Source organism: Dermacentor silvarum, chromosome 4 (assembly GCF_013339745.2).
Source record: "Dermacentor silvarum isolate Dsil-2018 chromosome 4, BIME_Dsil_1.4, whole genome shotgun sequence".
Classification (NCBI taxonomy): domain Eukaryota; kingdom Metazoa; phylum Arthropoda; class Arachnida; order Ixodida; family Ixodidae; genus Dermacentor; species Dermacentor silvarum.
This window is the reverse complement of record NC_051157.2, coordinates 96,750,457-96,813,483: the sequence shown is the minus strand read 5'-3', so window position 1 is coordinate 96,813,483 and position 63,027 is coordinate 96,750,457. Positions and strand designations below refer to the sequence as shown.

Genomic DNA, 63,027 nt, shown 5'->3' with positions numbered 1-63,027 from the left:
TTAGAAGGGAAAATCTGTACGATAACACGAAGGGAAGTGCCTTGCTATTTTAGGCTCGAGCTGATTGCCTAAGGACAAACACATACCGGAGCAAATATTCGCGACAAGGTGAGGTATGTGTATGCTGCAGCAAAAATCCGAAGACCATTCAGCACACCCTAATAAAATGACAGGGATTCACCCAGTGAGACCCATAAGTAACGTACATCTTCCAGAAGCACTTGGATTTAAAGTGGACGGAAGCATCAACTTGTCATCAGTCGAGTTAAGCAAAAGACGTTAAGAGATAAGCAAAAGACGTTAAAGTGGACGGAAGCAACAACTTGTCATCAGTCAAGATAAGCAAAAGACGTTAAGAGTGCTTAAGAAAAAAAAATGTAGGAAAGAAATCGATACGACCGGATCCGTTGCAGGCATAGGTAGTGGTACAAGGTAGATAAAGAAGGCTTAGAAAAAAAGAAAGGGTTAGAGAGATGTATACAAAAGTGCTAGAATGAAAGGAAGCACGTATAACAAACCTGAGTAACTCAAGCAGGCTACATAAAGCCAACAGACAACGAAGCCAAGGAAAGCATCGGGGAAATTAAGTGTAGTTGAAATTGGAATGTAGAAAATAATGAAGAAAAGGGAAATGAAAGTGGACGAAAAGATATCTTGTCGCCGGCGGGAGCCGAACCCGCAACCTCCGCATTACGCGTGCGTTGCACTACCAATTGTGCTACAGCGACGGCCATCAATTCGTCCACTAACTTGGGTATTTATGTTTACTAGATCTAGCCCTAGGAGTGTTAGCCAGGCTAGGTGACTGAAAAATGTTCCTTTTTATACTAGTCATCACCTCATCATCACTGACGATGTTTATTTGTGCCGAGTCTGCGCTTTCTTTCAATCAGTTTTACTCGCGACTCAACTTTCCAGGACATGCCAGCCGGCATCGTGCGGCCGGCCAATGATGATAGTAAATACGATAACGGTTAATCGTCAGCATCAATCGGAGATTGGTGATTGCATGGCTGCGTCCCCTGATCTGTGAACACGTTTATATAATTTGTCGTATAAACAACACCCGAAACTATCGTTTGTAAAACAGAGGTAAATGCAAAAACGAAATTTCGCCCTGTAATTGCTTAAAAACACCTTTTTTGCCCCTTAGATATAAGGAGTATAATACCCCTGCACTAGCGCACCTAGGATCTCTGCCAGGGGGAGGGGGGGGGGGGTGACAGTTTGCCAATACCATCTAGACAGCACTAATTTCGATTTCTTTACAGGAAATTGTCAAAAAATGTGCTTTTTGTGAGTGTGCAGACGATTGCGCGTCTTACACCTTAGTTGCCGTACTCAAATGCGCAAGGAAAGTAAAGGGGTTAAACAAAAGGGGGGTTAAGTCGGCCTCAGGGGGGGGGGGGGTGTAACAACCTCCCCCCCCCCTTGTCGGTGCGCCACTGTACCCCTGACCCACGCGCAAAAGTAAAATCCTTTGCAGGAAACCCCCTTCTGTTACTCCGAAGGACCCTTTGCAGAAAGGAGTTGCGCCGGTGACACACGGCATCGCACTAACTTCTTTCAGGCCGGTATTTTGTAGCGATGCCTTATGACTTATTCTATACTAATCTTATCCTCCACCGCTCACGGCCGGCTGATCCCATTGATAACGCGAGCGCGATAAGGAATTACTAAGGACTGACAAATAAGGACTGACAAAGCGCGATAGGCACGAAAAGGAATTATCACCAGAAAAACATCGCTACCAAATACCGGCCTAGGTGGTTCCTCAGATGAACGAGAGAAAAAAGAAAGCGTTGTTTGTTAAAGCAGGAAGAGAGAAAACATTTACAAAAAGCTGCGCATGTAGATTACATTTAGTGATTGTAGAACCTAAAAACATTTTTTCCCCATTTTTGATGATAATGCGCATATTCGGAATTCAACATGGCGGCGCTAGCGACCTGGTGCGAGCGTTTGAGAGTATAGCTAGAGTAGATCTTCACTGTTTGACAAACGTATTACCGCTAAAGATTGATACATTTTCAAAAGTAAAAATGATACTTACGGGGCACCGTAGTTATGTAACACGTTTTCGTCCATTGATGAGTTGTGCACGCTGTATGCGAGAGTACACCTTTGCGCTCGAAAAGTAGATGCCCGATCTTCTTTTCCGCAAAGGAACTTTGCCGGGAGGGAGATACTCCTTTGTCGTGTGTCACTGCGCTTGAACGCCTTTCCGGTAGATGTCCCTTTACCTAAAGGACTTTAGTGTGCCCGTGTGTCAGGGGTATAAGTTACCCCTGACACACGGGCAAAAGTAAAGTCCTTTGCTGGAAACCCCTTTTGTTACTCTGAAGGACCCTTTGCAGAAAGGAGTTGCGCCGATGACACACGGCATTGCACTAACTTCGTTAGCTGGTTCCTCAGATGAACGCGGAAAGAAAAGCGTTGCTCGTTAAAGCTGCAAGAGATAAAACATTTACAAAAAGCTGCACATGTAGATTACATTTAGTGATTGTAGAACCTAAAAACATTTTTTCCCATTTTTGATGATAATGCGCATATTCGGAATTCAACATGGCGGCGCTAGCGACGTGGTGCGAGAGTTTGAGAGTACAGCTAGAGTAAATCTTCACTGTTTGACAAATCGCATTACCGCTAAAGATTGATACATTTTCCAAGGTAAAAAATACTTACGGGGTACAGTATAGTTACGTAACAGGTTTTCTTCTATTGATGAGTTGTGCCCGCTGTATGCGAGAGTACACCGTTTCGCTCGAAAAGTAGATACCCGATCTTCTTTCCCACAAAAGAACTTTGCCGGGAGGTAGATACTTCTTTGTAGTGTGTCACTGCGCTTGAACGCCTTTCGGGTATATGTCCCCTTACCTAAAGGACTTTAGAGTGCCCGTGTGTCAGGGGTATTACATTTTCGTGCGTCTCCGCATGCAAGATAGGCAGACGCTCAGTGCACCATGAATCCGTGCGCACTAGTCACAAACCGCTGAGTTGCACAAGCCGTCACGAGTTATCTTGTAGCACCATCTCCACATTTTAAAATGCTTTATCAGTGGACGAAGCGTTCGTGCAATCATGAAAAGTGAAAGTTGCAACAAAAGAGTGATTTGAACGCTAGCAGTCCTCTTAACCTCAATGGGGTAATGCTAGCAGACATGCCTTGCAGAAAGAAACGAGTGATAAAATGAAGGTGATAACACAAAAGGAAAGCTTACTCATGCAACATGACAGTTGTAGATGGGCAAGATAACGAGGTAGCTGCATGTGTCGCATTTGAAAACTTCGGACGCGCTCGCGTTCAACAATTCAGCGAACAACTAGCGGCGCATAGCGACCAAAAAATGAAGTTAAACGATGATCTACAATCACGCTGGTTTCGTATCAAAATTATATTACTACTAAAACCGATACTAATTTCATAATTTTGAAAATAAACACTCTGCAAATAATAAGAAAGAATTCCTTTATATTATGCTTTAAGAAAATTTTTGGTGTCAATATCCTTAAGATACGAAACTGGCTCAATTAAAACGTAAACAAGGAAATGTAAACCGTTCGGGACGCTGCGGGAAGACTAATGAGGCGTTATACCAACCTGCTGGTGAGTTGACGTTTATTTGCGACTTTCACTTTGTTGTTAAAGCCGTTTCGTCTCGTGCAACCTTACTCAAGGTGTCGGCGAGCAACGGCTGGAGCCTCGTGCCCGTGTTAAGTGCCACCGAGTGACATCCCCGAACAGGAGTGGAGGTTCTCGGCGGGGACGCATTGCCAGCCGGATTGCCAACTTAACTCGCCTGTTTTGCTCGCAGGCTCGCTAACAAAGCCACGCGCGCCGGAACGGAACGATATTTTTTTAAGGCGCGATGGTAGATTCGCAATTCTCCAAACCGCGACGCGAGCGTGTGTCGTTTTGATCCCAACTTGCTCGATCCCGCGTCGGCTCCCACCACTATCATGGAGGAATGCATGTCGGCGCTTCGCACGACGGGAAAGTGGGAAGAAATGTTTTTCGTGCTCGTCGCGGTCGAATATGTGCTTAACGTTAACCGAACGACTAGTGCGAGGTTGTTTTTCGGCGTTTAATCGCGAATGTCCGACGATTTCGACGGTTCTCAGCCGTAGTTTTCAGTTTTTCAAAGCTGACCTAAATCCCGTCGGCTGGACGACGCCTTCTCGCTCCTTGGGACGTGGAACGTCTATTGTTGTCCCAGGCCGGTTCTGTGGGACTGTCGCGGAAGGGAGAGGGCGGGGTTGTTGCTTTCAAAGCCGCCTTTTCTTTTTTTCTGCGTGTGCGCGCGCGTGCGCTCTGAGAAGCGTTTCGTATTTGGTTTTTCCTTTTCCGTCGATTAAATAGAATAGCTTTTGTTCGCCTTAGCGGTACATGTGACGGCAGCAGGTGCACTAGGCTTCCTTCGTCTCCCTATCGCATGGGAAGCTCCCTCTATCTCGGCTGGGCGCGCGGGTGTAGATAAGCGTGGCGCTTGGCTTCGGGAGGTCGTGCTCTGCATTTGTGATAGGAACTTGCCGAGTAAAGCACTCTCAACGAGTATTTATCGCCTTTCGAACTTAGTTCGCCTTTTAAACGCGGCTCGTCAAGGTCACGTGTTGGTACTAATTTGAGATCTGTTCGCACCTTCCCGTTTATTACAAGACAAAGGTAAGCGTTAAATTGTTCGAACGGATAGTTTGCCCTCTTGTCCGCGTTAGAAGAAGAAGAAAAAAAAAATCCTACGCATGTCCTGTGAGTGTTGCATGATGTCGCGAATTTTGAGTGTTCTTGCTCGCGTAAACTTCCTTTATTTTTTGGCAAATGTTGACAAACAACTTCGTGTATTCGTTTTAGTGGCCCACGACTAATATCAGTGTATACGAGCTACGACTTTTTGTCTTTGTAAGTTGCATGAAAACATATTTTGTTTTGTTATCTGTGGTGGATTTGCCTTGGTGAACTAGATTACCTGTTGTAGGATTTGAGGAATAAGGTTGCGTTGATATGCAAACTTAATCGATGTTCTTGCAGGCCCACTCGTGCTGATGGTGCGTTCCCCGGGCGTTTAATTCTGCAAATGCAAGCACAGTGTAAGTTCACAAGATGTGTGCTCTCAAAGTAAACAGATACAGTGGTAGCTGTGCATGTCTGCACTTTTTTTTTGTGTGTTTTATTGCTTACTGATTTAGGTTCTTAAGACATCTATTTACACTGTCATTATCCAGTCAGCAGAAGCATCATGTTCGAGGTATGGGGGGTGTAGAGTTAATGGCAATGTAACTGCTGTGACCGCCCATCTTGTTCAGAATTGTGCAGATGTCATTGACATCTTATTGGACTTGATATGCATTTTGTCTGTCATCAATTTTTGTGCCTGGAGATGTAACAGGCTTTTGGTTTCTCAGATTTTTTGGGGTGTTGGTGTGATGATGGCAACCTCTGGCCTTGGCAATGGGCAGACACATCTTTTTTTAAGCAAAAAACATATCTGAAGGCAAGGGGCTCTAAACACACTTGTTTCACAGAAAGAATTGTTTGGGAAGTAACTTTATTTGTTCAGGTTGTGTGTTGCTAGTGATACCGCTGGTGTCGGAAACACATAACCATTGCTTCCACTGGTTTTGTTCCTGATGTTTCTTTTGTATGCTTCATAGCCGTAACTTGATTATCAGTTGTAATCAGAGTAGGAATTGTCTCTGTGCAAACAGGTGACATTGGCTGAAGATAGGAGGCAACTTTGCGTCGTACGGTCATTCCTAAAACACACAAGGCTGTTAAGATACAGCCCTGCCAGGAATTTTGTTACACACTATCCTTGTGTGAGCAAACCATGTCTTATTTCATGTAGGAGCATGATTGACCTTTTAGTATGGTATTATAGTCTCCTTGTTGATGACGTTTTAGCTAGACTGGTGCCCTAATAATAGCAAGAGCTTGGATCAAGCGTTAGGTGAACATTAGTGACTTTCTAATGAATTCACATTTTCATGCACATTGTCTTTTTGACTGCTCTGCTTTAGTTCTGCACATGCATCCAGAACATAGCAATCCTTAACCAAGTGTGACGGGCATTGCCAGTAAGGTATCCATACCTGATAACTGCTGCAACACATCTAGGAACTTCTTCTTTGAAGTTGATTCTTAACTGATTATAATAACCATTCAATTTTAGCACTGTGTGCCATTTTTCATGAATTGTTTTTCTCTACATTTTGCTTTGAGCATCGCAAATCAGGTATTCAGTGTCCCTGTGTTTCAAGTTGTTGATTAATGCACCCTTGCATTGTGATCTGCTGGCCTCCTGGTTAGCTCATATGCTAGAGTGACTGCTATGGAAAGGCATTTGTCCTGGGAAACTGCAAAGCTTTTTTTTTTCTGAGAATCCCGTATGGGTTTCATTTGTAGCTTTTTGATAAAAAATTCGGGTGGATGACAATTTTCCCTCCCCTTCATACATTTTGCCATGTACATCATGACAGAGAATTATAAGAACTGCGATAGCTGTGACTATGTGCTGTTGGTCTCGAGGTCGTTATTTCAGACCTGGTTGTGGCGGCTACATTTCGATAGGGGTGAAATGCTAAAATGCTTATGTACTTACATTTAGGTGCACATATTAGGAACCCCAGGGGGTGAAAATTATTTCGGAGTCCCCAACTAGGCATGCCTTATAGTCTCTTGGTTTTGGCATGTAATATCCCAGAAGTGCTTTTCTTGGCTATCAAGTTCTATTATGTATGGTGTATACAACTGACCAGCCTTAACTGAAATGGCTCCACAAGGAACTTGTTCTTGAATAGCATTTGCAACAAAAGTGAGCCTCATCCTCTATACAGGAATAATGATTTTCCAATGCTATTCCTTTTTGCGTTTTCGCGGAGGACATAGCCATGCTCTGCCTATGCTATCGCCATGAACGTTCGTTCATGAGTGGTGGAAAGGAATAGACTCGAGCAAAAAGAATCTTTGTTACTCCAATCTTTATCTTGAAATGATCAGCTTTTTTTCTTATACACCCGCATTTTTGGCACTTGGCTCTTCGTACTTGACAAATAGTACATGTCCTCTTAAGGCATTCCTTCCTTCTCTGGTTTCTTAGCAGCAGTGCAAGCTCTCGAACACATTCTCACAGAACACACACTTTTCTTATAGACTTCCTTACAGTTTTTCTCACTGTGCCAGAAATTTACATGAAGTAGAAATCCCACTTGAGTGGAAAACCATGTGACATGACAGCACTTGTGAGTGAAGCCACGTGTGAGAAACATCTGCGGCGATTCAATTTGTAGTTACTGTTGCAGGGTTGTGATTGGGTGCCTCCAGTTCCCACCCTGATTTGCCCTTCAGTGATATAGCCACTGCTAACACATTTTCCATGACTGCTGTCACATGTATAGCTCAAGCAGAATTGTGCCTGGGATCAAGCGGTTGTACTTTGAGGGCACAACATCTCGCCTTGTCAAAACGGACAACGGTTTCGTTGTGCTAGCATGTCCTGAGCAATTTAATAGTAAACATTTTCCTGAGCTTTTAAAACAGTGCGTTCAATGCCCCAAAATGGTAACGGCACTCACTGGGGTTTAGGACTTGGTATTCCGTTGTTGCGCAAGAATAGAAACACTACGTGGCTGCAGTCACTGAGAAGGCGTACTTAGCTGCAACACATGAGGAGTGATGGCATAGAGGGAGTGCATGCTTGGCCACTTGACGTTTCATTCGGTAGTTGCTTGAGACACTTTGAGGCAATGCGTGACCTTTTCTAAAAGTCCTGAATTAAGTGGTCGAGCATGCATTTGATTCATGCAATGGCCAATGTTGTGACTTGTGTCAGTGTGTTACGTGTGAAATAGCTTGCACTGCTGGTCCGAACAACACTCGCGTGGCTCTCTGAGTGACGGCCCGTGAGGCAACACCGACCTCCATGCTACACTGTGTGCACCACGTGCAACCACTCCAGCAGCCAGACGCCTACGCTTCATCCGCATGAAAATGAGCCCTGTGATCCCTGTGCCCTACTTACTGCCTGCGCATCCCCAGTCACTGTGCAACATTCGACTATCATCCAACAGCTTTATGGCGACAGCCATTAGCGGACACTCGAGGCGCGTTTGTGCTTTCAGCACGGCTACCACTGTGGTGCTATCCCGGTATCGACGGTGCATGCCCAGCAAGCGCGTGAATGGTTACAAGGCGTCCAGGGATGCCTAGTGCATCTGGCTGCAGAAACGATGAAGCCAAGCTGGTTCATTCAGTAACGCAGCATAATGGGGAAGTACAGGTGTTAGCAGTGGTGTGTGTTAAACGAACCCAAGTTCTTCGGATGGCCAAACTGGTTCGTTTAGTAATGCAGCATAATGGGGAAGTACAGGTGTTGGCGGTAGAGTGTGTTAAAGGCGTACCAGATTTTTCACAAGTTCTTCAGATGAGGTTTACTTGAAAGTCTGTGTGCGGAGAAATCTTGGGCTGCAACCTGCTGTAAGCATGTTTATATTCGCAGTAAGCACACTTCAGCATAAGCATTAGTTAGGGTAAACCACTTTCTGACACTTCCAAACCAAATTGGCTCCGTCACTAGGTTTGCGAAGTGCTATGCTTTAATATTTTGCTAAACTGAATCCTGAGCTGAACTGATATATTCCTTTTCTTGGCTTGACACACTGACATCATGTAGGTTAGACTGCTGTGCAATAATTGTATTTTAGTTCACATGACATTGATTATTGGCACCTTGCTGCACGTGACAAGTTTGACACTGCAGCTGTTCATCCAGACCTGGCAGAATCGCCTCATGAAGAATGAACTCCAGATGAACTTTATAAAGACCAAGTACCTGATAGTGGATACGAGCAACTACAGCACATTCGATGTCACTGGTGTCTATTTTCCGTGCTGCATTTAGTACTTCAAATAACTAAAAGCTCAATTATCTTGGGTGATGACAGCTTGAAGCACGAAGCCAATGCATGCACTAACGTCATCTGGCTGAAGAGGCGCATGGTGGCCATTTTGCTGTGTGACCACTGCAAGAGGATCGCCTGAAGTCGAGCATCAACTGTGCTGTAGTGTCACTCATTGCCCTGCAGGGATCTGAGCGCTGGTTCGCCAGTAATGAGATTGAACGCTGCCTAGCTGTAATGAAGGTGACGATGCTACGTTGGATCAGTTATAGGAAAGCTCCCCAAAGGCTGTGTGAAGAAGTGTGGTGGACACACTGCATATAGACCTTGCTGCCGCAAAACTCCACCTACATCAAGCCCACAGTTGACAGAAATGGAAACTACGATTCATATGGGCCGACCCTTTATTTGAACGATAGTAAGCCTGAGAAAACAGTGAAATGTCACTTTTTGCTAGCAATTGGTTGTGTATACTTGCTGAACCCAGAAGTAAAAACTTCCCAGATTGACTCCATTTAGAAAGCCATCCGTCAACAAAAGCATTTAACTACAGAAACTTCAACATTGTAGTTCACTACATCCACAGAAACATGCCCTCCTCCCCTACCTCTGTGATGGCAACAAAGCGTTGGCGTGGATTTTGATGAACTAATGCCTGATCACCATCTACAAGCTGACAAATACGTAAGATAATTGGCTCCCACAGCCAGACTGTCCAACAAGAGAAAAGCCTCAAATGTCACTGCCAACAAGAAATTAAAATACAGTCAGGCCTCACTATAACTGTAATCCCAGGTTGTTTTGCTAAATGCATTTGAGGGGCTGCCTTGGTGTTTTCAACAATGGACAAGGCCAGGTGTAAAGCAAACAAACCAAAAAAAAAAACAAGTAAACATTCACTTGTACTAACACTTTGCACAGATTAATGGGAGAAAGTTTCAACAAGGAATTTATCAGCAAGCAACTTATCGGATATAATGAAGTAAATATAAAATTTTGTTGGGCAAGGTTTATTTTAACGGAGTATTCTGCTATAACAAAACCCAAAATGAAGACTCAGTCGTGATAATTTTTGTTTGAATGTGGATCAGAGTATGCATTCTGGCAGCGAAAATGCCAAATACAGTCGCAGACCAATTTTTAAGTGCCTTTTTTTTAACCTGCACGATTATTCAGGCTTCCTCTCGGTTCTGCCACCTACCCCTATAACCAGTTGTAACCGCAATCAAAATTTCGGATGCCATACTGCGTGCCAGCGAGCTTTTTCGGACGTGGGCCATGCATGCGATGCTGCAAGCATGTCACCATGAACAAAGCCATGAACAAAGCAAACATGATAGCCATGAACTCTGCACTGGGTATGAGCAAAGTTGGTGCCACGTCGACTCTGCACCTAACCGTAACCTTGATTGCCGACTCCCGATGAAGTGGTGTTGGCTAGGTGGCCTAGGCAGTATGGCTGGGACAAAAACTGAAGGCAAGCCACCGTGTGAAGCTTGCCATTGGTATGTTCACATATGCCCATATACCTCATCAGTGATAGAGCATGAGATCACAAGAACTGGCTAGACTGGCGGCTGTAGCAAATTTGAGCATGCGCATGGGCCCCTCTGTGTACGAAAAATCTGTCTGTGACTGCACTGAGTACACTGCACTGAGCACATCCGAAATGGCATATTCTTCTAGCGCATGCACATTCTGGCTAGTGGCATGATTTGGTTTTACTGCAAACAAGCTGATCCCTCATGGTGACGCCGATCGCAACATTGTGTATTAGCGTCGGTGCAAAGCGCGTATATGTAATTTTTGTTATTCCCATGCTACTTATTGGCACGGCCACGTAAGGGTCATCAAAATTCATAGAGACTTCTTGTTAGTTTACATGGCATAGACTTGATCAAGAATTTTTACCACATAAGCAGTTTCAGTTGAGGTTTCCCGCCGACTTCTGTTCCACAGAAATTATGTCAGTCATTGTCCAATCTGGCAATGCCACCCTTGCCAAGCCTGCCCACTTCAGGCCAAGTGGGTAGTGTAATGAAGAGAAGCACAGACAATCGGCCTTCTGCCAGAACGCCTGGTTTACTTCTGCTTCCTTTTCTTCGCTCCGCTTCTCCCGTGGCTCTACCATGCACTTTTTCTTTACATTCGGCCACACTGAAAGTCTTGCACAGTTTCTTGCCAGACGCTACGTAATCTTGAACTGCCCCTCAATTTTGGCAAGTGTTTTTTGGTCCTGAGAGATTTCACGAAGCCGGGGGCGCATTGTCTGCGTTGTAGACCAGAACACCCGATCAGACCAGCGGCGACTCTTGCCTAATTGTTGGGCACACGGCGCTATTTTCTGTACCTCTCTCCTGAAGTAGTGACTGGTTCTTCGTTTCTTGGAAGGCGGCGCTTTGGTGCGGGTGTCTCTGGCCCGAACTAAGTTGTGGTAGCACCCGGTAGTTGGTTTAACACGCCTTAGTGTTATATGGTGCTCGCAGCCCGGCTGTCGCTTTCGGCAGGCTTGGCATGTGGTCATGTAGGAGCAAGTATTGCTTTGCATTCTCAGCCTCGAAAATCGTTCTTGCACTTTGTACAGCATGGCTCGCTGTCCAATGTGATCTTCCTCCTTGTAGGCATGGATGGTGCACCCTATTTTCGAATGCATAGAGCTTGGGAGTACGATGACATATGGCTCCTCACTCCGATTCTTCTCCCAGGGCTGGCGCTCCAAAATGCCATCTCGAATTACAAATTTCGAGTCTCTGCTCGGCCTTTCGAGAGAGGCAGTGATTGATTTAACGTCTCTGTCATTGCTTTGCGCTTCGGACACACTCTGCTTGTGCCCAGCGATGTACGATAATCTGTCTTGATAAGCGTGATTCTCATTCTCGCTCTGTGTGCTGGTGGAGTCAGCATAGTTGAAGACTTCTGTGTTGTGGTAGTTGGTCGCCGACGACAGAGTATTAATGGCTGACCGTTCAGCGTCTGTGTCCACAGCAGGGCATAAGCCGTCGATTTTGTCGACGTGCACTTGAAGCAGTGGTAGCTCGCGCGTCTCTTAGTAAGCTCGGTTGTGGTTTTCTTGTGGGGAGTCTGTGGGGTTCTTGCATTGGCACCTGCCGCAGAATGTTGTAGAACCTTGACTAGATGGAGGATGCAGGTCCCGCGAGGAGCCTGTATACAGCGTAGCGAGAGCATGACGGCGCCGTCCGCTTTCTTGCAGCTCGGCTGCTTTACGAGAAAAAACTTCTGCTGTTGTTTCGAGGGGTTGGGCCGCCAAAATAGCCCCATGTATGGGATTTAGCAGTCCATCCAGTACGTATTGCCGAGCCGTAGGAGAAGGCCAGGTCAGGCTGCATGCGCCGAGGAGCCTTAACTTGTCATAAATGTAGACGACATCTTCAGATGGACCTTGTTGTCGAGCGCGCATCCGCATAAATCGGTCGTCGTATGACGAAGCGAGGCTCCCGAAAACTGTTAACAGTGCTTCTGCCCACTCACGCCATGTACGTATGACCGTTGTACCTGTTCCACGCTTCGGCGGCTTCACGAAGCCTTCCCTCGGCATACGAACGTTTGGCACCGTCGGACCAACCGTGTCTGTCGCCCAAGGAGTCTGCGATCTTCAGCCATTGCGCAGGATCGTCTTGGAACCCACGAAACTCAGGAAGTGCTAAGTCGCACACAGGAAGCCGCATACCATACGCGGTAGCGGATGTCAGAATCTTGGCGGGGTCTTCAAACCGTCGTGACAGTGTTGAAATGGCTCGAGTTAAATCAGCCATGGTTCCCGGTGCCAAACCGGGCAAGGAACCAGGGGCGGAAACCGCACACACTGAAGCGGCGGCAGTGGCCGCAGTACTCAGATCAGCCAGACCAATGGCCAAGGGAGCCTGGACGGCATCCGTTGAGCCAGGGCTTGTGGCAGCCGCGGTACTCATTGCAGCCGGAAGCATGGCCAGGGGAGCATGAACAACATCCCTTGCTGGCTGAGAGGTCGATAATGTCGTGGGGCAGTGATGCAGGGCATAATAAGCGTGGACGGCGTTCCCTGGCCACAGGAGGCACCCAGGACGACGAGAATCCATGTCCAAGGTAGCGTGGACGGCATGCATTGGCAGCTCGGGGATCAAGGTAGTCCCAGGTACGGCAGCCATGCCAAGGAAAGCGTTTACGGCGTTCCCTCGCCGAAAAGACCCAGGACGGCGAGACGCAGGAGGACGCACGGCCTCCGTAGTACGGTGCTTAAGGGTGGAGCGCCTTAAGACCGCGCGTTCGTCGGCTGCACCATTGTAATGTATGAAGAAGACAGACAATCGGCCTTCCACCAGAACGCCTAGTTTACTTCTGCTTCCTTTTCTTCGCTCCGTTTCTCCCTTGGCTCTACTGTACACTTTTTCCTTACAGTAGCTATATCTGACCAATTTGACTCCTTTATTTGTGTTCTAGATTTTAGCTGCCCTTCATCTCAGCTTGGTAGCAAAATTTGGGCATTATTTCGGCGGTCTTCTTGAAATTGGTTCCCGATATCGGGGCATGAAGGCCTAGCTGACGGTAACACACAGGCGGCTCGTTGTGTCACTGACTTGGATGGGCATTTGTGGTAGCTCATGCCTTGAAACTGTTAAAAACTCATCGACGTACAAAAATTCGCACGTGCATCAAAATGCTTAATTTTAATAGATTTTATCGTGCAAAATAATTTTGCGTATTGCATGTATAATGGAAATGTGCTAACTAGCTGGAGCAGCACAGTTACTAAACACTTAAGTATGCAGACATGGAACACATGAACAGTCCTGACCATTTCAGCTCTTATTTGCTTGTGGAAACTCAATCTCAGAAATATTATAATTCATTCACGTTTACCAGTGCGCAAACACGTCAGAACGCTTCTATACATTTTTCTCAACTCCTGAAGGCACCCTTGCAAGCCGCCCTACCATTGCTGATTGACCCTGACCACGTTGGGGCTAGAGAAATGTCAGTTTCGATTTATGATTTCTAAGCCGTAAAGAGGCATGTGGTTTAGTGTTGTTTTCCACAACATGCCATGGATCTGTTGTGAGAAAGCATCAGTGGCAAAGAGTTCAATGGACCGAGTTAGGTAACACCGCCAGAGTAAGTATCAGGCCTTTCTACACAAGCAAGAAATGCTGTGACTGTGTTACTCACGCAGACTGGAACTATCAGTAACTACGCGCCGCTTGACTACCTCAGTGGGATTCATTCACTGTCCGGCAGCACTAACTGGCTTTGCTTCTGTGTTCACCTAGTTTGGTTTAGAAATCAAATAGCACAAAATTTTGTTTTCCGCTGACAACAGTGTGTGTGCTTATAACGAATGTCAGACTTAACAAAGGTAACCGTCAGATATGTCTCCGTTATAACGAGGCTGGACTGTTAAGTTTTTGGGCAACATAAGACCACTGTAAAAAGCATTGCTGGTGAATGCAGTGCTGTTGTCAGATATGCAGAATATCTCGGCCACAAAATTTTTTACAAAATCTTTTTGGAGGAACGGCAATGCTATGTACAGAGGCCACCTCTTGCTGCACACGGCTTCTGTTAGGATCATTGTGCATTAAGTTTCGCTGAGTAGTGTCAGCTGTTCAGAAGGTAACCTCTCCACTGTTATGTTCATGATCTGTACTCTCTTTTGTAAAGACGTGATGAGCAGTAATAGCCGCCTCAACAGTGTAGCTGCTGTCTACCTCTCTTCCACGCTCTCTCTCCCCCTCTTGTTCCCCTTTTGTCAACGGTTTTACAGGAAGATGTGCGAAAAAATTGTTGCAGAAAACATTGAAGTTGATTGCCAAAGTGATTAATTAGCTTATGCAGACCGCAGAAATCAAATGGACACACTAACAATAGTACTTCGAAAGTATACTACTGATGTTGAATGGCAGCACAAATTATTTTCGACATGTTTTGGTAGAAGGCATGACAGTGTGACGATCAAGGAATGGCAACAATGGAGGTGATAGCGATGCAATGACGAGGTGACGGCTGCATGATCAAGGCGGCATGACAACAGAATCTTAACGACTGCATGGCGATGGCAGTATGACAACGGCTGCGTGCATGTGCTTCCTTCAGAACTTGTCTGTTCCATGGAGGCCTGAAACTCCCACCATTTGCTTTAAAATCATGCATACCCCACACGCTGTGAGAGTTTGTCTAAGAGGAGCTGTGGTGAGCCAGCAAGATGAAACGGTGCATCTTGCCAAGAGAGGTGCAACACACTTTTATAGTGAATGCGCCCAGGAGGCAGAGAAATGTGACACAGTGCCACCACAGACTACAGTATCTCAACCTTCAGACATTGCAAAGCTGTCGCACGACACCCTGTGCATCTTGCGTTCAGAGACAAACATGCTCTGCAACTTTGCTGTGCAAGAGCATGTGACTTAGTAGAGAAAGTCTGGCCGATGACCATGAAAATAGTTGAATGCACCAAAGAAAACTATTTGCTTTAAAAGTGAGAAAGATCCACTTTTGGTACCCTCATTTTGCCTCAGATGCGCTGCTTGCAATTGACTGTTAACCCCTGAGGAGATAGATGTGTTGGGCACCAGCCTTGGGTTTAAAAAAAAAAGTAAAAAATATAGTTCAGCTCTTAACCCAGACAGGCTGTTCTGTCAAAATGTTTTAGCTTCCACTCTTTCAAGGAGCTTCACAAGATTATCTTGCCCTCCATGCACGTGGCTACTGTGGTGCCAGGTTGTGATGACAGGTTTTTAATGTTTCATACGGTTCCGCGAGGTCTCTGAGAACCCAATTGAGGACAAAGCCGTTTGTTTCCGGAAAACGCACACAAAGCTTTTAATGGAACTAGAGTGAAAAGAAATGCAAAACAAACAAACAAACAATGAAAAATTCACAACAAGAAACGCACTCAGAGCTAGAATGCTATCAACGACACGAGAGTTCGGGCAGGCCGCGAGTGTGAGTGCGCACTACAATTCTGCATGGAGAAGCGGAGATGAGACGACGAAAGAAGTGGCGTTGATCTCGCCAAAGGTCGGTGTGTTTCACCGTCGAACATGCGACCAGAGAGCGGCAGCTCACATGGTCGCCTGGAGAGAGGGGACGCCGACGACTTGGCGGCACGGGCAGATGGCAGCGGCGTTCTGGTCAGGCAGCTGTGCGATGAACTTGGGCACAGGAGCTCGCCAGCCTTGGGCAGCAGTCCGTGATCGGGTAGAGTCGTGATGCCCGGGAACAGGATAGCAGGAGGCCCCGGTCGGGTGAAGTCCTCGTGGCTCGGGTCCGGAACCCGACGGCCCGTCTTCATCTCCCGGTCCGGTGGCCGACTTTCTCCGGGCGTCGTTTCCTGGAACTCCCCCCTCTTCTGCCAATGCGCCTCGCTTTTCTGCCGCTCTGGCCGATTCGTCTATTGCTGATTGGCCGCTCAAAGCTCTTTGCTTTCTTCTGATTGGATGCCTTTTCCTTTTATTTTCTCTTCTTGCGCCGCGTGTTCACTTGCCAGACGCTCTTCGATGTTGTCGTCCTCCACCCAGCACGGAATTCGCCTCCGTGCGCATTCCTTGTCGTCTCCTTCTTGTGTGTTTCCAACCACCGCACGGTGTCGCGCACTCCACACATCACACAGGTCACCAGATTTGTAATGTTTGGATATTGCTCTCACTGGACTTTGAGAATCAGTGACATGCAATTGGTGACAGAAAAGGATCAGCCAAAGCTGTTCCGGGTATAATTGCTAATAAGTGGGATGGCTGCCTTCTTGCAGTCAGCGACCGTTTTCAAAGTGGCTCAAAGAGAAACTGCATTCAACATTCAAATGCTTTACACTTATGGAACCCCTGCAGATGCTACTCATGAACAGTTTAGTTTAATAGCAACAGTGGGGAGGCAGCAAAATGTCCTGCAGTGATGCTTGCAACTCATTTTTCTTTCTTGCTTCCATTTCCTTTCTGCAGGTCTGAAAGGGTGGTCATGTTTTTTTTCTGCTTGCGTGTTGGGCATCACTCGCGAGGGTTGCTAGCCTACGCCGTTGGTGCGTCTTGAAAGGGGTAGCTGGCCTACGCTACCGGGGTGTCACACGGAGGCTAAGCAAGCCCACGCTGTCATCTGTATCTTCATGATGAGAGTGGCCTGTTGGTGAGGAGTTAACATCTGGAGGTTGTAGGAAAAGTAAAAGCTTAATTACACGTTTACAGGAGGTATCAGAGCACACATATTTACAGCCTAAGGGATACATACTTATTGTTATAGGATTACCAAGCACATGACATGTTTGGGCACGCATACTCTGTGGGGTCTTACAGTCTCGCAGGAGACCGACCACCGCGGGTTCAAGCTTAGCAAGCCACAGGGCCGCGTCAGCCGTTGCTTCCAGCACCGCTGCACGCGAGCTCAGGCCGCAAGGGGCTACCGAGCGACGCATGCAAGAACACAGTATTGCCCTAAGTTAACGGAAACCGTTTATTGAATCCGGTGGCACCACCACTGCACAAACGCCCAGGTGGCGGGGAACCAAAGGGGTCCCGGGACGCACCAAGGGCGGGAAATACAGACACGGGCGCCTATAGCACGTCGCTGCGAGAGCACAGGCTCAAGCTGTGACACGCTGCTAGGAAAAGTCCCGGCAGCTATGCTACTTGCTCTGGCGATAACCAATGGGGCCAAATCACGAGAGCTCGGGCAATCTCCTTTGGTTTGGGCCTCCGGCAAGTGTGGCTCGGCGTGGTATGACCTCGCGCAAGCACTAGGCACTGCTCTTCGGCTTAGCATCAGGAAAAGATCAGCACAAAGTACATGCTCCCCGCACGGGCAAAGGCACTGTGCGCGAGCTCAAGTCCTAGTCACAAAGGTGTCGGCGGACGTGAGGAAAGCATGTACATACCTGCACTGGCCCCGGACATAAGAGCGCCATTTTCAGCAACCCGCAGCCGAACGCGGCCGTGTAGTGACGTCAGCGCCCCGCCCCCACCGCAAACTACTGCGAGTGGAGCGCCACCGCTGAAACCGGGTGGGAGCGGGCGGGGATAGGCGGGGATAGAACAGGTGAAGCCCGCGCAATGGCGCCGGCGCATTCCTCAGTCCCCACAACTCGCACACCTATCTACATGCTTATCGGAATACAGCACACAATATGTCCACTTAAATATTGCCCGTCTTCCCCAGATCCATACGCCAGGGAAATTGCGATGTCGCATCCCCTCGAACAAGGGGTGTGTATGCACCTTTGATTGTTGAGTACTAAGTGAAAAGAGACACAGCTGGAACACAATGCTCATTTTCCCAGTTTTGATGCACCTTGGCTTGTTCAGTGGGCTGGCATGAAAGACTAATCTTTGCACGAATTAACTGGCTCTCCATCGTGGTCGGCCTGGGCTGCTTGCAGTGGTTGCATGATCCCTTTTTTTACAAGCCTGTTTAAGGAAGTTCTTGTACGAGTCCTGCTCACTGTTTCATCATCATGGTCCCATGAAAAACGCTGCTGTGTAACTAGTACTTCATAAGCACACAGGCCTTGGAAGACAATTTTCACAAAGACTGCAGGGGTGAGTTTCGTGAGTGGGATGTGTTTTAACTGCTCTGCAACGAAGACAGGCCTTCTTGCAGGGATGCCTCATCAGCATCACGCTATTTAAAAGCTTCAGTGAAATGCTGTTCCTGCCAATACAGTGGACTTCCGTTAATTTGGCTCTGGTTAGCAATATTTCGGTTAATTCAATCCCGACGGCAGTTCCCGGCCGGCACCCATGCATTTCTGTGAGACCAAACGTTTGTTATTTTGATCCTGAAATTGGCCTTTGCCGAATAATTTGAACCTGACCAGTCAGCATGCACGCGTTTGACGCTTTTAGGAAAGGTACCCGGTTCCCATGGGTAGCGTGATACGAGGGCCAAAGGTACGGGCTGGAGGAGATCCCGACAGTGATGAGGCAAGAGGTAGCCAAAGAATAATGCTTTTACTTCTTAACGAGGACGAAGCATGATGACGAAAAAGCCGCTGAATGCCAGAGGTGCCGGCCTTTTATGTCCACCGGAGGAGGAGGAGGTTGTTGCTCTGCATGTCCGGGCGCGAGAGGGGTGTCAGCAAGGGAGAGAGCACTGCACAGGGGCTGCGCATTCTGACATGCCCACAGCTCGGTGCAGCGCGTTCACAACAACGCGCGGCGCGTTCATAATAGCTTCCCCGCCGGGGTTTAGGTCTATCGCAATAGACGAGTGTTTGCAGCCACTGTCCAGAGGGATGGATGCCTTGCAGGAATCCGAAATGCAAGTTGCCGGGCCGCTTGACCTTGATGTGGTATGGGGGTCTGGCCCTTAGCGGTAGCAACATTGTCCTCCTGGGAACTGAGAACTGCACCACGGCTAGGTGACACAGCAACACTGATTAGCAGACGCCACTATGCAAGCCCAGCTTCACATTTTTTCTGACAGTTGTGAGCACTGAAAAGCCGTTCTGTCGTTGCTCTTCGTTTGCAGTTGTGGCCCCATTGCCTACGTTGCTTCACTAGAGGTATGCCGTTAAAAACAACCAGCAAGCACCAGACAATTCCCCCAGACATCTACCAGGCTAATCTTAAGCCAACAAAATAAAACTGGCAGGCGATAGGTACAAAGATCCACAGCCCAATGCATTCGTCAGGACCATCACTTCTCTAAATTAAAGGAATAATTATCCTCTTTGAAGAGTTCAATGACATTTTGGCAACAACCCTCATAGATGAAATTCAAATCACATCCAGGCGCACTTGTTATTAGAAGCAGCGACTTAAGCCATCTGTATTGCCATTCATTTTTCCTTTCCTATATCATATTCAAAATTAAATGGCTGCAGTGCGAGGCTCCAGCGAAGAAGCCGCCCGTTTTTCCCTGGCATATTTTTCAGTCAGGACAGGGGACAGTGGTCGGTTTCAACTACGAACTTCCAGCTGGACACGTAGCAGGATAGTTTCTGAATCGCCATAAAAGACGGGCACATTCTTTTTCAGAAGCACAGTTAGTTTCTTCTCGGGTGCTTTATTTCCTGCTGATATACATGATCGGATGCTCATTTCTCTCCATCTTTCTGACAAAGCACCGCGCCTATGCCAGAAAACGGATTAGTCATAAGTGCCTCCTTTAGTGACTGGAATGCATTCTCTTTTGCATTGTTCTACACAACTTGTTCCGGCAGTTTTTTTTGTGTGCAAAGCGTTGATGAGAGGGCCAGCTATTTCAGAATATTGCGGCATATACTGCCTGCAATATCCTGCGAGGCCTAGAAATGCCCTAATGGCGCTCTTAGTTTTTGGCTGAGGATATGACGAGATAGCCGTCAACTTCACCTCAGGGGGTCTGCGGAGACCATATCCTACAACGTGCCCCTGGTAGTTGACCTCCTGGCGACCTAGCTGACATTTTTCAGCTTTAATCGTAAGTCAAGTGTCTCTCAGCCTCGAAAACACACTCCTTAGATGAACTAGGTGCTCTTCCCAGCTATCGGAAAACACGGCCACGTCATCTAGGTAAGGCACAGCAAAGTTTTCCATACCGCGCAGCACTTTGCTCATGAGACTAGAGAAGCAATATGGTGCATTTTTGAGACCGAAGCTCAAAACACTGGGGGCAAATATTGTGATTGGTTCCGTGACTATCGGAACAAGCTGCATAGGAACTTTACATTTGTCGTGCGGCTTACCGATACGTTTACAACTGTCACAGGATTGCTTGAATTCCATTATGTCCCTTAAGCAACCCGGCCAATAAAACTAAAATGAATGCCTAAATGTCCAGACCATCCACAACCATGGCAAAGCTCGAGCAAATCCCACCTGTGTCTTGTAGGCATTATGAGTTGGTCAAAAATGATGCCTCGCTTATCTCTATCCTGGCGGAACAAAAGGCCATTTCGCTTGTGCAGAACTACGTTCTTTCTAGAAATTCCTTCGTACACGGAGTCCTGCAACTTGCTAATGGTTCCGTCTGACTCCTGATCTTCCACAAACTGAGCCTTGTCAAGGGAGAGCAAGTGTTCCAGACTACTACACGACGGCGGCAAGAAAATGCCAAGCTCTCCTTGCACTGTCTCATTTTCCTTTGCAGCCAGCTCTCGCGCTTGCGGAGATTTGACTTCCGTACTAATCCGCTCGATCGGCAACGCTATCATGCGTAAGCCCGTCTGCGTTCAACTCGGGTGTGTCGCATGCGTCTGTCGAGGCAGGCGGATCATACTTCAGCTGCGTAGCTAGTCCTCGTGCCTTTGAACAGTTAAGCGCGCATACCTCTCCCTCTCCAAAGCTAGTTCCCATTTCCCTCAGAAGCATCTCTGATTTATAGAAAATAGGTACTCCTTTGGAAGTCTGTCCAGAACCACAGCCTCAGTAGTGAGAGCTGCAAAGGGCCCCCCTCTATATGGACGCGAGCGAGAGGCAGGCAAACGCTGTCTTCCTGCACCATCTGCTGTATCCATGCACACTTGCCAGTGAAATCCTTCGCCCTGATGTAAAGCGGATGAACAACATCCATGGTGGCTGCGAAATCTTGGAGAACCCTGCCGCACTTTCCATTTACCGTAGAATTCTTTCATGAATGGCTTAAGCAGCACTAAGTTCTCATCGTCGCCATTGACATAGGAGAATACAATGCGCTGATTTCTGTAACCAGAGGGAATGTGTTCCGTTTGATGACATTTATAGCATGTTATCGGCTTCTGTGCCTCAAACTGTATGTTCTTTTTGGCCTTGAAAGGAGCTTTAGGTAATGTCTGGGCTACTTTCTCCGCCTCTCTGCCTTTCATGTTCTCGTTGTGTCCGAAAACTTTTGCAAATCAATTCTCCGCGCCTTGTTTTGGAAACGCGTCATACGTCTGCCCTTCACTTGGATGCGATATGTGGCATGACGCGTATTCCTCGGCGAGCTCAGCCGCTTTTTCAACTGTGGTCACGTCGGGCCTGTCGAGGATCCATAAGCGCATTCGGTGAGGGATCGTGTTGTAAGACTGCTCAAGGCACAAGCACTCGACTACCTTCGCCATGACTCCGTAGACTTTCGCACTCTTCAACCATTCAACAAAGTTGAGCTTTATGTTGTATCCGAACTCGGCGTATGACTCGTCTTTCAACTTTGTGGCTTTTCTAAAGAGCTGCCGAAACGCCTCTGGAGACAAGCGGTACCTCTTCAGAAGACTGGATTTTACAACATTGTAATCCTCATACTACTCCGCGTTAAGTCTCCCCATCTCGTTCGCTACGTGACAGGTCAATACGGTCAACAGGCTTAGTATGTGTATATTATTATGAGCTGTCTTGCCTGTCATATGGGGTTTTCACTCGGACAAGAGCATGCAGTCAATTTCAGACCAACCTTCAAGAAGTTGAGAGTTGACAGCAGGAATTGACTGACGATGACTCGCCTTCCCTTTCCCCCTTTTTTCTCTTTCTGCTCGTTGGGAATTATATATATTTGCACAGGGGGGGGGGGGGGAGCTTCAATAGAGGTGTTGTTGGCAGTCAGCGCTCGTCCTGTGTTCTCTCTTGTCCGTGTTTTTTTAGGCGCTGTTTTAAATATGAATGATCCGTACCACCTAGCTCGCACCCAAACCCTTCTGAGTCTTTGACCAAAGCTTGACTAGTAGTCTAATCTTTTACATTTTGAACACGGCCTGTGCAAGTGTCTTTATTCATTACTGTACAATATTGTGTAACACTCCACATTACTATACAGCAACTGAACAAAGTGTGTGGAAGCTGCAGTGCCAGTTGCATTGGACCACTTTGCAGGCACAGGAAAGCTGATCGAACGCAATAATCAAGTATCGGGAGGCTTCTGCACGCTCTCTGACTTGACAACCATTGCTTCGTGAGCCTAAAGAAGGCAGTAAAAACAAACCAGGTGCCTACTGCAAGGAGTAAAAACGAATGCTCCTTGTACAATAGGAACTTAACCGTCATCGCATTTGCAAAGCTACTGCTTTCCAACATTGCATGTTTATCACTATGGCTAGTATTGACGCCAACAAATCTTTACAGTACATTTATTGTGTGATCTGACTTACAAAAGTTGGAAACTAGGAGCCAGATGGATATTTGGTATATTTCAGTTTTTTTTTTTTACTCTCTGTACTTTTACTAAAAATAACAAATTATTACTTTAATTCGTATTCCTTGAGGTCCTCCTTTGAAGTTTTACATTCTAAACACCGGTGATCAGGTTATAATTTTATGTATCATGGTATGCATTCTGACTACGTCTTAAAATAAAGCATTAAAGCCCTGAAAATGAGCCCATGCGATAACGAATGTATCTTGATGCAAGAATAGTTGTACAGGTGTGCCATAAGAATTGGAGGAACAGATGCATACCTGCCAACTCTCCCGAATTGTCTGGGAGCCTCCCGAATTTTGATCACATCTCCCTATTGTACGGACGTGACCTCAAATCTCCCGGAAAGTGGCCGCCACAGCACAGCGTCTGGATTTTTTTTTTACACCCTATCGCTCTCGTTCTATTCGCTCTATAATATAACCATGCGGGAAAGCAGCGTGGGAGCAGTTAGTCACCACCATGCACCTTGAATCGAAGTAGCAGTCGCAGGCACCACCACAAATGAGAGCAACCGACGGGTGCTGCCATATTGTATTTTCCGGATTGGTTCGTCTCGGGGTGGTTCACGCATGTTTAGCAATCCAGTTGTTAAATGACCGGGGGTGCCTAGGCTTCAGTTGGCTTTGTCAGATCGTCGAGTTAAGTTCGGAACGCCGAACTACTCTTTGTGTTTCCCCGAGTTTAGTTGGAACGATCGATGGTGCCAAGAAGTACTTGCAAGCATTTCTTAGGTCATCCCCGACTGAATTTCCGTGCTTTGTCACTTCGCGGAAAGATGACAAGTATGGATTCCTTACTACGTGCGCCTGTGATGTGAGCGTTTCGCATGGTGGCAAAAATTTTTTTTTTTTTGGAGGCGAAAGGGGTTAAAATATTTCTAACCCCCCCCCCCCACCCCACGCGACGGTCTCCCGAATCTTTATGTTGCTAGGTTGGCAGGTATGCAGATGGGGTTCAGCAGTATTGCTTGCCTAGCAGGGAAGCGTATTTCTATTTGCACCCCCGTACAGCGCTCGACCGCTGGCGCCGCGCTGCGCCGCTCGCGCGTACCATGTTTCCAGTCGCTGCCGTTGGAACGGAGGAGGCGACGGAGAAAACGCTGGGCTGGTGGTGACTAGCCTGCTGTTGGGATCGGTGGTATTATAAACGCATCACTGTTTTGATGATCCAAATATAATCTCACTATCAGGGAGGGAGCAGTCTACCTGACTGGAGCAGTATTTCTTTATTTGGGGTGTTGCTACGTTGCGCTCCGCAACACCCCAACGACCGCCGCTTCGCGTCGGCGCCCGGCACCACGGCTTCCGCCATGGCGCCGGGGTTCAAACGACCGCGCTGGCAAACAGAAAGGAAAACAAAAGAAAAAGCGTGATATTAAGAAAAAAAAAATCGAGCCAGGGCGGGATTCGAACCCGCGTACACATGATCCCGAAGCGAGCGCCGTAACCACTGAGCCATACAGCCACACTTGCAAGGCCTGCAAGCATGCAAACCAACACAATGTTTTTGTGTTGGAGGTGACTTCATTATAACGAGGTTCAACTGTATAGTGAAAATAACTTTTGTATAGATAGCTCTTCCTAATTGGCACTCTACAATAATTGAGAAGCAAAGTTTGCGTTATACTTTAATTATCAGAAACCTTTCGCATGTAAAAGAGTGTGCATAAGGGAAAATCAATGATTCTGCTGTTTATGGTATATAAAAGCATATTGAAGCTACATCGGAGTGGAGCTAGTTTCCAATGCATCAATTGAAACTGTGGTCACCTTTAAGTTTTATTCTTGATAAACCAGACATGCCAAGATAGCGACCAAACTTTGGTGCCAAGTTGAGAGGATGAGAAGAAAAAGTCTGCAGCACCATTCACTGCCCGTGAAGGGAGCAGACAGTTCAGAAAAGGCTATCCGTTTGGCCTGAAGCAAGCAGGCTGGGCACCGCCATGTTGACAGGGGTGTGATTTCCATTTTATCATGTTACCAGAAACCTATGGGCGATCTAGCCATAAAGCACTTCTGCGGTAAAAGAATGCTTGGCCATTAATGATCACAAGATGGTATGGACATCAATTGGTCAATACTTGATGTAACACACGAAAATGATGGAAAACCTTTTGATCATTCTAGGCACATAGTGTCTCTGTACATTTGTTTCATTAAAAACATCATTGAGAGTTAATGGTTTCTTATGCTTGAATTGTAAATTCTCACACTTGTAGATAGAGTCGTCGTTCCTGTACATTTTTGCTGTCACGATTTTAACTTGTTGAATCATTTTCTAGGTTTTCAGGTAACACTGCCACCGTGTAGAGCTGCATAGGATGGATCTTGAGGGGGAAGTGACAACACCCAGAAGTGAAAGCATGGCTGTGTCCGTACGAGAGATGAACAACACGACTACCGCAGCAAGCAACAAGTCTGGTGATGAGACCGTACGTGACAACCGCTCGTACGAGTGCGATGTTTGCTTCATGCGTTTCACCCAATTTGCCAACATGCGGCGTCACAAGCTCAGCCACTCGGGCATCCGCCCTTTCGAGTGCCGCTTGTGCCTTCGGCGTTTTTTCCGCAAGGACCATCTTGTCGAACACACCGTGCGCAAGCATTCAAAGCAGAGACCACTGCGCTGCCCCTTCTGTGCAAAGACGTTTCCCTCTGTGCCCATGCTCAAATGTCACCTCTCCAATGCCCACTCGTCAGGCTACACTCCGCGCAGCAACATTTGCAACATATGCGGTTTTGTTGCCACCTCAGCCGGCGGAGCGAAGATTCATTACATGACCTATCACGTTCGCAGAGCCCTGCGGTCGTCATCCCCAACAGGAAATTCACCAGGCCTTGCTTCCTTGCTTTCTTCACCATACCAGGGTCCAAATGGTGAAGTCTGCACCTTAGGGCCAAGTACCATGGCGGCAATGGATGTGTACCGTGAGTCCTCCGAGGATGGTGTCGGTGCCATAGAGGTGCATCACATTGAAGGAGACTACTCGGAAATATCGCCTCGAATCACGAGCGTAACATCTCAGCGCGACTCCGCTGACAAGACTGGTGAGGAGGATGACGATGACATGATTGTGGTCAAGTCGGAGATGCAGGAAAGCATCACTGACACACTTGCCGCCGACAACGGCGACAGCAACAACAACAACACAAATGCCAGCAACAACAACAATGCCTCTACCAGCGCTGGCACTGGAACATCTGGAGCTGATGAGAGCAGGGATTCTCCTCGGGACAACCAGTCCTCTGCCGAAGACCATGGGTTCATTACCTCTGATACAGGAAACTGGACTATGCCTTCATCGTCGTCGTCGCAAGAACACTGCTCCTTGGGGACCAGTGGGCAGTGGAGTGCAACAGCGGTACACGGAAATCACGACCTTGGCATAGTCATCTCGCCTCCTCCGGCTGGGGCATTCGGGTCCACTTCTGCCGGCGATAAAGCCGACGAGAAACAGATGCGCGGCACGCCAGAAACATCTACTGCGGACGGCGACAGTGGCGTTGACATGCGCTACCCAAGCCCTCTGGCCTGCCAGTATTGTGATGTTGTCTTCTACGACCGCACCCTGTACCTTCTACACCGTGGTGCTCACTCCTTTCGCAAACCGTGGAGGTGCAACCTTTGCGGTCACCAATGCAAGCACAGGTATGACTTTGCCAGCCACCTGGTTGCTCACCCGCACATCTGACAACGCGTGCCGGTTGATCACTGTGGAGCACCGCCACCTCGAGGATGAGGAGTGGTTGTGACGCATTGCATTTGTTTATCCTCCTTGTTGCATTATATGTGGTGTGTGAGATGTCACGATGCCACGTTGTTGTCGGGGCGGTGTGCTGTCATTTCTGAGAGCTGTATTTTATAGAGAAATGAGGTCTTCTGTTTGTCGGCTGCGCTTGACGAGTGGACTGGTGTGAAACGCAAGTCTGAAAACAGCGATCAACCGGTGAAAAAATGCGTGCATGCCCAATGTTGTGTTGACTGATCATGACTGTAACTTCTTTCTGTGGGAGTTGGCAGGCTACAGCTGCCCGTATGGCTGATGCTCATGTCTTGCAGACTAGCATTTGTCTAAGGAATGTTGCCTGTTGGTAACTTCAAATGAGTGGGTGCCATCTTGCAACCATTCTGAACATCCCTTCTTTATCCAGTGTGTGCCTTATTCATTGTTAAAACAAAGCATAATTGCTGTTTTTACTGCATGTTTACAAGAGCCACCTGGCTCCTTTCTACTCACAGTTTATCTTACTCTCCATGTCCAAGCATGACCTGGGCCTTTTATGTGGTACCATGTTGCAGCATAATGATGATGGAGGAGCACAATTGCTCTGTGTGTTAATTAACAATTCTAACAATTCACCAGTCTCTCATCTGCATCACCAAAGTGCCTTGTTGCATTGCAGGTAAACTGAACTTGTTCTCCCCGTATTTGGGGTGAATCTCAGTGTTGACTTTTTTCTTCTTCTGCTCATGACCACAGGTCTTTGTATATTTACTCCTGCTTGAGCATAAGCTATGCATTATATATACATTTGTTCCTGCGTTTGTAGGACACATGGCTCCATTCTTTTTTTTTAAAGCACATACACATGTTATGAACATGTTGCTGTAGAGTGATGGTGTACTATTTTTATTGTGTGTGTATGTATTACAGTATCAGTAACACTGACAATTGTGCTGTTGCAATTTTCCTTGTTGGATTGTGTTTAGAGTCAGACTGCATAATAGGGTCTCTAAAAAAGCCTGAAATCACTCATGTCCACTGTAACTGAATGAATGCAATCCTGAACAGACTATTGTGAACAGACACACGGTCTTGGAACATGAACAGGACTAAGGCAACTTTTGGTCACATTTTATGTAGTAATAAAAAAAAGAATGCATTTTCTGGTTTGCAAATAACATAGAATATTATTTTTCGATGATATATAGGGAGTGTTCCTAGGAAAGGATCCGAGCGTAAATGCTCTCTATTATTGTGAACAACTTTTTGTTTACTGAAATTTCCTCAGTGATTCAGGTGATAATGGCTGACAGCAGTCATAAGATGACTGTGTGTGTATCACTTTCTTAAGCCAACATATCATGCCTTATATTGATTTTCTAACTACAGAGGCCTACTATACCTGTTTAGATTTTATACTATTGTCCACATTAGCTGCCATGGCCATATGAATTTGCATATTTGGCCCCGCCCGCTTTTTCTTTTTGATGACAACCAAGGTGCCTTATAATGCCAGAGTTTAACATTCCTACGCAGATGCTACTTCCAATCACAAACCATTATGGACGCATCATCAAAATTTGTATGAGCTGCAGAGGTGCTTGAGCCTGACTGACTGTCAGGGATTCATTTTATTTTCACCACCTGTCAATGTGTTAGCTGTGTTTTTCTTAATTCGTGACTGTGGTTTGGTGTGTTGTGTTGAACAAAATACATTTTGCTTGCAGAGATGGTTGCTGCGCTAGCTGTATAGTCTAAAGATACCAGCTCTGGTCTCTTTTTATACCGGTGGATCAAGTTGCCTATAGCGTGACTTGAGAAATGCAATATGTTGTGTATTGTGTGTGTGGTTGTGCAAGGTTGAGCATGCTTTGTGTCTTCTAGCAGATTGCTATCATTTCAAAATTTGAGTGTGCAATATGGTGTTGGGATCCTCTTGTCACTGCTTGTGCAGTGTTTTTTTTTTTTTCTTTGTTTTCTTGCAAATTGTATGTCTGTTGTTTGTCTTGTGTTGCTTCAGTTATAATGACAGTGTAGCTGTCTATGGGCACTAAGCCTATATTGTTATTATATGGATTAGTACCAGTGGCACATGTCACGCTTTGTTTAGGTGTGAAGTTTGATACTGAAACTTCAAAATGTCCGACGCCTGTGTGCCTTAACTTCACATTCAGAAGCCGCTAAGAATTGTTCGAACTTCAAAACGTCTGATGCCTGTGTGCCTTACTCCACATCAGAAGCCTCTAAGAATTGTTCTATTTCTTATAGCTGTTGCCACGGTGCCTTGCTGCTTCCACTATTCCATTCTGCCTTAATGAAAGTATAAGCTGAAAGTCTAAGCTTAAACTACAGACTTTCTTGAGGTGCATCCGACCACGCAAGTTCTTGGAGCATGGAAGTTTAGAAAGTGATATTGTCATTGCATTTGTCTCCCAAAAACAGTGTAGAGGTATGCATGATGTAATTCAACATAACATTGTCTTATACTATTATGTTGCAAATTATGACATAAGTACATATTTAGTAAATACACGTCATATTTTGCAACATCAAAATATATGTTACAGTGAATTACATTACTGATACCTGCATCTCTTGTTCATGTGTGACAAGCTATGTTTTGGTCTCGAAAGCGAGCTGTGGGAGGTCTCTGGCCTCCATAGCTTTGCCTCCTATGTATGGAGCAAAGTGCAAATTTGAACCAGAACACAGGCAGAGTGTAAGGGCTGCTTAAGGGAGTACTGTAGGTTGCACAGTACGGTTTTAGGATGCATGCATTGGCTGCAATGAAATCTCATTTTTCTGCGGGTTCCATGCTTCGAAAAGCTTTTGGGGTTCGTGGGTGCAACTTGTACATCGAAATGCATTTGTTCAATCAAATTACTATGTATGGTACAGCTCACTGTAAGACTGTTTCCTATAATGCGAAATTAAAAAGGAACCCCCTCCTCCTTCCTTTCTTTATTTTACCAACAAGGAATTGTAACCCATTTTCTTAGCATATAAAGTCTTCCTTTGTACCTTGTGCACCAATTCTTGTCATTTTTTACAGCTGTCATTTTCTTCGGAGGTGTAAAACTTATATACAAGCGCTTCAAGCAATAAAATGCACCATAGATGGGACAAGCAGGGAAGTCTACCAGATCCCTGTGAAATAATGTTACTGTATTTACGTAAAAGTGGCCTAATAAGTTGATTGCTGTAAAGGAGTACCGACAAAGCTTTTTCTTTTTGTGATTCAAGCATCAAATGGCCCATTGAGTGAAAAAGCCGGTGTCTGTAATCTGTAGTAGCGAAACAGCACCTAAAGTCCCATTGGCTGCAATGCCACGTCACGACCGCCTCTCGACAAATTCCCATTGGCTTTGACGCAACGTCGCGAGCAAGCCTTGATGGAGCGGAGCGGGAGAAAGGGAACACCTGCTGCAGCGCTGGCGCGCCAGCTGTTGCGTGAGGGGAGAGGGCATCGCCGCGACGCCACGTCACCCTTGCACTCGGAAGCCGGCGCGCGGTGCCCAAACCAGCACCACAACAGGCTTCTGCTGCTTGCTGGCTCGGGCAGCACGTACCGCTGTCACCTGTCGGCCTTGGTGGCCTCTGCTGCTTCCTCTGTCTCGCTTCGCACAGGATGTTGTCGGCATGCGGGGTTGGCACTGCAGACTGCTGCTGCTTTCCGGCTTGCCGCTGTGTTGCATTGCTCGCATCGCAAAATTAGGGACTGCTCAGCGGCGTTCAATTGGACATTAATGCTTGCACATTCACAACTCGTAAGTGCTTAGGTGTCCTCGGATTATTATTTATAGATAGAGTTCGAGTTAATAATTGCAGTGCAAAGACTCGGTTCATTCATCGGCAGCATAATATGTCACCCTCCAATACAAATGTGCATTTTGGCTTCAGGGGAAAAATATTGCAGTTTTACCCATAATGTGAAGCAGTGATACACTAGCTGATGCGTTACGAAGCCTTCTGAAAAGTAATGTGACTGGTATGGCAGACATTTTGTTTTTGTGACGTACGGCAAACTACAAGAGCTGCCCCCTTCAAGGTAATCCCCATGCACTCACTTTCCATTCTTCTCCACCATGCCTTTACGTACTGCTGGAAAGATTCTTCTGGGATATTCCGCAGCTCCGTCGTCATGGCCCTCTTGACTGCTCCTATGCCTTCAAAATGCGCTCCTTTTATAATCACTTTACAGGGGCAGGATCAGTGGAATAGAGGGATTCCAGAATGGTGATGGTCCTTTCGGCTAGGATCTGCCAAATGCCGAAGGCCTGATGGAGCAGTGAAGATTTGTCCTGCCACAACCCTTGCCTCTTGTCCTGTCTGACATTCACATGATCTCAGGATTCACAGGATCACAGGATGCAAACTCCACAGGATCTTGTAGACTTGCTGGATTGTCTGTCTCTGTGGCAATAACTCACCGTGGACGATGACTCCCGCATCGAATAACATGATCAGCATGTCTTTCACTTTGTACTAGGACTGCCTTGATTTCTTCAGTCTCAGCGGCATCTGGGACTTCCACTGACAACTTTGGCACTTTAATTCTTATTCGTACTGAAATATATGTCTAGTCACTAGTGATGACTCTCTGAAGTTAGTATGGTTCCATTTGAAAACATGCTATCATGCATTGCCACACCTGCATGCAGAGCTTCTAATCAGAATTTAGCATTATTTCAGCACAGTTTTTGCATGCAAAAATCTTTCAAGATTATTTACCAAACAACTGTCATTTAGCATGTCCAGCTGGCTGGCAGTCATCCACACAGCCGACGATCAGGGCACAATACCTGCCTTACCCATACGACGTTACCTCCTTGTTGGAGACCCTTTTGCTCCTAGAGTCGTCTCGATGTCGTGCCCCTCTTTGAACCCCTTGTGCCACTCCAAACACTTGTGGGACATGTTATCATTATACCCTTGCTGATGTATTTGAATTTGAAGTGCCTCTGGTGGAGTCTACTTTAACCTGAGAACAAATTTTAATTTGATTCGTTACTCTATATTAGTGGTTGATTCCTTAGTTCTCCCCGCTGAATGATGTGCAAAGAGAAGGGTGCAAGTGAATCTGTTATAAAAAGTTGAGTGGTTGCTAAAAGCTAAAATTGGAGTTTGACATAAGAACCAACGTTACTAGATTACCTTTTTCACTTTGCAAACTCCGGAGCAGCGGATGTGACGCTTCCCTGTACCGTTGAGCGGGGGCGCGTTCGTCGCCGTTTGACTCGTTTGACCATTCTGACGGCGGTGTCGGTGATGCCTTCGGCTTCTTGGCCCCCACGCTGGCGAAGTCAACGCAGGCGTGGTCTTGTGCCGGGTGTTTCTTCGTTGCCTTCAACTGTTGCGCAGTGATCGCTATCCTTGTGAGTCCCAGCGAGATCTATCGATGCAGCTCGTGCGGCGTGTGCTCCCGCTGCAACTTGTGACAAGAATGCACTTTTTCTCCCAAGATTTTAACCATCGATTAGAAAGCAAAAAAAAAAAAACAAACAAAAAAAAAGAAAACGATGGCTGTAGCAGGCAAAAAACACGTCTTTTGTAACTGTCTCTTGAAAAGTGATTCCCAGTTAATGTTTGTTGAATTGTTCAAAAAGTTGACAGTAACTTTAGCATACGCTAAATAGAATGAATGCGAAAGCGTGCGTGCTCATGAGAAATTCACGAAATTGCATGAAATTCTGGCGCTTTATGTGCCAAAACCACGATATGGTTATAAGGCTCGCCGTAGTGGGGGACTCCGGGTTAATTTTGACCACCGTTAACATGCAGTTGCTTCCTATTGTTCTTTCCCACAGGTCGTGGGTTCGAGTGCCTTAATTATCTTGATTAAATTTGCCTTAACACCAAAGGTAGAGGGTTCGAATGCCTTAATTAACTTCGCCTTAAGTAACACCAAAAGACGTGGGTTCGAGTGCCTTAAGTAACACCAAAGCTCGTGGGTTCGAGTGCATTAATTAAACCTATCTTAATTAAGCTAAGTTACTCGAAACCACGACCTTTGTTGGTGGCACCATGAATTTTGGTGCCATAACGCCGGACGTTGGATTTTTCGCCCCATGAGCCGTGTAAGACTTGTTCTGGTCATTTTTCGCGCTTGTAGCCATAAAAACGGCGAGCTTTCACTGAAGAACTTCGTTATCTTGCTTTAAAAAAACGCCTATCCTAGCATTGAGTGTTCTCGAACAAACGAGTGGCTCTAGGCATTATAGGTTTCAATATTTTCGGCGGCATCAGATACCTACGTTCCGTGGCTCACCGTAAACACGTAATCTTGTATAGAACTGAATTAAAAAGGGCAGGAACCCGATTAATCTTCACAGCTGAATGGATAGGAGTCCCGCATAGCACTAGCTAGATGAGGCATCTCAGTCACATCTCTGCCGTGGGGCATCGCTCTAGTGGCTCAAACGATGCTCTAGTTGCCCACTCGAAATATCGTTTGCTCACAATCTCGGAAATAAATCCCCTTACACAGAATTAACAGCGTACACTGTGTTTAACGCAGCGCGCAGGCTCCGTAACGATGATACGACCGGGTCATGTAAGAGGAGCCTTAGGACCATGTAAGGCTAGCCTTATAATGATAAATGGATGGATGAGGCTGAACCCTTTAAATCGGGCGGTGGAACACGTCACCTAGCCGTGACTATTGCATAATTTGTACTTTGTGGACGGCGAAATTTCACTCCTGCCTTGATTTTAGCCACCAATCAGATAACCTCCGTTTGGTTATTTCTGCCCGCTTAAAGTCTATTTTGCCTCCACTGTCCCTAAACCCCAATGCTGTGAAAAAATCAGCCCTGTTGCTTTGCACTGTAGGGTTAAGCCCTTTACAGGAAAGTATGACGTGTTAGCCGTTTCCTCTTCTTCTCCACACGCACAGCACAACGTGTCTATACCTTGGTACTTGACTCGGTACATCTTAGTCCGCAATACTCCCGTCCTGGCTTCAAAAAACAAAGAGCTTCCCCTAGAATTATCATAGATATTTTCTTTGGCAATTTCTTGCTTGAAAGTTCTGTATGTTCCCAGTGCTGATTTCGTCTGCATCCCTAGCTGTTTTCCATAGGACGTATAGGCCATGGCGTCAGAAGCGCCACCTCGCGAGCGGGAGCCGAAGGGGGCCACGTTTTGCCGCTGCATCCTGGCGGAGTTTGCAGACTGACAAAGTAATCTAGTAACGGGGATAAGAACTGAGCCCCCTATCTTACACAAAACATTTTACATAGCCCACAGAGCAAACGCAGTCCAGTTACTTTTCAGAGAGACCTCATATGCAGTAAGTCTTGCACATTTTCGCCAGGTATCAGATGGACTAAACGATCGGAGATGTGAGCTCCCAATCAGCTTTTCGGAAGAGAAGTTTCTTCAATGTTAACGTTAGTCCATGTTAGGGTGGCTAGCCACCCTAGTCCATGTCGTCTTCGTTTGTGGAGGTGGCGCTTCCCGATTGTTGTGCCTCGTTCGAACATGCCTCCTTCCAAGGAGGTTTAAATAAACCTCCTCGCCCCGTTCCCACAGGGAGGGAGGGGGGATTGGCCACACTGGGTTGAGTGAAAAATGCACCCAACAACATTTCAAAAGGGTAAAGGTAATCATTCAGACCCAAGCATTATACAACTAAATGATAACAGAAGTTTTGAGAGGGCCTATACATAAATTTAGGGAAAAACAGTGTCCCACTGTCGGTACCCTAGCAGCGAAACAGTCCTGACGCTTCAATGAACTTGTGTAGAGCAGTAATCTCCGACCCATGGCTTGTGCCTAATTTACAGATACCAAAGGACAAAATGTTTGGTTTAGTAAGCGCTAACCCCATGCTTACTAGTAGGAAATATGAGGAACAGTCTGCCGACGGAGGAGAAGCGGCGGCAAGAAAAAGAAATGGTTAATATACTTTCGCTGGTTCATTACAATGATAGCAGATGTTAGTTATGGATAAACCAGATCTGTGAAGGTAAAAATTTAGGCGGGGAACTCTACAGCGGACGCTTGATAAGGTCACCTCGCATTGTCGTGAAAGGCATTTGTTCGTGTCCCACCGAAAATTTGGACGTCGAAAATCATCTGCGGAAAGTAGGGATGATTCATTACAATTTAAAAGTAAAATGCGTGTAAATCTACTGTAGCTCCTGTTATAACAGCGAATATTGAATATTTACAATAATGAATAAGAGCAAATATGAATGAATATTTTACAGTAAAATGAATTCGAAATAACAGCGTTTCATTATTCATCGGTATACGTCACCAGAAGCAAACAGCAGGCACTGACAAGCAACACGCTGATATATATTTTTTTGATCGCACTGACTTTTTCAGCGCCTTTCCTTTTGCCCATTTCGCCCCTGCTCCAGAAACTATACTAAATAAACTTCCTCAGAGCAAGTACCCACTGGTAAACGGCGTCTTGCACTGCCTCAAGAAGCCGGCGCAAGTACCGCATTCCTTTTTTTGCACTCTTGCGTCACCCAATCCATGAACACCTCTGAAACATTTTTTTTTGCAAACGTAATTTATTTTTCATAAAACATGACGCAACATTCGTGAAATCGTAAAACGAGCCAAAATTTGTAAACATAACGAAAAATCCGGGTAGGTTAATTTCGCCGGTAAGCTAGGCATTCTTTTTCAAGGACGCACATCTTTCCAAGATGCGTTACTTTTGGAGGGGAAATAAAAAGAAAGTAAAGAAAGCAGGAGTGCAATGAAATAAGAAAATCAAAACGAGAAAATATTGACACTTATTATGCGTCAGCAGTTCTGATATAGTGCTACTGCTGACCGCGCAGCTGTGCCCTGTTCGCAAGCATCTATTGAGATACAGGCACCAACATAATCATCACAAATAGGAAAATTATGCAAATGAGCACACTTAGCGGTGTTGTGGGCATTGTTGAGGATGCTTGTGCTAATGTTAAACGACTTAATGTTATGTTTACGCCGATCCGATGTGTACGTTATGTAGATGGGCTGCCTTGCGGTCGTGCACGTGGTGACATCGCTGGTGGTGCTAAAAGAATACACGAGAATGCACGAATTCCTTTTTAAATTATTCTTTGAACGAAGTGAAAGCTCGTCCCTGCTTCACATTCGAGCATATTCTTAACAGCGACGGCTTTCGTCACACTCTCAATAGCAAGACGTTGTCGATCTATTAGGGGTGTAGAAACCGCGAGAAGTACGAAACGTAACGCTTGACGTTTAAAGCATCTAGCCTTCGTGCGAAGTCATGATCAGTTGCACCTCCCAATCGAGACGTTGGTAAATGTGCTTCGGCGCCGTATATGAACACCATTTGTGAAGTTTAAACCGGCGCCACTACGCAGGTTCTAACTCTGCAAATTCCTCTACGCTAACGCCATGCCACTATTCACGAAAACGCGCTACGACGGAGGTTTTCAAGGCGTTTGGCATTCTTTGGGAACTATCTAGCCGCGATTTCTTATGAGTGTCCTAACTGTTTTCGTTGGATGATCCCGAAGATAGTTAAGTCTGACACAGGGGTAAAAACCGCGCGGGGATATGGTGGTAACGGGAGCGTTCTCGCATTCTTCCCTGGAGGCGTCTAGCGTTTTGAGATGCTGCCGTTGAGGCGCATGTGCCGCTGGTCGATGACGTAGACTAGGGAGCCTACATGCAACGCCGTTGCATGTAGGCTCCCTAACGCAGACACTGTCGTTTGAGGGGCTGCGTCTCTCAGAGGCGGTCGCAAACGGTACACGGGGTCCTGCAGACAATTAAGGAGGTTTAAAAAATTGTTCCGGACAGGCTTTTTAGGCTGTGGTGCTCGATATACCGGTTGGCTCCCACGTACTAGGGCGCTATAACGTAAAATGATTCCAAACTGTTTTGATTCCAATTTCTGCAATCAGCCTCCACGATTGGTCGAAACATTTTCGGGCCACTCCCAACTTCGCCTGTCTGTCACGCGACGTCACGAAAACCGCGATAGCTCCCCATCTGATATAACGTGTACGCACTGATTATGCATGATTAAACCGCACAAAAGAAAAATAATGATTCCTGATTCGACGCCTTTTCACCATTAGCCCTCTGCTATTGGTCCAATGTTTTCTGGCTACGCCCACTTCGCCTGTCTGTCACGCGACCTCACAAAACCGCGAAAACTCACCCCGACAAAGTGGCGTGTACGGGAAAAAAATGCATTAATATGCCGAACAAAACTGAATTTTTTTCTGAATTGATAGCTTTCACGTGACGTTACGCACCCACCTTATCACCGTTTTGGGGCACCCACATGGCGACTACGAGCACTTCAGTCCAATCCATCTTATTGAAAGCTTTCACGTGACGTTACGGACCCAGCTTATCATCGTGTCGGTGCACCAACATGGCGGCTACAATGATGTCAGTGCAAGCCATCTATAGCCACAGACTGCTCCGTTCCGAAAGGAATAGCAGATGGCTGCCCGCCGATTGCTCAGGCCCTCGCTACTCGCACCTGCCGGTGAGCATGTATTTATTTGCGCATGATAAACCTTCTTGCGTGGCAGTAAAACGTTATCGAGCCCTTTCGGCATGCATACGACATCGCTCTGCCAACACTTCCTTGCTGAGGATCCGTTTTAGCGGCATTATTATCCTTCCGTTGCACGCCGCCGCGATTTTCGACCAACCACCCCAAGCTAAAAGGCGAAGCGCACCAATCGGAGAAGCCGGCACCACCTTCTTCATGCGGTTATCTATTTTCAGTGTGCTGGCTCGGCCCCATCGAAACCCTCTCCACTAGAGCGTGTTCCTCGCCTCTTGTCAGCCAATTAGATAAGAAAAAAGTTGTCGCAGTTTCACCTGAAAGGCGAAGCATCAATTGCGATAGCAGACTTGTAGAGAGCTATACGGAGTAATGATATTAGCTTATCAGCTGTATAAACTTGGACATGCAGCAGCATCGGCAACACGCAGAACGGTTGTCGACGCCATCGGCGTTTTGCCCGCGTTCGCTCAAAATGCGTGCGGCGTTGGTGACTGTTGCCGGAGCCTCTGATATAAATAGGCACTTGGTGCCGCAGCTAAACGTCGCCTCCCTTCCCTCCCCCTTCCCTCCCCCTCCCCCACGGCCTCTCGCGCGTCGGAAGAAGGCGCGTTTGCTCTACATATATGGTGATTGTAAAGGAGAAAAGAGATGCCTACTTCTGCAGCCCTTAAGCGAGCACGGCGCAGAACGCGCGTTTATTCTCCGCCGTGCGTTCACTCCCCGTGAAAGACGCGCCCCCCGCGCCCTTTCACTCGCACATACAGCGTTCGGCGCGCGGCGACGATTTCTTCTCCAAATGACGTCATACGGAACCTCACGGCGACGGCGACGCCGACGGCAGAAATCTGATTTTGAGTGTCCATATAATTGCTATCGCAATAAAACCGCTGAGTGTAGACAATGGTATTGGTTTTGAAAGCGATCAAAGGTGACCTCCTATAAACGAGGAGAGTGTTTGATTGGGTTGTTCAGACAACGCTGCGGGTCACCACCGCCCGATGCTTGCGTCGGCGGTTACGTAAATTTGACGTCAGGAGATTGGATTAAAAACGGTTTGTAATAGCTCTACGTTATAGCGCCCGTGGTAAGGTACAGTTAGAGTGTACTAGCACGGTGGGGGACTGGGGCTGACACCGTTGTTTTTGAGACAGATTGTTAGTATGTTCTTTCTCTTACGGGATCAAAGTGATGTATTTCTGCATACTGTCATTCAAGTGAGATTAAGTTCCTCCTTACTTGAGTGGGTGGTCTCATCAAGAAATGAACGAACACCAACACCAATTCATTTTTTGAGGGAAGTTGTTATGACCTTTTTTTTTTTTTTTTTTTTTTTTTTTTTTTTTTTTTACGGAAAGCACACTGTCGAATGAATTTCCGTCTTCTGTGACGCGAAGGAAACTCTAACGGTGATCTTGTTGATGTTTTCTTGCCGCTTCCTGTATATCGCACGATTATAACTTAGGACCTGAACGCAATGTGCTGAAATTTGTTAAACAATGCCTGTTAGATCTTCAGCGAAAACGCCCTTTATTCAATTGCATTCTGGCACTCTCTCTGCGAAGCCATGGGTACATAGCAAGGGTTGCATCATATGTAACAAACCTGCAACCACGGCGCCCATCTTCTTGAATTGCCATGTCTCCGTGTTCCTGTGGGACGTTCTCAATCTAACTCTGAAAAAAAAAAAAAAAAAAAACTGCCGATAAACCCTTTCGATATTCGTTTCTTGCCATGCGCAGACGCAGGCGGAGTGCCATGACATGATAATGCTTTTGTGTATGAGCAGCGTGTGGAAAACACGCATGGATGTCAGGAATGCCCGCGTAGATACAAGGTCTGTGAGACAACACTTAATTGAAAGTCTTACGTACACGCGCGATGCCCTAAAACTCATTATTGAACCTCCAGAGTGGTTCCAGGAGCTTGACGGTTTGGCGTCTGTGGTGGCCTCTTGGTGTAGCACCCAGTGACTTGCTTTGTATTTGTACGGGTGTATGTATTGTTGCGAAGGAGGTAATAAAGAAAAAGAAAAATAGAAGGCTGTACAGCCTAGTGGTTACGACGCAAGAAAAAAGAAAAAGAAAAAAGAAGTTAGCACGTGCTCTTCACGGGTTATAGAGGCGACAAAACTTGACAAAGTGACTGAAATGCGTCGAATTGTTGCGAAAACATCTAATCACTCGCATAACAGTCTACTAAGTCGCTGTATAGCCTCGATAATGAGTTCTGACAACTGCGCGCGCAACACGAAGAGACCCTCGCTCGTTTCATCGTTTGCCGACCAGGCTGAGAGCGCGTGGGCGTCGGGCCCGCTCAGTACGTCCCACGCAACGTCTCGAAACCACCGCCCGCAGCTGCCGACAGGAGTGCTCATCCTCCTTTTTTTTTTTTTTAAAGACCCACAATCCCGCGCTTGCTTGCAGAGACAGAGTGAAAAGGGGAGAAGGGGGGAGGGGGAACCCGTGCCTCTTCTCCAAAGAGGAGGCCGATGACCTTAGGGAAACGAAGGGAGAAAAGGCTGCATCGTCCGTCTTCTGTGGGAGAAAAAGAAAGGAAAACCTGTCTTGATTTACGCCCACCTTAGTTAGCGTTCCCGCCCAGCTCGTTTATTCCTTTTTGATGTTTACACTGCTGCTTCTGCTGATGCTACCGCTCCTGTACTAATACGAATACAAGCGCACGTGCGCTGCCCGTGAACTTGCTTGTCGTTCCCGGAATACTTTCATTCACAACTTAGTTTCAGTTTCCTCTCCTTACGGTGTTCGTATATCCGTGAGCGCTTGCTCCGGCTCAAACAGGTCGATTTCTTTTTCTTTCCCCTTCAAGAACGCGGTTTCCTGCCGTGGATGGGTGCGTAAGGGAAGATGGTGAATGGGCGAGCGTCGTTCGCGGGACGGGTGCCACGTGGGCGGAAGCTTACAGCGACCCACGCAATATATCGATTGCCGCTGCATGCCGCCTCCGCGCGAGCTGCGGCTGCAACTCCGGAAAGTGCTTCAGGGGGGCTCCCCTCTCTTGTACGTTGCCTTGCTTTCTTGTCTGGCTGGCAGGCGCAGCCGGCCGGGCGGTCTTTGTTTTGTTTCGGACTAAGGACGCTCACCTCGGCTTCGGCGGCGTTAGAGCGGCACTGCTGGCGTAATAAGCTTTCTGCGGGCGTTTGGTGTCCTTACGTGGTGGACTTGGTAACCACGTTCCCTTTTCGCTGCCAGGTCAGAGGATTAGGCGGGGATATTACGGCGTCCAGCCTCCAGGCCGGTCGCGAATGTGTCGACCCGACAGGATTTTCGCACGTCCGTGCGGTGTGCGTACTTACGTTCGGCGTCACCGAAAAGGCAAGCTGGGAGGATATAAGAAAGTTACTTTCATTTTACTAAAACTATTTCGCTCGTATTCTTTCCTTAATTTGACGGATGGTTTTCTCCTCGAGATTGGGCATCGAGAATGCATCTTGAAGTATACTGGACTTAAGTGGAGGCAAACGAGGCTGCGACCCAAAGCTGTATTTCTAAGAGAACGTGCAGGAGGGGCACCTAGTCGCTCTTCAAACGTTCTATTTATTTTTTTTCTTTGAAAACCGAATACACAGATGAAGAATTGAGTGAACATATCCACTGGTATGGGAAGTAGGGCACGTTCAACGAAATTGCACTTAGAGTCTAGCTGGAATTGTAGCAGCATATAGCTGGTATAGTAAGAACGGCGGTACCAACTGCGTTTTAATCTGGCCTTGGTGTAGTGAATAAACTGAAGACTGATTAGTCATTGCTGTGAGGCACTTAACAACTTCAGCGTCCTCCTGTGCGTTTGGATGGTGCACGAACCTGCAATTGTAACCTGCCTGGTAACTGCAGCTGCAACTGCAAGTTGGAGAACATTCCGTTGTTTTCAACTAGCAATGAGCATTATCACCGTCGCGCTAATCAAGAACCGCGGCAGTATTACTTAATACAGGGACGTCGTGTCGTAATGGCAATCGTTTAGTTTTCTTACGAAGGCGGAGTTTGCGTATTACTCTACATACGGCGAAAGCTGGATGACTCGGAAACACCAAGCAATTAGACAATTCCACTTTCCAAGACGTTTGCAGTGAGGCGGTATTACACGTTAGAAGTTGTGCTCCTTGGGAAACCGCCTTGGGTTTTCGTGCTGCAATGCGCTGCTTGGGGCGCGTGTACCGTGCGGTTGCAGAGTGGGCTGCTGTTATTTCGTGGTATATCACGTTACCGCTACCTGCAGTAACATCGCATAATGGCTTGTTTCGCGATAAGTTGTAATGGCGAGACGTGCGCCACTCTGGAAGAGCGCGGCTCAGTCCGTTACGTACAATCAAGAAAGAGGTGCGCAACGCATGTCCTGCGTTTCCTCCAATTTTCTTCCAGGAAGAAAAACAAAATAAAAAGGATGACCGAGACAGTCTGCCCTGTCCAGTTTGCACCAATGTTAACGCGTATAGTTACTTCACTTCCGACAAGAAACAGGGACTGCACGGCAGGTATCGTACCGTCAGTATCTGTCAGTGTTAGTATTTTGCGTCTTGCTTTCTCTGCGCTTGGGTGCCGACAGAGACAGCGCGCCCAACCATTGCTGTTACCGGGTCTCTCGCTCGCCATTATCAAATTGCTCTTGTTTCCCTTCATATTTTTTTGTTTAATTAGATACTCGCGCGCTCTTGTTTGCCAGGCTAAATCCTGGTTTTCCTGACGTTATAGTTTTGCTAGCTTTTTCCGTTTTCGCATCGCAGCAGTTCTGCGAATGATGGTCACTGCTAGGCGGAACCTGTTAATTCGGTTTTAACAAAAATTAGCGCGCTGGACACACATGTATGTTTCGGTCCGGACAATAGGCTTATTAGTTGTAATGTTTCTTGAGCGCGTCTTTCACGAATGAGTGAAGAACTGCTACACTGCCCATATATGAAGTAAATAACATGGGTTGACGACGTCTATGTTTTTTTTTTTTTTTACTTATCGACGGAGTACAATTTAATGCGAGGTACCGATCAGACTCTTGGGGTATTTCTTATACCCATAATATATTAGGCTTGTCAACGTCTAGGTGGACTAATACTGTACTATCTGTACAGTATATAATCTGTACTGTACTGTACATGATAGACACCACATATGTATCTTGCAAACAAGTGCGCGTTTGTGATGGGCTGGTTGCTCCTGTACACGTCATAATTTAGGAATCACCATGTTTCCTTTTGTTTAACACGCATTCACACAGGGCGTTAGCTGTAGCTTTCCCATAGTTATATCTGCATCACCAGATATAACCAGTTATATCTGGTGAACCGTTCCGTCGTGTGAATCCAGCTTTAAAGGTGCCGGGTACGCACAGACGAGCCCATTAACTGTGAACAGTGAATTATGGACGATATGTAAGTTCCACGGGCCATTTATGCAGGTTATTCCCGAAGAAGACCACCACGCATTTATTTAGCCATAATATGCCGTATGGCAACCCGCGTGGTCAACTTAAAAAAAAAGAAAGAAAAAAAGAGAAAAAAGAAGAAACGAACTTTAATTATATCAGTTCGTGGCTAAGATTTTCTGGAGCACTTCTACGTCTCTTACGTGGAACTACAGAAATGCTCCTCAAAGAGTCAATGCTCCAGACTGCTTCAATTTAGACTGGTACAGGAATTCATGTGTGTAACAAAAAACGAGTGGTGCCATCTATGTCCGACAATGTGCACTTCTGCTGCTTTCGTTCTGCTAAACAAACCGCCAGGTGCCGTTACAGTTTCGATACGCATAGAGTTACTGTATGGTGAGCATATACAGTAATTCTAGATACGCAAACACCACATGCCTTTACGAAGACGCCATATGGTATGTCGCCGCAGTTCTGGCTGAGTCCTTAGTTCTGGCATCGATATACTACCACCATACATATATATTTAGCCCGGCTCGACGAAAATCCAAATCCAAAAATTCCTGTCAGTTAGTCTCATGCCCGTATGCTCTCAATGCTTGCATTCCGTGTTACGATAACTCTAAGAAGAAGAACATGCCGATGGTTATGGCTGTAGACGTTAACGGCGACGTATCGAAGCCAGCGAACCGGCGGTTACCGCAGTATCTCAAAGAAGTATTCGGCTTGACACCCGCTACGAACGACTGCGTCTCGACTACGGGACAGGGCGGTGTCATCGGTGTCACCAGCGGTGTCACCAGCGGTGTCAACGGGCGCGGTTTAGATAATTTGAAATCATTAAAGTACGTGTCGTACTTTAGCGCCCGCTGGCCAGCGGTGTCACGTTCAGCGGTGTCAACGGGCGCGGTTTAGAGCGCGTCTACGCGCGCTCAGCGTGGCTGTTCAACCAGTGAAACGTCCGCTCATTAGCGGAAGCGTTCTTCGTTCCGCTGCCGTACGTGTCGTACTTTAGCGGCTCTGCGCGCCCATCGACCCGTGTTGAGTACTTCTCTTTTCTTCAGGACCCAATGACGACGATTGGCGACAACGCTACCACCAAGAAGAGGAAGGGGTGAAGCTTGGTGGAGCATAAACAAAAAGAAGAGAGATAAGCAAATTGGGGCAGAAACTCCTTACTGGGGAACCCGAGAACCCGAGAACAACCCGAGCAACCCGAGCACAAGGTTATTATTATTCACCCTGTTCTCGTGTTGGGGGGGGGGGGGGAGGTGGGGGGGGGGGGGGAGGGGTCATCGTCTTGAATTTCCATCTCCCGCATTCCCCGTGTTGTACTGGGGAATTGTCATATTGTGCGTAGCGTACTTTCGAATTTTAATATCATATACAGTATATACATGTACCATGTGTAGCGTCCTTAATTTACGAAACGCAAGATTGGTGGTAAAATGAGTTTGCTTGTTGGATCGTCATAGCATGCATGGTTTTCTTTGGAGGCTTTGGTTTCAAGGAGCAGAGCGTAAGCCTAATAAGTAATTCCAAAGAATGCTACGCACTGTATGACGTTCCCCAGTAGGAAGCTTCTGCCCCAATTTCTTTTTCCATTTATTTGTTGAGAAAAAGGGTTGATTAATGGTAAAGAAAATGAAGGCCAGATTAACTATTGCTTCTTTTAGTTTTACGCCGGGACACTATGCGTCCCTGTGACGTCACAGATATCAAGTACTTTTATTTTTTCATACTTGGGCCATTTGCCTCAGGAGAAGTTAGCTGTCGGAACTTGTTAGGCTGAGCCTCTTGTTCCTTTGGAATGCAATGTAGTACTGTTTTTTTCTTTTTTTGTTGCCCATAAATAATTAACTAGACCTGAGAAGGCGTAAAAGCCGTGACGTCATGGTAAGATTGTGCAGGAAACGTAGGGCGGCACCGCCACCCGTCTCTCATTACTGCGTCTTTCTTTCTTTTTTTTTTCTACAGCGAAGCTGTTATCTCGCTTCTATGGCACTTTTTCGTTAGAAAGGGTAGTTTCGTATATAATCTCGCAAGTCGTAGCACGTTTAGTCCTTCCCTGCCTGGTTAACCTCTACGGTTATCGCTAAAGATACATAGGCTATGTCGGTGAAGCGCACTGTAGCCTTAATTTATTCACTTTTTAAAACTTGTTTTCTGCCCATAAATAAATTGTAAGCTTGAAAGTTTTTTCATACTATATTCTCAGCTCCTATCGGCTCATCTTCTGCATCTTTTCACACAAGCCTTTGATACCGCCTTGGGCACAGAAGCCTATAACGCCCTAAAACGAAGCACGTAACCCGTTCCCCAAAGGTATATACTGTAACGGCAAAAGCACCGAAGCTGCGACTACCAATATGGCTTAAATTCAAATTTTATATATGGCGAACGGCGTGTTTCGGGGGTTGGCGCGGGTGTGGTGCTTAGGGGTGAGTGTATAGATGGGCTTTTGATAAGCTCTTCGGGAAAGCGGATCAACTCAGCTCCTCCACTGTGAGATCCTCGAGGAAAATCTCGACCGTCTTCGCAGCTCTATCCGTTATTGATTTCGAGAAGGCCGGTGCGTGCGTTCCATGAAGCATTCGGTTACCGCACTGAGCCCGGATTTTGAGCAGCATATAGTGTATAACGAAAACTGCAAAAAAGGGGGATTTACGAAGAGCGACTGTCGCCCCACGTATACCTGTTTCGGCGTAGGCCAAACAGATTATCGTCACCATAGTGCGACGATCGCAAAAAGCATCAGAGGAAACCTAAGCACTTACTATGAGTTGTGAATGCGAAAGCATTAATGTCCAATTCAACGCCGTGTTTAGCGATCCTTCGAGTTTTGCGCTGCACCTAATGTATTGTCCCTTTTCGCGGAGCAGTTTGCTCTAGAGGAACGAGATGGCGCTTTCGGCCGCGCGCCATACGTTGCCTCAGCGAATGCGCACGAATACGAAACAATTACTGCTTCTGCCCTGCTAATGTGCGATCAGCTGTCGAAAATGCAACTGAGTGTGCGCTAATGCACTGTGCCCAATTCATACTGGAAAATGTGTAACGATAAAGGGAAGACGTGTGCGCGCTAGTTCGCTGCAAATATAGTGATTCACATAATAATGAATGTAATCAACCTGTGTCGCCACTGCTACTTAAGGACTGCCCGTGTTGCCGCCCTTCGCGATGCACGGCTTTCCTCAAGGATAAAACAATATAATTAATTCGCCTGCGCTGTATAGCTAACCTCCAAAGAAAGGACTTCAGCTCCGGAACGTCGGCACTTGGGATTGAGTACCGCTCGTTACAAAAGGAAGTAGTGCCACTTACTGGCATAGTAAGTTTCCCGCACGTTATCTACACACGTCCACCCTTACTCGCACGAAAACTTACGCCCACCCTATCGCCAACGTGTGAGTGAATAGGCGCACACTTGAATCAATGTGCCGAAGCATGAGTGACGGCGACTACACCGCCAAGACACGAATATGTTGGAAGCTGAATGTTTCGTGACGGTCCGCAGAGTAAGCGAGGGACTAGCGATAATACGTCTTTGCTACGAGGTACCACAAAGTACAGAACATTTAAATTCCAAGCCTTTGTGCGCAGCAAGAACAAATTTATCGCAACAGCGCACACCCGCGAGTGATTACGTTGAAAATAAACAATCAGATAGTGGCCGCACCGATCGAGGAACTTTACCGAGTCAGAAGATGACAAGCCGCTGGTTCAAAATATTTGCCAAATAAAGAACGCAGAGCAGACTGATCCCCATTTAATTCATAAGCGGAAAGTTTGGACAGCTTGGAATACATTTCTAGTCTCGCTTTTAGTACAAGCACCGCACCGCGCCGTTTGGACAAGGCGCAATGAGCTATGAAAGCACTTACATGTCCTCTAAAGCTGTGGCCAAAGCATCGTGTCGTGCACACAGTCACCGTCTACGATATGCGTCGAAACGGAGGTTTGGTGTGCCGCACCGGCGTCACGCGCTTGCATTGTAAACGCGGAGGCAACGGAGGCGGCTGAGGCAAGCAATGGACGCGTCACCACGTGATCAAACATGGCAGAGCCGACGGGAGCGCCGCGAAAAGGGTCAATACCATAGCGGCATGTGCTGCCCGAGCCAGCAAGCAGCAGCTGCCTGCGGTGCTGGCTCGGGCATCGCACGCGTGCTTCCGAGAGTGAGGGTGACGTGGCGTCGCGGTGATCAATAGATCAGTAACACGGAGCTATACGTTGGCATCACATTTAGCAGACAGAGTGAGACATTTGATGGTCAGCGGAGAGGCTTGCCTGGCCAGATGCCAAGCATGTTGTCAAGACATCACATAGATGATACATGAATGACATACATGCATGCGTACATGCATGCATGCTTAATAATGCATGCATACATAACTGTTTTTTTTTACTTTGAACATTAAAAAAATGCGAGCAAGCTTTACTCGCATTACGTCACTACAGATGAATTATATTTCCAGGCCGGCTTCATTTGCAAGAAAAACCAAATCAATCCATTCACTAATTGAACGAACTATAATAATTAACTTAGTTACAAACTTTACTGCAAATGTTTATATTGGGAGGTTGAAGGGACTCGTCGTAAAAGTCCAGTTACAGGTTTATACATTTCAAAACGGCCATACAGGCTGAATAACTGTCGTTAAATGATTAGTTGAGTTTAGCTGATTACGCACGCGTCACCGTCATGCGTTATGCATCTTAGAGTATATACGTCATCCGTCTCGTCGGCAGAACTGTCAACTTCTGCGCGGGTTTTTGGGACTCTTTTGAGTGCTTGCGCCCGTTTACGGTACCGTGAACGTCTCTCAATCTCTTCCGTCCCTTACTTAAATTCGTGTGCGTCGCAAATGTTCGTGATATTCAACTGCCTTGAGCTTTGTTTATTTTATTTCGTGACTTTAGCTACGCGTTTTCTATGCGGAGAGGTGAGGCCGGCGCCCCTAAGGACGCCACCTTACCCTTTAAATTATTAAAAAAAGAAAAAAAAAACAGGAAGAAAGAAAAAAAAAACTGCGTATAAGCGTTTGCAGCCCCTTTCTGCAAAAGCCATGCGGCATGTGATTTTCACAGTTGGGACATTTATATGGCGAATACATCCGTAACGTCACTCCGGATCGCGCACCGTCGAATGTAAAACAAGGAAGAAATAAGAAAAAAAAAGACTTGGTCTTTAAAAACAAGGGTGTTCGAATACCGAAGTTCTCGAATCAAATCGAGTATGAATATTCGAGAAAAATGACTGTCGAACATCGAATCGAATACGGACTGTTTTATAGATTTAAACAAAGTGTTTCGCAGAGAAATAAAAAGAGAAATAACGAAAGAAGAAGAAGAACTCCCCTTCTGTACGTCCCTCCAGAAGCTTCGTGTTTGCAAAGAAAACGGTATAGGCACTCGCCCGAGTGCACATCGACGGGTTCTCCTCTAGAGCGAAGATTATAGGAAGCGAGGAAGGGATGGAGGTAAGGAGAGGGGACTGGGCTCGGAGCTCAGGCAACACAGCCCAGGGGCAGTTTCCCACTCCACTCGAACGGCGACTGGCTCCTTCTTCTATAGACGGGAACGTGATGCGCCTGCCGCATGTCCGTGGCTTGGGCCTCACGCCTGAGAGTGACCGCTCCACTGAGTCTTGCTCGTTGCCTCGGACTGACTGTTTTTTCAAAGCCGTACTGTCTTCACACTTCCCTCTCTTATCTTCTGCTGCTGTCCGCCATCAGAAAGCACTTGGACTGCGCGGTGTAAGCGTATGCGGTGCGATCTCTCTAAATAATTGTTATTTCGTGCCTGACACAACCACACGTCGACTAACCCTCGTTCATATTCATTTAGATCCTTCCTCTATGCTTCACTTTTTTTTTACCGAGCCATTTTTTTTGTCTTTTACTCTGGTTCAAAAGCCAAGAGAGGGAGGACTATACACTTGTGGTCAAGGCAACATCTATATATATAGGCTGGATTCAACGAGACGCTGGCAACGTTGATCCCGAGTGGCTTATATCGCTCAAAGCAGACCGTGCATATATAGCAGTTATGGCTGCTGCAGTCGCATTCACTTGTGGCGACGTTGCTTCTGCTCGAAGTTCGGACTGACAGTAACGAAGGGTCGGACAGTGACAGTTTGCCGTACGTCTTACCCTAGCGGAATATTTCAGCAGTGATCCACCGCAGTAGCACAGAGGCTATGGAGTTGCCTTGCTGAGTTCGAGGTTGCAGGTTGGATACCGGCAGCAGCGGTCGCATTTCGATGGAAGGGGAATAGAAAGAATACAATAAAATTCAGTTGTTAGCACCGTATTGTGTCCCCTTCCAGTATTGTGTCCACAACGGCGTTCACTCCGCAAGCACAGGCGGTCGCAGAGCTTACTTGCCTTCAAAAAGCGCAGCTTCAAGTGCTCTAGTGGCTCACAGCACGGATGGATGATTCAGCATTTTTCTTCTCTGAGCGCTCTGTCGTCCAATCGACTTAAAGCGCACGCAGTGTCGTTCTTTCATTGGCAAAAGAAGGGCGGACGATCAGGATATGTGCTGCGGTCTCGCAGCAATCAAAAACGCTGCACGAGGCACTGTCCAGTTTGCTTGGATATAGTGTGGGTCTGACCTTGGACTTCGACTTTAGCCAAAAAAGTCTGCCACTCCGAGTAATCTGACGGCAAATTTTCCCCCACTGCGAGTGGACGGTGGTCTGGCCAAGTAAACTGAGCCGATACCCGAGGCAGTGTAATCAAACATGGCTGCTTGGTAGGCCGATCCTGATACCAGTGCACGACATGTGTCCTCGCATGCGTTTTGATTAGGTTTGTAACAAGTGCCGATACGGGAGGCGGTGCAACGTCACAGCAACCCCATGTCTCACAGCAATAACCATTAGGGCTAACTATGCAATAAGTGTCCCAGCAGCATGTTTCGCCAGGTCTTCCGCGAAGCTATCGCTTGGCTTTAACGATCCACATCCCGCTCTTCCTGCCTAATTTTAAACCCATAATGGCCTTATCGGCAAGGCGCCCACAACGGCTATGCTGCAGACCAAGGGTCAGTGCACTATGTAAAAGAAAAAGAAAAAAAAAAAAAGTAGCGCTACCAGGCGGGACAAGACAAGAAGGAGTACACAGACATGGCGCTAACGACTGTAATTTGTTATTCAATTTTAAGCTGCGCGGATATGTGCTCCTTCTTTTTCGTCCCGTCTGGTATATAGCGCTGTTTGTTCATCTGGCGACTACACAGACGGAAGCGCCTGGACGCTGCAACCGCCAGATGAGGTCAGCGAGTTTTCGAGACGTATACAATCGTCGCGAAGGCGTGCGACGAGACGATCTTTTTCTCGAAACGAGGGGAACGTCACCTCTCAGTGCGCTTTGCCCGGCACAGGCCTGCGAGAGTCAACACATCTAGCATGCGGTTCACCACTCAAGCAGCGAGGGGCTTTCCTCCTTGATCGATGAGGGAAATCATGGACTTGGCTCGCGTACAGGGACTTGCGCGCAGGCGAGTTCCTCACACACACGTATATATATATATATATATATATATATATATATATATATATATATATATATATATATATATATATATATATATATATATAGGAGGGAATCGGGGCCCTTAGAAACACAGCACGTGAAGACCGGAAACCCGGGTTCCCTGCGCGGGCTCGGAGCTGCCCGGCACTTATATGAGGCTGCAGTTATATAGCTAAGGGCTGCTGCTTGACGACGCCAGCAGCTTCTAGACGTGCCCACGTCGCTCCGCCTGCTTGATCGCATAGTCGGGCCGCGTTCGCGAACCACCGCGGGAGGGAAGTATTGCTCAGCGCGGAAACGCGTCGCGGCTCGCTAATGGAAGGCCGCACTCGACCTCCCAGTCGGGGTGCTGCTGCGCCGCCTATGAGGCTGCTGCGCTCAGGAGACTTAGTTATATACCGCAGGAGCGCGCATACAGCAGGTCATCTCTCCTTAAGATGCTGAACAGGCTTTCTTGTTTCCATGCACTTTGGATACGACCATCTTTTGGTTTATTGGCCATATGGATCCTTATGGATGGATCCAATCACATGCACATCCACGTGCAGATATGGATGTGATCATATGGCTGTTCTGCAGATTAAAGAGTGTAAGAATGTTAGGGAAGAGTGTGAGGCTTAGGAGTTTTAGGTTAACTTTGAGCTAAGTACCAGTCCTTGTGCTTGCATTAACTCTCGTTTCTCCCCTTGTGGACATATTATTTTGTTCCCTTTGTGCCCTTCTCCAGTGTAGGGTAGCCAACCGGGCTTCGTGCCATGGTATATATATATATCAGTGGTTATGGCGGTCTGCTACTGAGAAAGCGGTCGCGGGTGTGTTTCCCAGCCACAGCGATCGCGTTTCTATGTAGGCGAAATGCGAAAACCGCCAGTTTACTTCGACGTAGCCGCGCGTCAGAGAACTTCAGATGGACGACATTAATCCGCAGTACACTGCTACGGCGTATGCTGCTTTGGTACGTTAAGGCCCATAATTTGAATTCTTCAAAGTGGCTCAGTCTGGTTAAACTTGCTAGCAGGGATGTGCGAATAGTGAATTTCATCTCGAATCGAATTCGAATCGAATACCGCCGAATAGTGGCCAAAAATATCGAATACCGAATTGAATATCGTATACAAAATATTTTATTGAAAATTTGCAGAAAGAACAAAGAAATGATGTCTGCTCATGTCCTCGAGCACATAAAGCGGTGACTGACTCTTAATGCAAGGCTACAAATTGTCATGCAGAAACCCAAGCTGTTCCACATGACCTGGCTTCAGGCTGTCTCGCCGCGATGTTACGGTGGTTCCTGCAGTTGAAAACATGCGTTCGCTGGGCACCTCTGTAGCAGGGATGGGTAGGTATCGCAAAGCAATTTTGGAGATTCCTGGACTCAGCGAAGCTCCATGCTCTTTGCAATATTTCAAAGGATCATCCTTTCTTGGGATCAGCGGCTCATTGAAGTATTTTTCAACTTATTGACTATAAGGTGTGAACTCATTGTGCTGGTTCTGTTTTGACGCCAGCAGTTCGACAGTCTCCCAGAACTGGCCTTCTTTGCTTGCGGCATGACTTGTCGATGGCTTCGGATTTTGAAAGTGCTGCGATGGAGAGTTCATGCGAGCGTGTCGACCAGTAATTTCTGGTGTCGACCAGTAATTGCGTGTCGACCAGTGACGGTAGTTAAGGCAGGATGTGAAGGAAGATGTGTGCGTAAAAGTGTTTTACGGCACTTGCGGCATACGCGACCGAACTACGCAAAATTACGTGCCTTCGTTTCGGAAGCAAAGTTGTGAAGGGCTTGACAGTTTTCACATTTTTTTTTACGTGCGGAAATGGCATAATCTTCTTTAATATAAACATGCGCCTCGTTTATGAACCAGGATACTGGTGAAACACACACACACACACACACACACACACACACACACACACACACACAACACACACACACACACACACACACACACACACACACACACACACACACACACACACACACCACACACACACACACACACACACACACACACACACACACACACACACACACACACACACACACCACACACACACCACACACACACACACACACACACACACACACACACACACACACCACACACACACACACACACACACACACACTCACTCACACGCACGCACACACACACGCACGCACGCACGCACACACACACACACACACACACACACACACACACACACACACACACACACACACACACACACACACACACACACACACACACACACACACACACACACACACACACACACACACACACACACACACACACACACACACACACACACACACTTTTTTGCCGTGATTAAATATTTCGTTAAGCGATGCACTGATGTACTCACTACCACTTTTTATTCTCTACATTCAGTTCCGGTCAACGTCAGCACCGAAGGACGCCAAAATGAACGATACCATCTTCACAAATCTATGATGCTGCGTTCAGATCTACTATACTCACACAGTCAGCACCAGGGTTCATATCAGATGAAGTGGAGGAATATCATCACGAAGAAATTTGTAGAAAGCCAAAAGTAGAACGTGAGGCGACATTGGAAAACGTACTGCTTTAAGATCTGGATCCTACTTCGCAGTAATACTGCAAGCCTCCAAATTTTGCTTAAGGAGAGTTAGGACGGGAACTGCTCTGACATCTGTAAAGCTGGCGCTGTTTTCTAAAGAGTAGAGTTCTGGTCCTTACGGACCAAGCATATCTACAGATCGACGTTTCAGACACAAGACCGGAATGCGAGCCTAAATCTAATCGAATTCTTGTGGGAGTGCACAGTCTTCGCCTAGCAGTGAGGCAAGATTATACACAGGCTATATCCGCAATCATTCGTCCCGCAAGTTTTCAGCAATAGACAAGGCCACGAGGGGAGTCAGCACAGGAGGTATTCTGTGAGAGTCCACCTAGAAGATATGTCCATTTCGAATGCTGCTGAAGTGCTGATTGGCTGTTGCGCGTGGCTCCTGCTGAAGCGCACCCCAGCCCCGCCAATCAGCCGTGGCCTACTGGTAGAGCGCCCGCCTCCGCTGCGGGAGGTTGTGGGTTCGATACCCACCACCGCCGGGCACCTGCTGACTCCTGCTGAAGTGCACCCCAGCCCAGCCAATCAGCACTTCAGCAGCAGATGAAATGGACATGTCCACTAGGTGGACTCTTACAGAACACCTCCCCTGGGCTCTTTCACTGGAGTCTGCGAAACCCTGACGGAGAGCGGCGGCGTTTCATCACGTAGCGCTGTTTCGCTTTGACCGTCACGGCGGGATGCAGCACTTCGGCGCAGGAGCGTCCAGATGCACGATAACGAACAGCCTATAGACAAAACCTTCGTTTGCGGCGCAGAAAGGCCGCGCGCTAGTTCAGGCGAAATTTGAGGTGGAGCGACGCCACGCCTCGAATAAACAGACACACGCGCGCGCGCACACGCACACGCACACACGCACGCACGCACACAAAAACCACAAATCTTGGACCAAACGGCTCCGCTCAAGTGAGCATAGCTATTACGCACGTCATAAGAACTGAATGTATGCTTGCACATGTCCGGTATTTCTTGTGGCAGAAGCACTGGTCTTGAGGGGTCGCAAAAAAAAAATAAATAGTACATGGTAAATTAAAGATAAAGCGTGCATTTGTGTCTTTAAAATGACAAAAATTACCTTAAAGAAAAGTGTTGGTTTATTTGGCAATATTCTTATCAATAATTTCCGAACAATAGTTTCCAATAGGTTATCTCTCTCTTTCTATGCTTGCTTTTTGACTACCTGAATTCGCACATGCTCTGCGGCAAGATAATCCCGGCGGACGACTTCAACCTATCCAATGTAAGCTGGTTCACGCTCAGTCCCGATTCACTGTCCAATGATGTTATAATAGGCTTCTTCTTTTCCCTTAATCTCAACCCCCTTGTCGTGTAAGCAATGATGATGATGATGATGCTTTATTGACTTCCCCTTTGAAACGGGGCGGTGACAAATAGTCACCTAGCCTGCTTGAGCTATGCTTTTCATTCTAGGATTTTTGCATATATATCCTTAATCTTGTTTTTCTTCCTCAATTAAGACTTCTCTATCTACCTTGTACTGCTACACATGCCTGTAAAGGATCTGGTCGTATTAATCTCTTCCCTGCTTTTGTTTCCACCAATACTCTAAACATCTCATGCTTATCTAAACTGCTGACCGATTGATGATTCCGTCAACTTTAAATCCAAGCGATGCTTGAGGGTGTACGCTGCGTACGGGTCTCACTGGGGGAATACCTTCGCATTTCATTCGAATGTGATGAGTGGTCTCCGGGGCTTTGCTGCAGCAGACGCATGTCTCATCTTGTTGCGAATATTTGCTCCAGTATGTTTTAAGCGAAGCTTAAAAGGCTCACAAGTTTCGGCGGTGGTGGTGTCACGCAGAAAAGTGGGCCGATCCTGGTGATAGTGCAGGAAGGGTCCAAGCTCAATGGCACATACCAGGGACAAAAAAGAGAGAGAAATAAAGAAAGAAACAGAGAGAAAGAAAATCACCAGTCCTTCTCTTGCCGAGAAAATGGGGGTAAGCGAAGGTTGTCGTGTGTAGTTGACCTACTACTTTTCCTTCCCTTTCCTACTACTTTTCGTTCCCTTTCGTGCAACTCTTCCTTCCCTTGCATTTCCTTCCCTCGATGCATCCATTTAATAAACGTTTATGTTTTATTACCGTGACATGTCATGAACTTTACGTCATCCTGACGAAGGTCAGATACACACACGACAAGCTTCGCTAACCCCCATTTTCGCGACAGGGTAAGGGCTGGTGAATATTTGTCCTGGAAGAAACCAGCTCAAGCCTCTAATAGCAATGCACTGCCCTTGGAGTTATCGTTCAGATTTTTCCCTTCAAATTTTAAGGCGATAGCCTTAGGTGTATATGTTGGCGGGGCCCTTGGCGGCGACTTTGGCGAAACTGCGCCGTGATGAAAAATGGCCTGACGCCGCAAATAGTAAGAACACGTCGACAAATGCTCGGATTGACGTCACATTTCTCAGGGAGGTTCCAGTACACAAAGTAAATTAGTGGCTTTGAAAGGTAGGAGAGTTAGGAGACCGAAATGTTAGGAGAGTTAGGAGACCGTCTGGGTGGGAATCGAACCCGGGCCTCCGGTGTGCGAGACGAGCACGCTTCCAAGAAGCCACGGCTGCTCCACGGTTCTGGTTTACTAAAAGTGTGCCCAGTGCGCGCGTGATGGTACACGTCACAGGGACGCACTGGTGCCACTGCTCGCGTGTTCGTCGTCGTCTTCTTCCACAGCTGGCTCCGACGCCGCTCATCATGCCAGCGTTCCGATACTGACCCTCCCTCTGCGAAGGCGCTGACGGCACTGGCCGACTACCAGTAGGTGCGGCGATTTCGGTGAGTTCTGTCGTGCGCTCCGATGGACGAACCTTCGACGGAGATGGAAGGAAAAAAAATAAGCAAGGGTTGCACAGCGCACGTGTTGACACAGTAGATAGTATATATGACCACAAAATCATTTTATGCACATTGCCCTCATTAACTTCCTTTCGACAATGAGACTCTGTAAAGCTCGAACTCTCCTTTAATAAAGCAGATGATGCCGCAATAATGGCCTACCTTTCACACGTATATTCTGACTTCTCAGATCCTAGATGATAGCGCAAGTATAGATGTAGTGTGAACACAGTTTAAATGCCATGTCATGTATTGTATAGCTAAGTTCATTCCCACACGAAAAGAAGATTACAAGAAAGCCCAATCGGTGGATAAGTCGCGAAATAATTCACTTAAGTCGCAAAATCAAACGGGTAACAATCTACAGAAAAACACAATGAACTGCTAGCGTCCAGATGACATCGTTTCCCTCGGTGCTAAAAGGCAAGCTACGTAATGCGAAGCGCTACTTTTTCGAACACACGCTGCAAAACTTTAAATCAAAAGCTCGCCCAATAAATTCGGGCGCTATAGATGAACGCTCAGGGCTATGCCCAAAGAACTTTACCTGACGAGGAAAGGAAGGAAGGGGAAGGCAAATCTATTCAATTACTACTTTCATTCAGTTTTTGGCACTAATAATGGCGTGATAATAAAAACGCACGCTGACTACAGATATCAAAGTAAAATATTACCGTCCATCAAAATTAAAGCCCCTGGAATTCTTTCACTGCTCCTAAATGTTGATGAAAAGAAAAGCAGTAGTCTGCAGGAAATACGAAACAGCTTGCGAAAACGGAATGCTGAACCGGTTAGCAGGTATCTGCATCTCGTATTTATGAAATCGATTCGCGATTGCCGCCTTCCGGTGGACTTAAAGATCGGCGATGTAATAGCGGTGCGCAAGTCCCGTGACGTATCAGCCCCGTCGAACTATACAGACCAATATTTCTTACATGAAGTAGTAGTTTCGAAATTCTTGAGCACGTTATTTAAAAAAATATAACAAAATGTGAGGAAGAAAACAGCCTGATCTCTCTTTCTTAGCGTGGTTTTCACAGCCGACTATCTACTGTCCCACAACTTGCCGAGGCAACGCATAACCTTGCGCTGGTAATTAATGAGCAATAACAAATCAACATATTTTTTAGACTTTTCAAAGGCCTTTGACCGTGTGTCTCGTGTTAGACTCATCTTTAACCTCATGAATTTCGCTATGGTCCAGTCCAATAATTGAGTAGATTAGTAATTACATTTCACATCGCTACCAGTTTGTGCAATATCATGGTCATAGTTCTGATACTGTAAATGTCTTCTCGCGTGCCCCGTAGGGATCTGTTCTGACTCCACTTTTCTTCCGGTTATTCATAACAATACTGTAGAAACAGCTTATGTTAAGACAAGGCTATTCGCGGGCGATTGCATGCTCTACAGTGAAATCAAAGAGCGTAAAAATCATGTATATCTTGCTATATTGTTTGAACTAAATAGTCCAATTGTGTTGACACTAAAATTGACACACAATTCTAAAAAAAAATGGTCACAATGACTGTTACAAAAAAGACATATAAACTATGGTTTCCATAATAATTTGATGGCGTTACCCTTCATGTTGTCACTCAGGTCAAATACTTAGGGTTTTTATTATCATCTGACCTCAGCAGCACAGCCATGCACAACACATGTCGAATAAAGCAATGAGTAGGCTACGACATTGATCCATTCTGCCCAGACTGTGGCACTGAATTTTGCTCATTAAATCACATCCCTGTGTTACAGGATTTTAACCAAGAAGAAGACTGGACGAAGGCTATCACCGATCCCAGACAAGACGTCCAACTCCTGGCTGTCCAGAGGGCCTGTGAACGAGCGGAGAGGCACGGCCTCTCTTTTCCGACATGGGACTAGCCAACGGCTAGCAGGCCCCCCCTGCCTAGCTTCTCAGGACCTAAACAAAGTGTTTACTACTACTACTACTTTTCCTCAACTGGACTCCCCGCAACTCAACTTGGGAAACCAAGCACTTGCCGTACGTCACGTTTATCAGAGCGGTACTGGAATATGCGAACACAGTGTACCCTTAACAAATACCGGAATTTCTATGCTGGAGAACGTACAACGCAACGGAGGAAGATTTATCTTTAACCGCTGTAAGTGAACCGATTCACCTGCCAAGCTTCTGCATCGGGCGGATCTAGCTACACTCTATGACATAGCTAATTAAGATACTTCCTTTATCAGTTGCTGAACGGTCACTTCAAAACTCTGATGTAAAAAGAACGGGAAAGCTCGCCAGAAGCACGACTTAGTCGTATGAAGAATATTTCTGTAATAACAATAAGTTTCCTTGTTCTTTTTTCCTCAAGTAATCAGTGAATTGAACGCGCATGATGAATGTACTGTCGTAGATCAGTCGACAATAGAAAAATTTGTGTGGGAAATGGAGAAACGTATATTGCCTGCAGCTCCCGCCAAAGTGATGAAAAAGTTTCAGGTGTCTCGTTACATTTCACGCGTTTTATTATTGCCTTGTTTCATTGCTTGTAAGTACGTGTATTACTTCTGCTTGTATAGGGTGTCCCAAAATTCACGCAAAAAAGTAATTTTTATAAAAGCCACAGGTTTATAATAAAAAAATCGAAATTTTTTATTGATTCATAAAGTATACAGTATAGGGTTATGTATTACGGCTAAATGGCCTCCACGGCTTTCCTGGCACATACGCACTCTTTTGTTGAAATTTTGCCGTGACCGTTTTGCATAAGTGTGGGCTGAATTTTGTTGATATATATGCAGCGCTCAATTTCCTCCTTCAAGGCGTGGGGGGTTGTGCGCTTGTTGGAACAAACCTTACGCTTCAAAAAACCGCAATTAGTTGACAGTTGATGAAGTTAAATCACTATTCCGACCGAACTTTGTGCGGAAATTTGTAACTGCCAAACCTTCAATATTTAAAAAATATTTCTCAACAATAAAAACGCGATGGCTTTCCTGTAGCGCTCCATGTTTAATAATCCTGAACTGTCAGCTGTCACTCTGTCTTTTCTTTTATCGTTGGAAACACTTTAACGCATGAATGGCGCAAAATTAAAATCTTGCGTGGATTTGGGACACCCATACATTCTTTTTTATTCAACACCCACTCCTGTAATAATCCCACCCATGGAATTGACAGTATATGATACTGTCAGTCCATTAACATAAATCAACAATGACCAAGATCAATGCGTACCAAGAAGAATTGCGGCAGATACTGAACACTGTAATAAACAATAATGAATGTAAAATAAAGTTACCAGACGTTACAACAGCATTGAATAGTGAACCAGACGTCGCAGAGAACTTCAATGATCATTACTGTAAGCTATAGGCAAATCCCTTTCATTGTAGTTTCCCTCAAACGATACACCCAAACTACCACCTCCTATGCGGAAGTCTTTCGTATGTAAATATATCTTGGCTCGTGAAATAGTTTCTGCAGTCAGGGAACACTTAGCAAACGTATTCAATGTATCGTTTCACTCAGAAGTGTATCCTGATATTTTTAAAATTGCATGTACGTGTGATTCGAATTCATAAAGGAGGCTAAAGAATGACTTTCAGATTTACAGGCCAATATCTATATTAAGTGCATTTATTACTATATTTGAAAACCGTTTAATAAAATATTTTTTAGGTAAGATAAATATAAAGTTATTCTAGATAAACAGCGTTGCTTTCGTAAACATAGGCCCACTCAACAGGTAACATGCTCAAACTAGCTAGTAAGTAAGGTTTTAAAGGATGAATGCTGTGTTGTTGGTATAGTTATCGATATAAAAAAAGCCTTTTACACTGTAAGTCATAAAATTCTGTTGCTTCCTGTTGCTGAATGCAGTCGACCATTCATATATGGTCTACAGCAGATGTTTAAAGTAGGAGACGCCACATCAAGCCTTCACTCGATTACTTTTGGAGTGCCGCAAGGCTTCCTGTTAGGACCGCTTTTTTTCTTTATTCATAACGACCTCCCACTTGTACTCCGCAATACCGACATAATAATATATGCAGATGATACGGTGCTATTACTTCTTGGCCATTACCAATCAACAACTGCAAAACTAAGCCCATTCCTACCTTAACGAAATCTCGCAATGTTCTCGAGAACAAACTGGCGCTAAATGTATAAAAAAAAAGTGTACATGGTTTTTTCCACCCCACATCGGATTCTAACGAGCTCGATTTCGCTAAATGTGGACAACATCATGCATCATGTGGACAGCATCCCACTAGACTACTATAAATTACAGTACCCATAATTCCCAGGTTCGCAAGAAATTGAATAGCGCAGCTGTGCGATTTCTAAATCAAGAAGCTTGAAAGCCAGTAGCCATGATCACGCCTAAAATCATATATTATATCCATTTTTCACAGTCACGTTAATTCTTTCACAGAAACATGGGCGCTTACGTACCAAATATTTTTGAACCTGGTCACGATTTTACAGGAAATAGCCCGTCGCCTCAGTGCGCACTTTAAACAGTATGAAAGAGCAAATGTCCCTTTTCGAATGTTGAACTTTATGCCATTTTCCATGCGCGCGAACCTAAGATGGCTTGCATGACGAAAAAAGTACTTCAAAATAACCTTCCCTTCCCTTCATGGAATCTTTGGCCTACTCGACAGTCGTCTAACCTGGGCTTCAAATTACCGGGCATTCCCAGTATATATGGTAGAAGAATCATTCAGTTTTCAGGAACCAAAATATGGATCAGCTTACCCGTAGACATAAAGGCAGATTCTGGGTTCACCCTCGCTGTTAAAAAGCTTTTTCTCAGCGGTACATACATATCTGCATTGTAGATAGTTTTTGTTGAGTGTTTTCGTGTGCATCAGGTTTTATTATTATTATTATTATTATTATTATTATTATTATTATTATTATTATTATTATTATTATTATTATTATTATTATTATTATTATTATTAAGTATGTATGTAATCTTGTCATAATATTGTATGTGTAATGATGTATGAGCATTTTAGTATGTGTGACAGATGGTCACACTTCCTTGTGGTGTGTGCATTTGTAGTTCGCAGTCGTTTGCCTGATATAACTAACTAACTAACTAACTAACTAACTAACTAACTAACTAACTAACTAACTAACTAACTAACTAACTAACTAACTAACTAACTAACTAACTAACTAACTAACTAACTAACTAACTAACTAACTAACTAACTAACTAACTAACTAACTAACTAACTAACTAACTAACTAATTAACTAACTAACTAACTAACTAACTAACTAACTAAGTAAATAAATAAATAAATAAATAAATAAATAAATAAATAAATAAATAAATAAATAAATAAACAAACAAATAAATAAATAAATAAAGTGACAGTGAAACTGCCACCAAAGGTAATGCCGCAACAGAGAGTTCACGGAACGTCTGTCCACGTCATTAACTAAATTATACATACACGTTGTAGTGCTCTTCCATTGGTACGAGAGTTGTTTTACGTACTAAATAGGTGGTAGCTTCAAACGCGCAGCAGTCTTCAAGTACCGTCCACAGAACAGATCATAAGTGCATCACTTCATACATAACTGTGCACAAGTACTTACCACAAATGCCGATCTAACGTCATGTCGACTAAAAAGCATTTCGAGAAAATGTTTGCCTTTTGCTGCAGATGACTCCCTGACCTTTACAATAACTTCGTTGCTCATAACCTGCAAGGCGCGCTACGGTACATATCGGTGACGAGTGAGGGCTGAAGATCTGCAGAGGTGGTGGCGGGAGCCTTCTCTCATCAAACGCACACATCCACAGGCCAATAATAACTGTCGGCGGGCGTCGCGTAAAAGGAGAAAAAAAAAAAAAAAACAAGAGACGAATAAAAAACACCGAGGGCTGCCACCTCTAGATATGATGTAAGAACGCGTGCATTCTCGCACAGCCCCAAAGGCATGACGACGTTTCGCGATGCGCGTCTCCTCCCTTTATGCGGCCTCCTAATTTGCCACCGAAGGGGCGTTAACCTTTTGCTCATCATGTTCTTTAGTTCTCGCCACTGTCGTGATCTCGATCACACCCTGCGGCTTCACTGAAAAGGATGATTAGGATGACGATGATGGTCACCTTAGAATTTGCGGCTGGAGAATGTGCCAGTCTAGTGTTGCCTACTTTCACTTTCTCCTACCTGTTTTTTTCCGCCTCTTTTCGGAAAAGCTTCTTCCTAAATTGTACTTATTACAGCCTTCGATAACAGACTTCCTGAGAAGCAAAATTAGTACACGAAATGTGTTTCTAGGCTCATAAACTCCATCAGCTGTGCTTCGCTTGGTGTACTTGTTCCATAAACAAATGAATATGTTGGGATGAAAGTTGAACATGCGAATGTGTGAACACCGCAAGACCAGTGACCCACTGACATTGGAAATATTACTAAACGAATACCTCAAGCGTAATTTATTTTATACGGTGCAATGCTTATGCTATTTTGTACTGCTACTTGTGCTATACATTGTGCAAACATAAACATTGCTCGAAGTTGCGCACTTGCACAGAAAGAAATTAAGCAATATAGTTTACGCATTGTCGTTAGATGTGTAGCATTTAATTACCCACTTCATTAAAGCTTCGCTTTACATAGATTCCTACATATGCGTTAGATCTGCATACTTTTTTTCCCTTTGCCATATTTAAGAGAGTGAATCTGAATACGAGTTGAGCAGCCTACATTAACGTCCCTATTCTAACTGCAACGAATATCTACATATAGGCTATGCCTTCCATGTAGCGCATAATTCCTTTACTAAATGAAAGCTCTTACACGCCTACTTCACCGGAGAGAGAAAATTCATAAGGGAATGGCAGGGAGGTTGGTCAATGCAGGCCGGTCAACCAGGCCGGGATTTAGCTCATATGCTATGTCGGTTTTTCGCCTAGTAATGTGGACCGATCCTGGAGATAGTGAAACACCGCCGATCCTGGAGATGGTGTAATACAAAGGGTGCCCATCACGAAAACTATAATCCGCGGTCACGTGGGTCACGTGGGAGAAGGGTCTCCGCGTCTTGCCATCTTGCCGCGGAGGCACGTAGTCGCTAGGCTATATAGAAGTTGCGGTTCAGAGGATGAACAGCTTTATGAACATTTCAAGCTTCACGAAATCCTCGCTTCACATAGCTTTCCAACACTGCGCTGGATCTGCATCATTTCATTACAGCGATATATCTTACGGGCTCACTCCCATGGTCGTTTCGATGTCCGTCGGTGTCCGGCGGAGTTGTCTCTGGAATCTGAAGATTACTTGCGAGAAAGTTACGAAGAAAACAAAAATTATAATTTTGCCGCGAACAATCGAAGGTACAGAGAACAAATTGGCACTCCTAGATTCTACCCCCAAGCCATTCTGCCGATGCTACAGCAGTGGAAAATACTGATCCTGGTGATCCCGTCGCAGCCACAGCTGCCGTT

At 46.1% G+C, this 63,027-nt stretch overlaps 1 protein-coding gene across 1 annotated transcript; it reads left to right on the top strand.

Annotated features, from left to right (window-relative positions):
• The first annotated feature begins 3,511 nt into the window (after nucleotides 1-3,511).
• On the top strand, nucleotides 3,512-29,695 carry LOC119450392 (DNA-binding protein Ikaros). Its single transcript, XM_037713827.2, has 3 exons — nucleotides 3,512-3,607; nucleotides 5,027-5,085; nucleotides 25,226-29,695. Exon 3 carries the CDS (start codon nucleotides 25,265-25,267, stop codon nucleotides 26,633-26,635), a length of 1,371 nt encoding a protein of 456 aa, XP_037569755.1. The 5' UTR covers nucleotides 3,512-3,607; nucleotides 5,027-5,085; nucleotides 25,226-25,264; the 3' UTR covers nucleotides 26,636-29,695.
• The last annotated feature ends 33,332 nt before the right edge of the window (nucleotides 29,696-63,027 follow it).

What these genes read in the sequence shown, in the direction of transcription:
- LOC119450392 (XM_037713827.2), top strand. Translation starts at nt 25,265, where the DNA reads ATGGATCTTGAGGGGGAAGTGACAACACCCAGAAGTGAAAGCATGGCT.